The 69416-nt window shown below is 39.3% G+C and overlaps 2 protein-coding genes, 1 long non-coding RNA gene, 1 other non-coding gene and 1 pseudogene across 9 annotated transcripts; 1 reads left to right on the plus strand and 4 right to left on the minus strand.

Annotated features, from left to right (window-relative positions):
- The first annotated feature begins 5918 nt into the window (after window positions 1-5918).
- Window positions 5919-42706, plus strand: DIS3L (DIS3 like exosome 3'-5' exoribonuclease). 3 transcript variants are annotated; one of them, XM_077128273.1, is made up of 17 exons: window positions 5919-6097; window positions 7321-7474; window positions 17431-17559; window positions 19594-19729; window positions 22272-22448; window positions 24241-24319; window positions 25335-25514; window positions 27469-27638; window positions 28744-28905; window positions 31645-31892; window positions 32520-32612; window positions 34454-34984; window positions 36619-36773; window positions 36871-37049; window positions 38525-38670; window positions 41916-42090; window positions 42178-42706. In XM_077128273.1, the coding sequence occupies exons 1-17, from the start codon at window positions 5959-5961 to the stop codon at window positions 42484-42486; spliced, it is 3162 nt and encodes a 1053-aa protein (XP_076984388.1). In that variant the 5' UTR covers window positions 5919-5958; the 3' UTR covers window positions 42487-42706. The 3 variants fall into 3 exon arrangements, with proteins under 3 accessions (XP_076984388.1, XP_076984389.1, XP_076984390.1); XM_077128274.1 differs by lacking the exon at window positions 5919-6097 and adding an exon at window positions 6334-7135; XM_077128275.1 differs by lacking the exons at window positions 5919-6097; window positions 7321-7474; window positions 17431-17559; ... (2 more) ...; window positions 24241-24319; window positions 27469-27638 and having other exon boundaries at window positions 25338-25514.
- LOC143656286 (uncharacterized) lies at window positions 18919-22646 on the minus strand. The gene is made up of 3 exons (XR_013162448.1): window positions 22512-22646; window positions 20439-20554; window positions 18919-19261 (listed from the first exon to the last, which is right to left on the minus strand). It is a non-coding gene; the product is annotated as an uncharacterized LOC143656286 (long non-coding RNA).
- Window positions 39180-40033, minus strand: LOC143656550 (small ribosomal subunit protein uS15m pseudogene; annotated as a pseudogene).
- Window positions 42707-44301: 1595 nt separating the features above from the next.
- On the minus strand, window positions 44302-60609 carry TIPIN (TIMELESS interacting protein). Of its 4 annotated transcripts, none has more exons than XM_077128277.1 (8): window positions 60456-60609; window positions 57721-57861; window positions 57536-57614; window positions 57194-57269; window positions 54389-54511; window positions 53955-54018; window positions 46400-46615; window positions 44302-44878 (listed from the first exon to the last, which is right to left on the minus strand). In XM_077128277.1, the coding sequence occupies exons 2-8, from the start codon at window positions 57851-57853 to the stop codon at window positions 44688-44690; spliced, it is 882 nt and encodes a 293-aa protein (XP_076984392.1). In that variant the 5' UTR covers window positions 57854-57861; window positions 60456-60609; the 3' UTR covers window positions 44302-44687. The 4 variants fall into 4 exon arrangements, with proteins under 4 accessions (XP_076984392.1, XP_076984394.1, XP_076984391.1 ...); XM_077128279.1 differs by having other exon boundaries at window positions 44302-44863; window positions 60376-60609; XM_077128276.1 differs by having other exon boundaries at window positions 60376-60609.
- LOC143656663 (small Cajal body-specific RNA 14) lies at window positions 53366-53502 on the minus strand. The gene has a single exon (XR_013162568.1).
- Window positions 60610-69416: the final 8807 nt, after the last annotated feature.

Raw genomic sequence — 69416 nt, forward strand, 5'->3', positions numbered from 1 at the left:
TTATAAATGGCAACATACATAACTGAATTCTCTTGTAGTCCTCTTCAAGACTTAAAGAATTTTCTTTTTCTCTTATGTATTCATCAATGGAGCTTAAGTTTCCAATTTTGGAGCATATGGACCTCTGAGCTCTTCCGATAAGGATGCTAAGGGTTTGGGAGGTTTGCCGGTCAGGTAATTGGATACGTTTTAACCACAGTAGGTGAAAGACCAAGTTCGGGTACTCAGAGGGGACCTTGGTGGAGGCACCAGTGGAAAAAAAAAGAAATCAATGAAACAGCGCCTCTTACTGGCAGAAGGGCAAAATTATCGGTCTGTTAAAAGTACTGTAAAAGTGTTGCTGAGATACACAATTGGTAAGCACAAAATATTTTCCCCTTTAAAAAATCAGAAAGAGTTAAGCAGAAAATTTTAGAATAATCATTACAAAGTGGATTGTGGGATTCATAGGGTGTTTAGAATGCCAAAAGGGAGCCATTGTATCTGCTGGGAAAAGTGAAAATCAAGGATTAACAGACTAACAAAGGGGAAATTATATTATCCCTAATAAGAGTAGCAGAGTAATCTCAGCAGCTGTTTGTCTTCTAATGACTCTTCCACTGAGATGGAGCACAAACAAAAGCAGGCAAATTCTTTAGATAAATGGGGTAATTTTAGATATTTACATGGTCCTTTACAATCATTGACTTATTAATACCAATACCCAGCAACATCTGTCCTGCTAGCCATATTTCATAGTTGGAATCCCTCAGGCTCTGCAAAGTTAGGCAGGTGGTATGGTCAATACTTGAATAACATTATTTTCAAATCCCTAAAGCTTATCATTGCGTTTATCCATGGCCCATAGAAAATGTACCTCCTCCCTTCTATAACTCTCACCATTTACTAGCTGGAAGGTGACACAGAAGAGTTATTACCATGTGGATTCTGTAGCCAAACTGCCTGCATTCAGGGTCTGGCTTTATCATACATTGACTGTGTATGTTCTCTTAGGCAATCATGGTACTTCAAATCTTTCTGTACCTTAGTTTCCTCACCTATAATAAAATATGCTTGGCAAGAGTATTAGAGCCAACACTGATTTGAGTACTAAATAAGAAAATATAGGGAAAGTTCTTAGAAAAGTGCTTAGCACCTAGTGAGAGCTGGAGAAATGTTAGATATAATCAGCTGATGCTGCACAGATTGACAAGCTATTCAAAAAATTGCAAACCTTAGGTTATACTTAAAGATTTCTAGGATATAAACGATGGTAAAGTTACTTGGGAGGAGTAGATTGGGTGGAAACAGAACTTCAATGTTTTAATATGGCATACTTCAATATAATTTGAATATGTTGCAACAAGCATGTTACACTATTGTAAATTTTAATAAAGACAGAGAATATATCAAAGCTTGCCGTTCAATGATCCATTGATTTTAGCCTTTGGAGCTTGTATTCCAGAATCTCTTTTGAACATATAACCTCATATGTAAGAGGGTTCTTTTAATCCTTTGCAAAGATGCCCACCTTCTGTAGGCGAACCTTTTTTTTTTTTTTTTTTTTTTTTTTTTTAAAGGAAAGACAGAGAGAAGGAAGGAAGGATAGAAGGAAGGAAGAGAGGAAGAAAGGGAAACATCTTTTAAGCATTTTCTTGTTTTATTGTATTTTGTTTCTCCGTTTTCGTTACATGGGCTGGGGCCGGGAATCGAACCGAGGTCCTCCGGCATAGCAGGCAAGCACTTTGCCCGCTGAGCCACCGCGGCCCGCCCTGTAGGCGAACCTTTTGATGAGACCTTCTGATTAGAATCCAGAAGTTACTGATGTCTGCACTCCTGGAGCACATCTGCAAGAAGGACTGCGAATGCTGCAAACTCCTCTGCAGTGTAAACACACTGGTACTCAGCCAGAAGACTGGAGTCATGCGCCAGGGAAACCAAGCCGCAGTCAGAGATTTCCACTGGCAGCAGAGTGCTGAAATCTGTCACTGCATCCTGCTATCTGGGCATCAGCATGTCCATCTGCACTTAGCTTGCAGAGAAGCAAACTGCCAAGTATCCTCTGCAGCGCTCAGGCCCAGTGTGGTCCTACTAGGGCACTGCAGCCCAGACCAAACCAGAGCACTGTAGACCACTGATGGCCTCCTCCCTCCTGTACAATTTAGAACTGCTGTAGAAATCCTTGGATAGTTTCATTAGGGCGTTTAATATCTAGGGAGGGTTTTTAAAGCAAATAGCCATGTAATTCTTGGGCAAGTTACTTATTCTTTGTCAAGGGGGGATGTATGAGTTAGGGTAATGCTAGCTGCTGTAATAGAAGTTCATTTCTCCCTTATAAAAGAGTCCACTGCAGATGCTCCTGGGTAAGGGAGGCAGGGCTCTGCTCCACACAGTCCTTCAGGAACCCTTCCAAGATCCCCTGGGTATTGGCATCCAGCCAGCGGAAAAGGAAGGAGGAACATGCACTGGAGGATTTCACAGGTCAGGCCTGCAGATGGTGTCACTACATTCTGCCACAATCACATTGCCACACCTATCTGCAAGAAAGGCTGGAAACCATGGTTCATTTGTGCGTCTGTCAAAAAAGAAAACATGGTAACTGTGTGATTGTGAAAACCTTGTGTCTGATGCTCCTTTTATCTAGCGTATGGAGAGATGGATAAAAAATAAACAAATAATGGGGGAACAAAGGTTAAAATAAATTGGGTAGATGGAAATACTAGTTAATGGCCAATGAGAGGGAAGGGTAAGGGGTATGGTATGTATGAGTTTTTTCTTTTTTATTTCTTTTTCTGGAGTGATGCAAATGTTCAAAAAAATGATCATGGTGAAGAATACACAACTATGTGATGATCTCGTGAGCTACTGATTCCAGATATGGAATGTTCGTATGTTAAGAATGTTTGTATATTAGTATGTGTTCTAGTCTGCTAGCTGCCGGAATGCGATAAACCAAAAATAGAATGGCTTTTAAAAGGGGGAATTTAATAAGTTGCAAGTTAACAGTTTTTAGGCTGTGGAAATGTCCCAATTAAAGCAAGTCTACAGAAATGTCGAATCTAAGGCATCCAGGGAAAGATACCTTGGTTCAAGAAGGCCGATGAAGTTCAGGATTTCTCTCTCAAGTGAGAAGGCACATGGTGAACACAGTCAGGGTTTCTCTCTCAGCTGGAAGGGCACATGGTGAACACTGTCATCTGCTAGCTTCCTCTCTAGCTCCCCAGGAGGTGTTTTCCTTCTTCATCTCCAGAAGTCGCTGGCTGGTGGACTCTGCTTCGTGGTTCTGCAGCATTCTCTGCTGTGCCTTTCTCGTGGCTCTGTCATTCTTCTCTGCTCTCTCTCCATCTCCCACGTTCTCCAAAATGCTTCCTCTTTTACAGAATCCCAGTAAACTAATCAAGACCCACCTAGAATGGGTGGAAACACATCTCCACCTAATCCAGTTTAACCACCACTCTTGATTGAGTCACATCTGCATAGAGATCATCTAATTAAAGTTTCCAACATACAGTCCTGAATAGGGATTAGAAGAAACCGTTTCTCCCACAAAATGGGTTAGGATTAAAAAATGGCTTTTCTAGGGTATGTACACCTTTTCAAACTGGCACAGCATGTTAAGTTTTATCAATAAAATTTTAAAAATAATAATGATAAAGAAAACATGAATTTAACAAACAGAGAGCCTGTCTCTGCTACAGGAAATCACATATTACCTTGGACAATTGTCATAAAGATTACAGATGATGTAAGTAAAAAGAGATGAGCATAAAATGCCCAAGCAGAGACTAAATCGTGGGCTGAGGAGGAGTAGTCACAAACAGCAAGGGTTAGGAGGACAGCAGAGCAGACTAACTCATTTTGGGCCAAGGGGTTTGAGTCAGGAAGCTCAGGTAATCATTAGTGCTGTTTCACCAAAAGGTTTAGCTCTCTGCCTTCAAGCCACAGGTGGGAACGCACTTCCTGCCCTACCCAACTCCCAGTGTTGGGTATGTGTTCTACTAGTTCTGACTGAATCTTAATTGCCAGTGTGAAGTTCCCTAGAGGGTTGTCTCCCTTCTGCCAATGACAGCAAACAATATCCCAGAGAGGACCAACTCCATTAGCCTGAATCTTGAAGAAAGAGGGCAGAGCAGAGCTTCTGGGCACCCACGATAAACATGTTATTTTAAGCCACTGAGATTTGTGGGGTTGTATGTTATTGCAGCATGACCTAGCTTATCCTGGCTGATGCTGACACTTTTCTCAGGCAGGAGGCAGCACATGGCCTGTGAGGTAAACAAACAAAAGGGCATTCTTGTGCATTTAGATCATCAGTTCCAAAAACGAAGGAATCATGCTTTTAAAAACATAATTTATACATTATTGCCACAAGTCAAAGAAGTACTTGATGCGCTTATTTAAAATATGAAAAAAAAAATTCAACTTTGAGAGAAGCCCCAGATAATCTCTCTTCCTTAAAAGATCGCCCCAATTTGGAGAAAGTTTAAAGCTACAAAGTGCAAAAAAGGATATAAAGGACATATTAATATCTAATCAACATTCCCTGCCCTCTCTGATATAATCAAAAGTAAGAGAAAAATGAAAATAACAGAGCCTTGGAGGGAATTGTAGACAAATGTCTAAAGCATTTTTATGCAGACAAATCTGGCTACTTGCCTGTCCCATAGGATCTCTAAAGCCGGACCTCGGGGTTAGGGAGGGCCTCCTGCACCACAAGATTCCCTTGTCGGTTGCCTTATGGACCCTCCTGGTTCTGTGGCTGGTGGACCAGCACTGCGCTGTTTCCCTGATGAGTGCAATTCCACGTATTTCATCTCTGATCTCACTCACATCATCCACACTGCAAGATTACTTGAGATAGAAATATGAGGGACCATGACTCTGTTTAATATGTTTCCCTAGAATGAAGTAAGTAAAGGGTACCCCCAGTTCTGCTCACTTCAGCATCATAAGAAGCTCTGATGTTCCTGACGGGCTGGTTGAACTGCCTTAACTAGAAGTCACCAAGCAGACCATCAACTCCTTAGAGGCAAAGCTGTATTTTATTCATCTTGTAAAGCACAGTAATTAGTTAAAAGCCTGCTTTGGATTCAGCCAGATTCTGGTTTGAGTATTGATTCTACCATTTAATAATTGGGCAGCCTTGGCCACTTAACCTCCCTAAGCGTCCTAGTCATAAAATGGGGATAATGATGCCCAACTCCTTTGACTTGTGGAAACTGAACGTGACACTTGTGTGTAAAGCTGTTGATATTGCTCAAAAGTTTTTGTTCAATCCTTGGAAGAAGATCTCCATAACAGCTACAAAAATGTAAATTGTGATTATATCGGGAGTAGTTTAAAAGATAATTTCATTGCCAGAGGCTGCAAATGCCATAAATGTTGGGCCTGAGTAGATAGCATTTAGCTCAAGGGAAGGGATTAGTTTCACTTTATCTACATTGTTTGAATTTTTATACGTATTAAAAATACATGATATCTAAAATAAATACAATCTTTAAAAAAAAAAAGTTGAACTGGCAGCGTGGCTAGCTTATTTGCTGAATCTTTTAGCTTATAGGGATAGCAAGAGCATTGAACAGAAAACACTTATAATCATCCCATGTTAACACTCCCTTTCCACGAGGCCTCTGGGGTAGAAACGAGGCATAATGATCCTCTGTAGTCGCAGCAAATATTTCTTCCGATAAATTTAAACCAGCCTCTGTATTACCCTTGTCTCCAGTAAACCCTTTTGGGAGGGTGGTTCCCGCCCCTCCCTGTCTCCGCGTAATTGGGGGGTGGAGGGAAACTGAGGCGGGGTGGGGCCGGGCCCGGGCCAGGGCCGTTGGGGCGGTTCCGGGGCCCGGAGCGCTCAGGCCGCCGCGGGTCGGCCGGGCGGGGAGCCCCACGCGGTCAGGCCCAGGGGGCGGGCCCGGAGCCGCGGCCTGGCCTGCGCGGCGCCCGCGGCTCCCCTGCAGCTCCCTGAGCGCCGCCATCATGCTGCAGAAGCGGGAGAAGGTGCTGCTCCTGAGAACCTTCCAGGGCCGGACGCTGCGGATCGTGCGGGAGCATTACCTGCGGCCCAGCGTGCCCTGCAGCAGCCCGCTCTGCTCGCAGCCCGCAGCCTGCCGCAACGGTCAGGGGCCGGGGCCGGGGCCGGGGCCGGGGCCGGGGCCGGGGCCGGGGCCGAGGGCCGAGGCGGAGCGCGAGGCCGCGGGGGCCTGAGGCAGACGTCGCGGGGCCTCCGCCCGCGCCCAGGCACCACTTCCAGCCCCGCTGCGGGCCGGAGCGAGAGTCGGGCGGGCTGAGAGCCGCAGAGACGGCCCTGGTAGACTCCTTCCCGAGCTCTAAAAACGGGGCGCCGCTAGCCCCTCGTGAACCCGAAGGGCCGAGAGCCGGGGGTCCTCACAGCGGAGAGGCCGGTGACCTGGCTGCTGGGAGAGGCCGGTGGGCTGTGGCGCGTGTGTGTGACATGGGGAGATCCCGGGAGCGCTCAGCCCTTGCGGGAAAGCCGTGGCCGCGGAGCACACATTTGCCGGTCATTGCTCATCTAACATTCCTTGCTTTGCTCTCTACAAATGCCCCGTCCGGCCAGCCCGGATCCCTCCGACGTCTGTCCGGGGGAGCCTGTTCCCTCTCCGCTGTAGGTTTAGTGAGTGGCGTCGTTGTACGGGAAGGCCGTGGGAAGGTTGCATCTGGACTTCTGTGTGCTAGACCCGGCCCACCTCGATATCTGGGCTGCCAGGGTGGCTGAATTAATGATGAACTGCGGGTTCTCTGGCCTCGGGTGCAAAATGAGTGTGTGGGTCCATCCTCAGTTTTGAGGTTAAAGTGAAGCCCTCAGTGACAGGTTGGCTAACCAGTTCCCTGGAACGTGGGTTGTGCCCAAGCCCTGACACTGCCCACTGCTGCCGCTGAGCATCTTTTCTGGTCAGTTCAATCCTTCCGCCCCTTAGAGACTTTTGAGCTTGTTCCAAAACTTGTAGTAGAACCCATTTGAAATTGTCCCATTTGAATGTGGTCGTACGTCGATGATGAGATGAGACAGAAATATTCAGATTGTGCTGAACATTTGCTTTTTTGAAAAAACAGAATCAGCCATATTCTCCCGCTGCAGAACTGGCAACACCATAAACCAAGCGGCGTGTTTATCACAGCTTCTGGAAAACTGAAGGTGCTGAATTTACCTGCAGTTTGGACCTCAACCAAAGTAGATTTGTCCTTTTTTTTTTTTTTTAACTTCACAGTGTAGTTAAGGTTGGAAGTTATTTTGCACACCAGGGCTCCATGACATTGAAATAGTAATAAACCAGATTTGAAAATGTGGTCTAATCTCTTAACTTTTGAATTATGTTTCAGATGGGAAACTCTTGTCTAGTGATGTGACTCACTATGTGATCCCAGACTGGAAAATTGTTCAAGATTGCCTTGAGATCCTCGAGTTTCCTGAGTTGAAGGGAATTATTTTTATGCAAACGGCTTGTCAAGCTGTGCAGCATCAAAGAGGCCGGAGGTAACTGTTTTGCATTATTTATTTATTTATGGTGAGGATTTCCCCCCCCCACCCCCCCCCCTTAGAAAAGGAGAAGAAAAGGAATTCGTTATTTTGTCAGAAAGGACTTTTTTTTTTTTTTTAACTCATTTGGTATTCTCTTTGCTAGTGAAGAATGCGGTAACATTATTTTATATTTCTGCTTCAACACCTGACCAAAAGATCTAAATGTAGATCAATAAACTGCAGTGTCCCCAGTATGTGGGTATTTAAGATTCTAGTGAGAAAAGGCTTTTGGTGTGCATTTTTATAGTAGCAGGGTTATTATTTATATTTTGTTGATAGTGTTTATTATTTAATCCTGTTTGTAGAGAGATTGTTTCAGAAGCTTACGTTCTTTTTTTGGGAAAAAGAGAGTATGTAAAAATTTTAGACTTCTTTATTGTGGATACAAAGTATACTCGTAATCATTGATTCATTTAAACCAGAAATAACTTGTTTTATTTTTAGATTACTAGTGTAACTATCAATCATAGTTATTGTCTTTGCTAAACAAAGGATTTCTGATTTCTACTGGTCTAAAATACTTGCCTTGTACCTCAGTGAAGACTAATTGTCCACGTTTAAAATAAGGACCCTAAAAAAATGGCTTTGCTTCATTTAACATTGGGAAAGGGTTTACGATTTTAACTTGGAGGCTATATGGAAATAGCATATTAAAATTATATATCCAACCTCTTAACTCCCCAAGTTGTTTAAAAAGCAGAAATCATGTGTTTCTTCTTTTTCAAATGTTATGGTTTCTTCCAACCTTGGTAGTAAAAGATGAAATGTTTTTATTTCTATATGAAAATGATAAATTGTCTTTATTATGTACTCAGTTCAAAAAAATGTGCATTAACAAGGTTGGGTGCAGGTCTTTCAGATAGAATATTTAAAAATGAGCTTGAAGTTGATTTTGCTCAGACACTAAGATATAGATGTTTGTACACATCCAAGTTTAAATGCTGCTCCAGGTGTCATATTTCAATTTCTACTACTAAAATCAATTTGTGGTTATCATTTGAATTGCTAACACACTGCTGAGCCTTTTCAACTCCTGTTTTCTGAAATATTTTTAATATTAAGGATTGTTTTAAAAACCAATTCTTGGGACATTCAGAGGCAACGAGTTGGAATTTAAATGTCTTTTCTCCTAAACATTTCAAAAGTAGTTACGTCAATGAAAAAGTATTGGTTTTCAAGTAGTTTACCGTGTCTCTGAATATTCTAAATGTGAAAACAAAAGATGAGGACTTATGAAACAGGCCCTTACAACACCCTGCTTTTTCCATTTGATAAGCACTTTTTGAGCTCCAAGTTGCAGACCTTAGAAAGTAAAAGAGAACAGTCCCTACTTTGCTCAACAGACCTATTGTCGGGTTGGGGTTAGATGCAAAAAGCAAGAAGATAATCATAAAGCATCTTTGACACATGAAGGATAATATAATATGCACTGTGCAAAATGCAGAAGTAACTATGGAGAAATATAATAAGCCAGAAAGCCTTCTGGGGGGAAAAGGTTTGAGTCTGATCTTAAAGCGGGTGTAATGAACATGACTGAAGATGATGAAGAGGAGGCAGGAACAAGAATCAGCAAGTTTGGGACTTGGCACTTTACCTGTTAAGCAACCAACGTGTATGTGCATTCAGGTCAACACTGCTAAATGACCAAATTTCCTAAACCCGAGAAACCGTCGTATATTGAAAGCTAACTTTAAAATTGACAGTAACTATTGACCATACAATATAAGAGCTAGGAGATCTGCTTTATTAATTTGGCCTTCATAGGTGTAAGTTATTTGAATTTTTATATTTAACCAAATCTGGCCTAGCCAAAGCTCTCTGGTGTTCTGCTTCATTTAATGTTGGGAAACATCTTGGTGTATTTTTTGTTCTTCCTTGGAGATTTTTGAGGTGCCAGTGAATAATTCATTCTATTCAACATGCTTTTAGAAATGTTACTGCTTAGGAAATCATTGTCCATTAATTATACCTGAGCAGGTTGTGTCTGGCATAAGAAAGCCTTGTTTTCTCCTTTTGGTTCTCTCCTCGATTTCTTCTGTATGGTTTTGGAGGGTGTCATATTTTGTGCCTCAGTTTCTCAGATTTGGAAAACATCTAGAACAGTCCAGGGAAACTGGGTTTTTCTATAAGACGGGAGAAATTTAGACGCTTTTATTGAACTTGAATATCTGAAGCCGTTGTTCTATTATTCAGGTCCAGTTTGTTGAAGACACTGTGAGACTCTATGTGGGTCCCATAGGGGACACTCATGTATCTAATTCCATCCTATAGACACTACAAACCCTGACTAACAAAAAATATGACCATGTTGTATATATGCACTATTCCATTGTCAGAATAAGCCTACATGTCTACAAGAAAACCTGACTGTCACATTGAGTGATGAACTCCTTATTTTCTGCTTTCCCCTCTAATATTCTTATACCATTTGTTCATTAGTTTTATCTGGTTGATAGCTAACAGATGGAAGCACACACTAAAAAGTCTAAAAAGATATATGGGAGTGGAACTTCACCTTGAGAACAGTCTTTTTGTTAATTTATATGTTTTTCTAAATATTGAGAAATTTTACTCCAATTTGATGGTAAATGCCTGGGTCTGGCTTGTAGAACATCAGTATTTGCGAGGACAACTTGAGAATCCCTGGTAAAAAGTGAAGGTGTGAATACAAATACAGTACTGTACGTGAACCCTAGCAAAAGGGTAATTCAGTTCTGAAAATGTCAGAGTTTATTCAGAGAATTATTTTGCATTTGCCATCACTGTGGTCAAATCTTATGCATTCATTTTTTCATTTTAGAAACATTTGTTGAGCACCTCCTGTGGGTTAAGCAATGAGGCTGCAAAGATGAAAGCATACTGCCTGCTATCTGGAACCTTCTACCCCTTCTCTCCTTCCCTGTGTCGTCTGTCTAGCTAACGCCATTCCTCCTTCAGATGTCAGGTCCCCCCCTCCAGGAAACCTTACCCACCCCTCCCATGTTCTGCCACATGTACTTCTTTCATGGCCCCTATCCCACTGAGCTGTAATTGGTACTTGTCACTCCCCGTTCAGCCAGTGAGCTCCTTGAGGGCAGGGCAACAGTTTTGTTCATCATGAGCAGGGCTACTCTCTGGCTGGGCACTTCCCTACTCTGACTTAGGAGTTGGGGCCACTATTCACATGTTCATGTGCATCGCAGTGACCGGACATTGTCCCCTGAGGGTGGTGTGTGATGCAGTGGCTCCCACTGCCATTGCCTCCATCCCTAGCAAAAAAGGAGTGAAGGATGTTTGGCGAAGGCGATAATCTGCAAACAAATAGCTGCGATAACTGCAACTGCTTTATTAGGGATGTACAAAACGTAGTGGTAGATAAAAGGCAAAATGTTCTATGGAAGATCAGGAAGACTAGACACAATTTAAAAAATATTTTCTCTGAAAGAATGAAGTACTGATGTTTGTGAATTCTCTTCTAAAATCTTTTTTATTGTTTAACAAATGAGGGCTCAGTTTAAAAACGTTACAGAAATGTGTAAAGCAGAAAGTACAATTCCCTTCCATACTCTGCTCATTAACAAAATGAGGTGGACTCTTCCATGCTTCTCCTAACAGATGTTAAAAATGATTTTTAAATGTCTCTTTGTAAAAGTGGCAAAATTACCAATTAAATATGTTCTAGGCATTTCTGGGGAGAGAAGAAGCTTTTGTTTGCACAAGTGGAATTTCTGTTAAAGAAAGCTGCCATTCTCAGTAATGAAACTGAATCCCTTTGTTTATTTAAAAATTTTATAAATTGCTATTATGTACTTGATGATGCTTTTAAAGATGGCTCAAAATTAGAATTACTAAGAAAACAAAATCATTTTTCTTGTTTTCTAGTGAATCTTTGAGAACACACAGATATAGGCGGTTAGCATTTTTTAAAAGAGGATTATTTGATGAGTTCCACCTTTGCTTTAATTAAAAGATTCATTTTTTTAAGCCTATGCTGATGAACTAGAGGTGGAGATGAGGATGCAAATTTCTATCATATTAAAACATGTATTAGGGGAACTTCCAGGGAACATGGCAGCATGGGGAGCTCCAGGACTCAGTCCTTCTACCAAAACAGCTAGTAAACAGGCAGGAAATGCCTGAAACACTCTTCTGGAGCTCTGGAGGCCAGATGAACACTGCACAGCATCCAAGGAAAGAGCGGAAGGAAGAGGCTGGTAAACTACGGTAAAAAATAGTGAGTTGTGCTCTCTGAGCAGTGGCTGCCAGTGCCCATCCCCCACTCTCACAGCAGGCCGCCTTGGGGCCAGTCCCTGGCTAGCTCGCTGGGGACAGAAAGGGACATGAAAGTCCTCTTCCCCAAGAACAGAGGTGGGCATAGCTGATCACTGATCATAGCTTTTGATTAGCAAACTTGGATCCCTGGGACCCAGCTCTGAGCGAGTGTTTTTTATCCTGGACAAAGGTGGCAGCAGCCAGTGTTTCAGTCCCACCCTGGTCACGGGCAGACGTAGCACTTCCTCAGGGATCCAGGGGATCATTTGCTGAAGAGCTGTATTTGCTGGGCAGGACAGGAAAGCACAGATTTGGAGAACTGTTAAAGAGCCTTTTGATGCCCGGCCTTCCTAATCCTCTCCCCGAGGTATTTTGGAGCCAGTCTGCAACCCCCTGTGGGTCCCTGACTGTTATGGCTGGGAGGTACTGACTTGGGAAAGTCTTCTCCTGGGTGACCCTCCCAGAATTTGTCCTTTGAAGCAGCTGAGAGACCACAAAAGGAGTATGAAAACTAGAGATAAAATAAAAACAAACAGAACAGATTAAGACTCCTGGAGAAGGAATAGAGGAAAGGAAGCTCTCAACCGGTGGTAAGGCAATCATAAAAAGTATATAGCACATTTAGGGCAAGGATCAGATGAAGAAGAGTGGAAAAAATCTGATCAGTTAAACATAGGCTATTCTAAAGGTATAGAATAAGGTGGTCTAAGTATCAAAGAAGAGCCTTAACCACAGCAGAGAGAAAAACTGACCTTCAGAGTAAACGCATCAAGATAATCACATGCCTAGACATCAGCAAAAACAAACAAACAAGCCATACTAAGAAATGGGAAGATATGGCCCAGTCAAGGAAACGAAACTTCAGAGGAGTTACAGAATTTAGAACAACTAAGAAAAGAAAAGTATTCAAATGTACATGTCATGAGTGTCCCAGAAGAAGAAAAGGGAAAGGGGACAGAAAAAATATTTGAAGAAATAAATGCTAACCAACCTACTTCGTGGGATGTGCTAATCAGAATGGCAAATGGCAAAGATAGGGAATTCTGAAGGCAGCGACAGAAAAGTGATTGTCACATACAAAGGATCCAGATAAATACTAGGTACCAATTTCTCATCAGAAACTATGGAGGCAAAAATGCAGTGGTATTATATTTAAGGTACTGAAAGAGAAAAATTACCAGCCAGAAATTCTTCATCTGGCAAAATTGTCCTTCAGAAATGAGCATGAGTTTAAAATACTCACAGTCAGAAGTGAGAGAGTTTGTTAATAAAAGACCTGTCCTACAAGAAATACTAAAAGGAGTCCTCAGGCTAAAAGGAAAAGACAGAATAGAATGGTTTGGAATAGTATGAAGAAATTAAGATTATCAGTAAGGGTAATTAAAAGGGTAAAAGGAGAGACAAACTTGGGGTTTGTTCATATGAAACTTAATCCCAGAAAGGATAGGTCAAACCTACTTAAAATGAGGCCTAAGAGTCACCCCCAAGAGAACCTCTTTTGTTGCTCAGATGTGGCCTCTCTCTCCAGCCAACACAACAAGCAAACTCACCACCCTCCCCCTGTCTACGTGGGACATGACTCCCAGGGGTGTGGACCTTCCTGGCAACATGGGGCAGAAATCCTAGAATAAGCTGAGACCTAGCATCAAGGATTGAGAAAACCCCTAGAATGAGCTGAGACTCAGCATCAAGGGATTGAGAAAACCTTCTCGACCATTGACCAAAAGGGGGAAGAGTGAAATGAGACAAAGTGTCAATGGCTGAGAGATTCTAGACAGAGTCGAGAGGTTATCCTGGAGGTTATTCTTACGCATTTAGTAGATATCACCTTGTTATCCAAGATGTAATGGAGAGGCTGGAGGGAACTGCCTGAAACTATAGAGCTGTGTTCCAGTAGCCATGTTTCTTGATGATGATTGAATAATGATACAGCTTTCACAATGTGACTGTGTGATTGTGAAAACCTTGTGTCTGATGCTCCTTTTATCTACTTTGTCAACAGATGAGTAGAACATATGGAATAAAATAAATAATAGGGGGAACAAATGTTAAAATAAATTTAGTTTGGAATGCTAGTGATTAATGAAAGGGAGGGGTAAGGGGTATGGTATGTATAAATTTTTTTTCTGTTTTCATTTTATTTCTTTTTCTGTATTGATGCAAATGTTCCAAGAAATGATCATGATGATAAATATGCAACTATGTGATGATATTGTGAATTACTGATTATATATGTAGAACAGAATGATCAAAATAGGAATGTTTGCATTTTCTTTGTATTTTTTGGTATTTAAAAAAATAAAATAAATAAATTTTTAAAAAGTAAAAAAACAGAGAGATAAAAAATATAGGTTACCAGGGAATGGACTGAGGTTAGAGTATGGAGAGTTGATGGTTAACTTGTACAGAGTTTTTCTTTAGGTTGATGATAAAGGTATGGAAATGGCTGGTAGTGATGGTAGCACATTATTACTTGTATAATGAACAGCGCTGAACTATAGAGGTGACTGTGGGTAAAAGAGGAAACTTTAGGATGTATGTATTGCTAGAGTAAAAATTAAAAGAGTAAACAGGACTGTACAACACAGTGAACCCTATTGTAGATAGTGGACTATAGCTAATAGTACAAGTATAAACATGTTCTTTCATGAATTTTAACAAAGGTATGATACTAATGCGAGGTGTTAATAATTGAGTAGTATATGGGAAAAAACACACCTAATGTGAATTATTGATGATAGTACAATGTTAGCAATCTTTCATCAATTGTAACAAAGGTAACTACTGTTGAAAAAAGTACAATTATTTTTTAAAATGCTATCTATCATCACTTGCCACAAATGTTCTACACTAATGCAAGGTGTTGGGGGCAGGGTGGTAAATGGGAATCCTGTATGTATTTTTTTTTTTTTTTAATTTTAATTTATTTATTCATTTATTTTTACCTGGGCCGGCTCTGGGACTCAAACTCGGTCTCCAGCATGGCAGGTTGGAATTCTGCCACTGAGCCACCGTTGCACTGCCCTTTTTTTATGTATATATTTTTTAATGTTTTTTTTTGGGGGTAGGAATCCTATGTTTTATGTATGATTGTTTTGTAAACCCACAACTTCGCTAATAAAAAATTTTTTTACAAACAATGAAAGAACAAGAAAAAAATAAAAACACACATTAAATGCCAATCATCTATCTTGGATAGCTTACATGACAATTTAATATCTGGTTTAATATGAATCCTTTTTTTAAATTTTGAAATACTTTCAAACTTACAGGTTAGTTATAAAAATACAAATCCCTTACAGAGAACTTCTCATCCCCCCCAGATACCCAGATCCACCAATTTAACATTTTTTCCACATTTGTGGTATCATTCTATCTGTTCATCTATCAACCCATCCTCTCTATCCATCGACCTGTCTGTCTGTCTGTCCACCTACCTGTTTATCTATTTATTGACCCATTTTCCAAGCACTTGAGTGCAGGTTGTATACATTGTCCTCCTTGAACACTTAATATTGCCTAAGTGCAGTTATCAAGATCAAGAAATTTATATACAGCTTATGGTTTATATTCCAACTTTTTTCTCCTCTGTTATTAGATTCTGTCTGGGATCCTATATTGCATTTAGTTGTCATTGTCTCTCTCTTATTGTTGTTGTTGTTTCAAGTTAATGGAAACAAATCTTTGTTAAGTAACTTTTAATATCAGAAAAATAAAACTCTTAAATTCTCTTTACTCATATTTACACAGTTCTGATACCCTTACCACCTTCCATTACTGAAACTTTCCCATCTCCCCAAACTGAAACCCTACGCCTGGTATGCATTAACTCCCCATTCCCGCTGCCCCCCACTCCCCCCCCTGGCAACCTGTCTGTACTCTTTTCAGTCTCTATGAACTGGCTTATTCTCTGATGTTTTCTTCGTAGTACCATGTGGCTTAAATTTAACTGTCTAAATCTCTAACAATCTTATTTGCTTAAATACCAACTTAACTTCAGTAGTATACACAGAGCATGTTTGTATACTCCTCCATACCTCCACCTTTTTGCAGTTCTTGTCACAAATTGCATATTTATACACTGATTTGTTTTATTTGTTTGTTTATTTGGGGGGGGGTGCGTGATCCAGGAATCAAACCCAGGTCTCCCACATGGAAGGCAAGCATTCCGCCACTGAACCACCCGCGCACCCACAGATCGCATATTTGTACATTGAGTCCAAAACAACTAATTTATCATTACATTTTATGCGTTTACTTTTTAGATCCTTGTAGGAAATGAAAAGTGGAGTTACAAGCCCAAATACAATAGTACTGGCATTTATATTCACATGTCGTTACCCTCACTTCTTCATTTGGCTTTGAGCTATTGTCCAGTGTCCTTTCCTTTCCACCTACAGAACGCTCTTTAGCGTTTCTTGTAGGCCTGGTCTAGTGCTGACCGAGTCCCTCCGCTTTTGCTTATCTGGGAATGTCTTACTCTCCCTAGTTTGTTTTTTTTTTTTAAACTTTTTTTTATTGTATAATATAACATGTATAAAAAGCAAAGAAAGAAAAAAGCAGTAGTTTGCAAAGCACTGTTCAATAAGTAATTACAGGACAGATACCATCCTCTCAGATTTTTCCTTCTAGCTGCTCCAGAACATTGGAGGCTAGAAGGAATAAATATTTTTTTATCATCACAATCGACTTTTTTTCTTTTTGTGAAAATATATATACAAAAAAGCAATAAATTTCAAAGCATAGTGCGGCAGTTTTAGAACAAATTTCAGAGTTTGGTATGGGTTACAATTCCACAATTTTAGGTTTTTACTTCTAGCTGCTCTAAGGTACTGGAGACTAAAGGAAATATCAATAGAATGATTCAGCAATCATACTCGTTCGTTAAACCCTACCTCTCCCTCATTTTTGAAATAAGGATTTAAAAATGAACAAAGCTTTAAATAAGCAATTAAGTTCCTTTTAAACAGCTCTGAATGTTTTCTGTATTTCAAATTACCTAGACTATTAAAAAGCACTTTCTGAGAAATTAACCCATAAGACACTTTGTATTTGTTTTGTGACTGGTTAGCACAGTTGGAGGTATCTCCTGATGGGAAAAAAATCTTAAAATTTGTTATTGTATGACACATGAAGCTAATCTCATATAAATCATGGTAGCAGCATAAATGAAATTCGCAAATAAATCACCAAACTTATTTACCTTAAAGGTCCTTTTCTAGGGCTGCCCTCCAAAAGTAATGCTATTTACAAAACAAATGAGGTACAAAAATAAAGAGCTAAACTCTGCTTGCATCTGTATATTCTGTGAGCTGTTAAAGAGCCTGCTTTGTTGGGCAGGGTGCTATTCTTAGATAGTACAATTACCAGAAGTCTTGGGAGGGGAAAGGAAAGAGAAAGGGTGTGATCTACAAACTAATTAATGCCTCACCCAAGCATATTCCGGCTGGTAAAATTGAGAGGCAGTAGCAGCCCAATAGTCCTAAAAAAAAGTACTGAACACACCAAAGCTAACAAAATAAATGTTTCTCAGATCTTAAATAATCAGTCTTTTTCTCTAAAATACTTCATCTTTTTTTTTTTTTTTTTTAATTTTAGCAAGAGATGGCAGAAGATGAGTACCTGGTATGTTAGATTTATTTTTCCCCTCTGTGTCACAGACAGTATAACAAATTGCGAAATCTCCTGAAGGATGCGCGCCATGATTGCATTCTCTTTGCTAATGAATTCCAACAGTACTGCTATCTCCCCCGGGAAAGAGGAGAATCTATGGAAAAGTGGCAGACCAGGTACGGCCCTGTGTTGCTGTGTGTTTTTGCATGATTGTCATCTGTAATTCCCTCATCATTGGTTATCTGGAAGTTGATCTAAATAGTATGTTAGAACAAGCCGACAATTATTGTAGAACAACTTAATTTACAAAAGTGCCAATATTGTAGTTGTGTCATTGAGTCCCTGATTGATACTTTTTAAAAATTATGCTTAGGGAGATATAGATACTCAGAGTAAGCTTGTCTCACATCTTAATGCTAGCAGGATCATTCCAGTAATCCAGAAGTTATAGCCTTAATGTTTGTGTGTGTGTGTGTTTGTGTGTGTGTGTGTGTGTTTGTGTGTGTGTGTGTTTGTGTATGTGTGTGTTTGTGTGTGTGTGTGTGTTTGTGTGTGTGTGTGTGTGTGTGTGTGTTAGGGATGGGTGGAAGGAGGGCTCAGGTGCCCCACTTTTAAGCTCAGAGCTTAAAAAAGTATAGGTTGCTCTAATATCCTAACTCAGTCTTTTTAAACTTAAACTGGCAAATTAATTCTGGAAAAGCTGTTTTAGGGACTGCAGTGTCTTAGTTTAGGTCTGTCTGAAAGCAGTGTCTGAAGCAAGAACTTGGATGTAAGTTGTTTATATGGGAGGTAATCCCCAGGAGCAGGAATAAGGAAGTGGGGAGAGTGAGACAGAGAAAGAGAGAAAGCAGTAAAGGATAGGTTACTGCTGCGGAGAACTAGGCGTCAGTCCTGCTAAGGATCCTCTAAGAAGCCATGTTAAATGTGCCTCAGAAGTATGTCAAAGGGCAGAGACCAGGACATGTATTCAAACATGCCCTTTAGTTGAGGATTGTTCCCCAGAGGCACTGATTCCACTCAGTGGGCCCCTGAGGTTGATGGGGCTGTCACAAAAGTGTAGCCAAAGTCAGAGGTGGGCCTGGGGTACAGGGTCTGGATGCCAATAGCATCTGCTCTGCTCTTTGATAGAGGATAAAAGAGACCTTAAACTAAAATGTCTTCATCCACACAAAACTTAAAATTGCCCTTTTCCTTGTAATTCTTTATTGGTAATAGCCATTAAATATTTCAACCCCCCATAAGCAAAATAAGCACTGTTACATACCTGAGTCCTCAGTTATAGTCCCCAAGTTCCCGCAAGGGCTCAGTAACACAAAGGGGAAAAAACATCTTTCTCCAGATTGGGTCACGTGTAAATACTTAAAATGTTTTCAGAAACGAACTGCCTTGCACATGGTAGATACCAAAAATGTTGGCTAAATTTTTTAAATGAAAGCAAAAAGAATACATTCTAGAACTGAAAGTACCTTATGTGGCATCTTAATTTGCAGAAAGTGAAATGGGTGCTTACAGAAATTGACCTGCCCAAGTTTTTGCAGTTTACTGGAAACACAGTTGTCTTTTTTATTTTTGTTTTTGCATGAGCAGGCCCCAGGAATTGAGCCCAGGTCTCCGGCATGGCAGATGGAACTCTGCCTGCACAGCCACCGTGGCCCGCCCGTAATCCAGTCTTGAGCAGAAGTCTTCAGACATAGTTTCTGTTTTCTAATTACTTCTTTTCAGGAAAATTTTCAGACATTTCCTGTAGTGCCATCTCAGACCTTATTGCATCAAATCTTCAGCTGCTTGCAGCCTAGATTTTCTCTTCATCAAAACTTCCATCTTTTCAACTCGCATAGCTTAGCGTTTCCTCCCTGTGGTGCAGTGTGGCTCAGTCCTCTGATTAAAGAGAGTTAAAAGATGGCAAAAATCAAAGATGGCAGAGCCTCACGGTTTCAAGGCCACATCAAGAAGTAAAGAGGTTGCTTTGGTGATTGGATGTCTTAGGGAAGAAGAATTGTCAAGTACTTTCTGATTCATCTTTGTGTCTTATAGAGTAGCGAACCCAGGGCATATTTCTAATGGGGGCTCAGGAAGTATTAGTTGAATGAATGAATGAATGGTTGTCTATATAGACCAAAGGATAACAAATCAAAAGCCAAGTATGAATTTCTGAACTATAGCCTGTGTTTTCTGCTTTGGGAAGGCTCATGTGCCCTTTGCTTTTCTAGGAGCATATACAATGCAGCCGTTTGGTACTATCACCACTGCCAGGACAGGATGCCAATTGTTATGGTGACAGAAGATGATGAGGCAATTCACCAATATGGAAGTACAACAGAAGGAGTGTTTGTGATTTCCTTCAAGGTATTTCCAGCTATTATGTATATAAGTGAGTGTGTGTGTGTGTGTGTGTGTATTCGTTTTCTAAATAATACCTATAGACCCCAACAAGGAAACAGGACAACGAAGAATAAGGAAGGCTTTTAAGAAGTTCCACATCTTCACTATTACCCAACTAATTAATCTGGACTTTAGGAAACTCAGACAAGATCCTTGTGACTGTGAGTCCCACAGCATCCAAGACCTCAATCCAGTAAGCCCCTGCTGACAGTAAACTCTTGTTTATTTTTGTAATAATAATAGTAACAGTAGTGATGAGAACAATCATAATAATAATGATTAAATTGTCATTATATTCTATTGTTTTTGAACCAACTTGATATGGTTCCACCTAACGGTAATAGCAACATTAATTCTCACAACAACCTTATAAGGTATCGTATCTATTTTACTTGTAAGGAAACTAAAGCATGGAAAGGCTAAGCAGCTTTCCCAGGGTCACAAAACAGGCAGGTGGTAGAGCTGGGATTAAAACTGAGGTCTCAGGCCAGAGCTCTTGCTCTTAACCATCATGCTGTAAACTTCCCAAATTGCTTTTCTAAACATATTGCACACACGAAACACAGTTTTAAAAGCCAGTCTTATCTTTCAGGTGTCCCTCATGTTTTCCCACTTCTGCATGTATGGGGGGGTCGTAGGGATAAATGAAGGGGTTGTGATAGGACTTACTCACCTGAGGACTGTGGCTCAGCTTGACGTACAGCTCACAGGCAGGAGTGGCATGTCACTCATCAGTGTCAGTTTCTTTGGATTGTTTTAGCAGCACAGATCTTCATATCTTTTAGATTCCTTTTGGGAGAGTAGACAACTGTTCATCTCTCAACAGATTGCTCGTCTCTGCGATCTGCCCCATTGGTCAGCCATGCTCCATTGGTTATCGTTTTTTTTAATGTAGAAACTAGAATGAGGCCCTCTGTTACCCCTGTCAGTTTTCAGAAAGGCTAGTCAGATTTTGAATTCTAGATTCTATAAGTGTTCCCAGGTGCATGTATTGCTAAAGATTTGCCCATAGAATTTTCTTGGCCCTGCTGTAAAAAAGTGCTCTGGTGTGCCAGAGAATTCTAGGGGTGCTGGATATTAATGGCAGTGTCACTTGTTTTTTGTGTTGCAATATATCATGTCTTGTTCCTTCAGAGGACAGTTGACTAAAATTACATTTCTCTACCTTTTGTGAAAATTGCTTTTCTTTGTAGTCCAGTCTTATAGTACAGTTTTATAAAAGCAAACTGTGTGGCCAAGGGCTTTATCGAGGTGAATGAGAGCAGAAAAAAAGAGATTGTGAAGTTTAGAAGAGAGGGAATCCCAGAACTTTCCAGGGGGGCTTGAAATTAGCTGGAGAAGTGTGAAGAGGACAGACCTCCCTTGAAGAGGTGGTGTACAGTCACCAAGTTTGGGAGTGATAAGTGACTGTAGAAGAAGAGAACTGATGTTAACACAGACAGAACTTCTGGAAGGACTTGGGAAAGGAAGGAAACTGTTTAAATAAGACCCTGAAAAGGAAATGCTGGAGTTGACAATTAGGATAATTTTTTTAATTTGAGCAAAAAAAATGTGGTAGAAACTGCCTTAGATTCAAAATTGAGTTAAAATCTTATAGAAAATTGATTTGATTCAGTAAGAGTCAACGATTTGAGGGCATGTATCTCGGGCAATAGGAGACAAAATGTATGAATTCCAGATGTATTGCTGCCAGTCCACACACACACACACACACACACCAGCCTCTTTTAAGTGGTTGCCTTCTCTGAAAGAATTGTCTTAAGATACAGTGATATTCAGTAATACTCTAGTTAGAGGGAGCTCTGGTCACTTGTTTCCAAGTTTACGTTTTAAACCAGGGTCATTACACAAATAGCAACACTGATAGCAATTTACTTAAGGGGTATTCCCGAGTCTGTGGGTTGTCACGAAAGAAGGCTTGGTCCTCCAGGAGCATCTAAGATGGGAAAGGCTAACACCAAAGAGTGGAGACATTTCTATTTTTCCCCCTCTGCTTACTTGATGTGGAACCTCGTGGGTTGGGAAAGTGGGGTTTCCTCATATACTTCACTCCTTGCCATTTTTACCTGCTTATTTAAATTTCTTACAAATTTCAAACATTTCAGAATGGAGGGAGGGAGGCAGGAGGGAGGCAGAGTGCGCACATAGGAGCTTTCCCCTCCTTCACTGTAGACCAGCTTCTGCAGCGTGAGAGACACATAGATTTGGCTACCTGGGTGTGTGTGTGTGTGTGTGTGTGCATGGAAAGAGAGAGAGATTTGAAAAGTAATCTGGGAGGTGGAAGCATTCCATGGCTGGACAGCCTCGGGATTTATTTGGCAAGGCTTTAGGAATTAACAAGGTGGTAGAAAATGAACTGGTAAAACCTAAGGCTTGGAAAGATAATGCTCTCCTAACACCTCAAAGCTGCAGCCAGCGGCTCCTGTCCAGGACTCTTTGTAATGCCACTATGATGAAGAATCATTATCTTCTAACCATGTTCCTCTTGGGCCTTTAATACGCACAGAACTACCTGGAGAATTTTTGGCCCGACTTAACAGCCGCCCATGAGCTTTGTGACTCTGTCCTTCAGTCTCGACGCGAGAGGGAGAGTGAGAGTCTGGAGAGCCACGGAAAGGAGTATGCAGAGCACCTCCCCCTGGAGGTGCTGGAAGCTGGGATTAAGTCTGGGCGCTACATCCAGGTGAGGGTGACCGTGGAGACCAGTGTCACGGCTAGCCAGTCTTCTCCTCTCCTCCCCACTTACCTCCCACGGGCCCCTCGTCTCAAAGGCTGTGACAGGATGGCACCACGGTGGCCCCTCCTGCCTAGGCGAGGTTGGAGGGGACCTGGGAGTCCTCCTCCTGCAGAGACTGGCCGTTCAGTTTGAACTGCTCTGTAGTGATGCTTCTTAATTGTGTTACGTGTCGTGCATCACAGAAGGGAAGGGTAGCCTCATAAACGCCTCCTGTCACCAGGAAAAAAACCTATTTTTTAAATTAAGATCTGGCATTTTAGTGAAATTTAGCTTCTTCACTCCTTTGCCATTCCCTCCTCCCCCCTTTTGAAGGGCCCCTTCACGATCCCCCAGGTCCTAGAATCCCATTACTGCCGGGATCTTGGGAGGGAAGCTGATAAAGCATTATTCAGATTTCAGCAGTTTTACATGCACTTGTGTGTGTGTGTGTGTGTGTGTGTGTGTGTACTATGCAGTTTTATCATGTGTAGATTTGTGTAACCACCACCAAGACTAAGATAAAAACTCTTCCATTATGGATTTTACAAGCATCTCAGATGATTTTTTATGCAGGTTGGAGTTTGATGAAGTATGGGTGTTTTGAATGAGTATATCTACAAAAGCTAATGCTTCAAACATGATGGTGAAGTTTACGACATTCCTAGGAGACTATTTTGAGCAAAAGATATATCCTGACACTTTTAACACTTGGTATAGCTAGGAGTAGTTCAAAATTTTAGTATTTTCTCTGGAGAAAAGAAGCCTTGGTGATGAACATTATTCCTAAAGAAAAGGATCACAAACCTTGTAAGAATACTATTGGGAATATTTTCATACAGTTGTACCTTTTGGAGGTAAACCAGGCAGGAAAGAAAATTTTCATAGTAATTAAAAAAAGATTTATTGGGCAGGCGACAGTGGCTCAGTGGCAGAGTTCTTGCCTGCCATGCCAGAGATCCGGGTTCGATTCCCGGTGCCTGCCCATGCAAAAAAAAATATATATATATATTATTGAGTTGAGATTCACATAACATAAAATTAACTATTTTTAAATTGGGTAGATGGAAATACTAGTGGTCAATGAGAGGGAAGCATAAGAGGTATGGGATGTATGAATTTTTTCTTTTTTCTTTCTTTTGCTGGAGAGATGCAAATGTTCTAAAAACTGATCATGGTGATGAATACACTACTATGCGATGATATTGTGAGCCACTGATTGTACACCATGTATGGAATGTATGTGTCTGAAGATTTATCAGTAAAATTTTTTTTTAATTAACTATTCTGAAGTGAGCAATTCAGTGGCATTTAGTACACTCACAATATTGTGCAAACTCTGCCTCTGACGTTTTCATCACTCCAAAATAAAGCCCTGTATCCATTAAGAAGTTTCTCCCCAAACCCTTCTCGCCCCCCAGCCCAGGGCAGCCACCAGCCTGTGTTCTGTGTCCATAGATTTACCTGTTCTGTCTATTTCATAAAAATGGAACTGTACAATATGCGACCTTTTGTGTCTGGCTTCTTTCACTCAGTCTGATGCCTTCAGGGCCCATCCATGTTGAAATATGTATCAGAATTTCATTTCTTGTTATGGCTGAATTGTGGTTGTACAAATTATATGAATGTTCAACAATTTGTTTATCCATTTATCTGTTGATGGACATTTGTGCTACTTCCACCTTTTGGCAGCTATAAACAGTGCTGCTTGGAATACGCGTGTACATGTACCACACACTGACTCTTTATATTTTGATTTTAGGGAATTCTGAATGTCAATAAACACAGAGCACAGATAGAAGCTTTTGTTCGACTTCAAGGGGCTAGCAGTAAAGATTCAGGTGCGATACAAACTTTACATAAATTTCCTTAGTCCTTTTTTTATTCTGATATTTATATTCTGATATTATATAATAAAGATATTATGTCTCTTCTGATATAATATAATGAAGAAAGCAAAATTGAAATTGTCACGTCATCTGTGCCATGTCATATATCCTCCTGCACACCTTGGTGGATGAGATCGTGGGTGGGTTTTAATTTTTTTCTTTTATTTGTGTCTAATTTCTGATTTTAGCTAATCAGTAATTCTTTTACTTAGTGCTTACAATATACCAGGTACTGTTCTAAGTGCTGAATAGAGGTATTATTATATTGTTTTCTGTGTTTTACATGTGAGGAAACAAAAGTACAGAGTAACTTGCCCAAAATCACCTGCCTGGTAAATCATAGAGCTGAGCTTGCAGCAGAGGCAGTCTGGCTCCAGGGTCTGTGTTTAAGACATCACCCTGTACTGCTTCAATGTGCTACGTTGCCTTATAGAAGAAAGCATGAAAAAGTACTAAAAATAAATGTAAAAATAAATTATATCAAAATAGGTTGTAGTTCTTCCTTCTGCAATGGCGGGGTGAAAAAAATCTGATAGTTAAAGGAGCAAGACTGGGTTGAAGGAAAATGAGAAACTGGCTTTTTATGGGCCTGAATAATCCCATCAGAATAGTCCCTGTCAATCCTTCAGCTTCTCTAGCTCGTCACCTGGCTGGCCGTACCCCAACTGTGTGGGCTTCTAAAGGTGTATGACAGAACCCTGGGAGATCTCAGGTAGTTGCATGCAGGGAACTCCTCCCTACCTTCAAAGATGACTGAGGCTGACCTTAGGAAAGCACTTTACATAATATGACATGGGGTGATACAATCCCATTTCATTCCTGACCTGAAGATAAAAGGAGTTTGACTTCATCTCTGAAGGGAGGAAGCTTTTTTTTTAGCAGGAATGCTGATTACACCTCACCTATATTGTGTTTGAAATGCCCGGCCGGTGCAGTGTTATGGGGTTTCTCTGTGCCACCCGAACAGATTTAGTCAGTGACATCCTAATCCACGGCATGAAGGCTCGGAACCGCGCGATTCACAGCGACGTGGTGGTTGTGGAACTGCTCCCTAAGACTGACTGGAAGGGCAGAACGGCCGCCCTGTGTGAGGATGACAGTGAGGACAAGGCCTCCGGGGAGGCCCCAAGTGAGCCCATGCCTACAGGTGAGCCAGCTGGAAAGTCACCTCTGCGTTACCCACTTTCCCTCCAGAGTATCTATTGTTCCTCTCCTTAACAATCCCAGAAGATTGCATTTATTAATGTATCATCTCTCTTTTGGTACATTATCCATTTCCCCTCTCTTCAAGTTTATTTTATTCTCATCAGCACCCAAATATGCCGTGATATCTCCTACTTATAGCAAAACCAAAACCAAAACCCTCAGTTCCCACATCCCCTCCAGCTACTGCCCCCTTTCTCTGCTTCAGTTTACGGCAAGACTCTGAAACAGGGTCAGTTCTCAGAACTTTTCTTCTGTAACTTGTTGGCAAGCACGTAATCCGGGGATCACTCCTTCCTGCTTTGGCTTTTGGGAGGGAGCCCATGCTCTTTCTTATTCCTTGTCAGTTCCTTTGCTGGCTCTTTTCTCATCTTGTTGTCCTCTTGCAAGCCCTGGGCCTCTGCTCTGGCTCTTTGTTCTCTGTTCTCTCCCTGTGGTCTCAGTCAGCTCCATGGCTTTGTATCTCCAGCCCAGTCGTCTGGATGTCTTAACAGGCATCTGAAACTTAACAGGCCTAATAGCAAACTCCTGAAATCTACCCCTAAACCTGCTCCTGCCCCGATATTCCCCAGCTCAAAAATGGCAGGTGCATTCTTACAGTTGGCCAAGCCATAGACCCTGGAATTATCCTTGACTTTTCTTTCTTCACACACCAGCAAATCCTGTCAGCTCTAACTTTTCACACCTGGCCTGCATTCAACTGCTTCCCAGGACTTTCCCAATTCAGCCCACTAGCACCCCTTGGCTTAATTCTCATAAAGTCCTCTTCACTCATCTCCCTACTTCAACCTTCCTCCCCTATTGTCCTTTCTCCACCCGGGAGCCATGGTGATCCTTGTAAAAGTGAGTCAGGTCCTAACATGGCTTTGCTTAAAACTCTCCACTGGCTGCTTTCTGTTTCTCTTAGAATAAAATCCAAAATCCTAACTCCAGCCTACCCAATCCCACAAGCTTAAGCTGCCTTTTCTCGTTTCCCCCTAATCATTCTGCTCCAGCTACATTGACCTTGTTCTTTCCACCACCTGGAACAAGCTTTCCCCAAATATCGGCACAGCTCTTTTCCTCACTTCAATTCTGTTCAAATGTCACTTCAATTAAAACACCCGCTGCTTTTGACCCTCTCTCACCTTGGTCAGCTTACCCTACTTAGTATCTTCCTTAGCAATTACCATTACTGTGTGTGTCATGTGTCTGTGTGTGTGTGTGCGCGCGCGCGTGCGTGCAGTCTGATTTCTAATCCTAGGGGTACCTGAACTAGAATGTAAAGTCCATGAAATCAAATTATCTGATTTGGTAACTGCTGTATATCCTGCATCTAGACAGGGCCTCACACCTGGTAGGGGCTCAGTACATATTTGTGAAAAGAAAAGAGGTAGCTCTTTTAATTATCAAAGTTTGTTTTTTCTTGGCTTAAATCCATGATGATTAAAAGTGCTGTGCATCCAACTTATGATTTGTATACTTTTCTGTATATAATGTTGGACTAAATGATCATGTTTGGTGGGAAAATGCGGGAGAGACAGTGAAAGGACGTGGTAGAGAGCATGGTTTAAAAAAAAGTATGAAAACCACAGACTTCCCGACCTATACAAACCTAAGATTGTTAAGGTAAAGGCCAACGAGTAATGGGATAAATGTATTCTCTCTGTCACATCAGCTCCCAAAGACGAAAGGGCAGACTGAAAACATTACAAAAAATTATCCATCTTAAAAAAATTGTGCATCTTAAATGCTAAGAAGGTGCATATATATCTTTAACCATTTCTTTACTTGTATGGATGTGTTTGGAAAAAATGGGGCATTGCTTTTCTAGTTCTCTTTCTTATGGCAGAAATGGTCAGACTCCAGACTGGTGACATCTAAACGTTTGATGCTTATTTTGTTTTGTTTTTCCAAAGGCAGAGTGGTGGGCATCCTTCAGAAGAACTGGCGGGATTATGTGGTAACATTTCCATCCAAAGAAGAGGTCCAATCTCAGGGCAGAAATGCTCAGAAAATCCTAGTTACACCTTGGGATTACAGAATTCCCAAAATCCGTATTAGCACTCAGCAAGCAGAGGCCCTCCAGGTAGTTGAAATTGTACCTCTACTGTTCTCCTCCTGTTTTTTTTGCCAACTTTTGAACAGTACCGGGAAACATCATTAATTCCTTTGCATGAGAGAGGATAAATTATTGATGGCATCTGGCTGTTTTTTTTGTTTTTTTTTTAGTTCTAAATATATAAGAGCCATCTATTAAGGAGTCCTTGGTTAATAAATGAAGGCCAGAGAGAAACCACCCTAGAAAGAGCTGTGTAGGACAACCAGAGAGAACATATATTATCCAGCTGTCCAACACAGAAACTTTCAATAGATTCACTTTGCCAACACTAACAAGCTTTCTTCCAGCAAGCGATATAGAAATACGATCACTCTGCCCTGTAGGAATGATATAGTGCTACTTCACAGAATCGATTATCCATAAAGGAGTGTAGGCACTGGAGAGAAGACATACACAAGAAAGTTAGAAATTAACCTTTTCTTGTAGTGTAGAGTGTTGGCATTGCACAATTTAATTCACCTGATACTTTGCAGATTGTAAATGAGACACTAAAGTATGATGTTCCTATCCAGTCCTCTGGTTACTGTGTAACCTTACATCTGGAAGCTTGGTGTAGGCTCTCCAAGGCCAGTTGCAAATATTATGGTTTCCATTTCCATGGTTTACTTGAATTCTTGGGCAATGGGGGCTCAGTTCACACTGGTACCCTCTTTTCCACCAAAGATGTCTTAAAACTTAGAAGAAATTAGAAGTAACTCCCCCATATAAAAAAAAATTGAGATTTTTATTTTAAAGTTACTTTGGACTGTATTCATAATTGGGGTTTTCCCTTGTGTCACAGGTATTAACTAGACTGTATTCCATTTGGCTCTTTTTTAAAAGACTGGGCTTTCTAGCCCACGTTTTTGATGTAGAGATGTAATGCCTCTCTTCAGAGCACTGGACCAAGCGTTTATGTACTATGTGCAACTCAGTAAAATTGAAAGACTCCAAAAAAAAAACCCAACAACCTTTCTTTGCAATTAGTCACTGTCCTTGGAACCTGCTGTTTATGTCTTGTCTCTTTGCTGTGTCTGACTGGCCCACTTACCTCCTGGTGGGAAGGTCATGTCTCATTTTTCCCTCTGTGCAGGATTTTAGGGTGGTTGTGCGCATCGATTCGTGGGAGTCAACATCCCTGTACCCAAATGGACATTTTGTGCGTGTTTTAGGAAGAATCGGAGATCTTGAAGGGGAAATTACAACTATCTTGGTGGAAAACAGCATTTCAGTTGTTCCTTTTTCAGAAGCTCAGGTCAGATTTGGCCCTTGGTTTAGCGACATTTTGCATATTTTCCCTTTGGTTTTTTTTTTTTTGTTTCATCGTTAAGAAAAATCTCTCTACTATGTCTAAAGTCACAGATGATACAAAACTCTCACTCTGAATCAAAAATTATTTGCAGAGTCCCCTTGGGGAAATGGTGAGAACAGGGGAAAATTCAACTTCCCCAAGTGGAGAATTCTTGATATTCTCACAAGCAGTGGGGACAACCAAAGCTATAGGCTGAGCCCCCAGTCTTGGGGTTTGTTCATATGAAACTTAACCCCACTAAGGATAGGGTAAGCCTACTTAAAATTTAGGCCTAAGAGTCACCCCCAAGAGAACCTCTTCTGTTGCTCAGATGTGGCCTCTCTCTCTCTCAGCCAACATGACAAGCAAACTCACTGTCCTCCCCCTCTCTACATGGGACATGACTCCCAGAGGTGTGGACCTTCCTGGCAATAGGGGACAGAAATCCTAGAATGAGCTGGGGGACTCAGCATCAAAGGATTGAGAAAACCTTCTCGACCAAAAGGGGGAAGAGCGAAATGAGACAAAATCAAGTGTCAAAGGCTGAGAGATTCCAAACAGAGTCGTGAGGTTATCCTGGAGGTTATTCTTACACACTATATAGATATCACTTTTTAGTTAAGGTGTTTTGGAGAGGCTGGAGGAAACTGCCTGAAAATGTAGAGCTGTGTTCCAGTAGCTATGTTTCTTGAAGATGATTGTATAATGATACAGCTTTCGCAATGTGATTATGTGATTGTGAAAACCTTGTGTCTGATGCTCCTTATATATCTACCTTATTGACAGACAAGTGAAACATATGGGTTAAAAATAAATGAAGAGTAGGCTGAACAAATGTTAAAATAGATTTAGTAGATTGAAATGCTAGTGATCAATGAAAGGGAGGGATAAGGGGCATGGTATGTATGAATTTTTTTCTGTTTTCTTTTTATTTCTTTTTCTGAATTGATGCAAGTGTTCTAAGAAATGATAATGATGATGAATATGCAACTATGTGATGATATTGTGAGTTACTGATTATATATGTGGAATGGAATGATCATATGGTGGAATGTTTGTATTTGTATGTTGGTATGTTTAATAAATGAAATTAAAAGATATTTTAAGCTTGCCATTAAAAATTATAAACCTGGGGGAAAAAGAAAACTCTCACTCCTCTTTAGTCTGTATTTGGGCCAGACTGAAGTCAGCTCCAAGGGCAGACTTATTTTCCTTCAACCTCACAGCTCTCAATTTTTGCATTTTTCAACTGTATTTAGAAATGGTATCTCAGAGTCTTATTGTCAGTGTACATCCACCCCCAGCACCTACGAGGGTCCCTGGTTAGAGTTCCACCTGAGCCCACTCCCTGCCAGGTCCTTCATCCAGAACCCCCACAGAGCGGCTTCCTGGCTTTCCTACTGTGACCCATAGGTCGAGAAACCATACTCGTTATGAAACCTTTTTTATAGTCTTTACAGAAAACAAAAATCCCATAAGCAAAACATTAGCTGTTTCCACTACTTTATGATCTTTTAAAAGTCTCATAAATCTTCTTTATTAAAAAAAGCTTATTTCTTACATCGCTTTATTTATAGTGTGCTCCTTCTCTTTTGTGTTCTTCTTCTTTCACTTAAAATTATTTCTAACTATTGACATAACCTACTTATTTTTAATAGTTACGGCAAATTGCTGTATATTGATGTACCCTAGTTTGCTTACGCATTCCTCAGTCGTTAGACATTCAGGCTGTTTAATTTTTCAGTACCATTAAGAAAATTCTCCTCCAAACAGTTTTATAAACGTTGGTGGCTTTTTTCCTTTTGATCGTTTCCTCAGATTGTAATCCTTAAAGCGAGTTTACCAAATCAAAGGGCCTAAAAATTTAAGTAGCGTTTGTTATGTATTGGCAGATTGTTCTCCAGGAAAATGGACCAGTTTACATTGCATCCAGAGTGTATGAGTAATGTTTTTTTTTTTTAAAAAGAAAGAGTTTATGTGTGTTCTTATTTTTATTATAGTTTTGACAGAACAGTAGCTATAGTAATAAAATATTTTAAATTATTAAATTTTTATGCTTAACTCTGGAAATTATTTGTTGGTTTGTTTGGCAGCTCTTAGTGAAAATGTTAGGATACAATAACATGTGGATTAGGCTTCATAGGACTAGAATTTTCTCTTCCCTTTTAGGCTACTTAACTGCAAATTGAATCGCTTAAACAGGTAATAATGGGGAGAAAATACCCAAAACTGGTCGTATTTAAATTATGTTTAAGGGGGTAAGCTTTTAATATTTGGAGCATGCTGGTTGGTTGGTTTGTTCTAGGACTTGACTTGAATTAAAGATTCAACAATATTTAAACAACTGGATCATTTGTAAATGGGGAAGAAGATGTGTCCTTTATAAGGCACCCATTTATTCTTCCCCCAGCCCTTACAACTAAAAAGGCTGGTGGGATTGTTGGACCTTTCCTGCCAGATAGAGGGGTCCTCAGCGGCAGGGGACTTGACTGTTGACTCCTTGCTTTGCTTTCCTCCACTTAGCACACATTTTAGGCACCTGGTGATTAATTATTGATTAAAAGTAGCAAACATAGGTTGATTATAATAGGGAATTGGGAATAAATGGAATTTCTATGAGGTCACACTGAGAATGGTAGAGAGTGGAGTTTTATAGAAATTTATGGTGATGAATGACTGAGTGTTTGGCTTCTTTCTGTCCAGATGTCTGAGATGCCAGTCAGCACACCAGAAGATCCCTGGAAGGTGAGTCCTGAGGAGGCGCGAGAGCGTCAAGACTTGAGGCAAAGCCACCTTGTGTTCAGCATCGACCCTAAAGGCTGTGAAGACGTGGATGACGCGCTCTCAGTCAGAACCTTAAGTAACGGCAACCTGGAACTCGGGGTCCACATTGCAGATGTGACACACTTTGTGGCACCAAATTCTTACATTGATGTTGAAGCTAGAACAAGGTAATGCTACTGCAAGTCAGCATGATGATTGTAACATATTGTGTGACTGCTCTGGCCTCAGATTTTCAAAACAAAAATTTCATGTGTTGGTGCAATTCTGAAGATTTCTTCAAGGGGAAAAAGAAGTGGAGAGGTTCACTCCCCCTTTACTTTTAGAAAGATAGTACTTGATCAATTTACCTTTCCTTTTTTTCTTTTACATAACCTTTTCACTTGTTTCCTGCCAAACTGAAATGTGTTTCATGAAGTAATATAGTAGTATTCTATGTAAATACAAGATCATTACCCTCTTAATTTTTCTTATATAACCATATATATATTTATATACCCATATCTTATATTTCCATGTCACTGAAAAAAGATATATATATATATATATATATACCAAAAAAAAATATATATATATATATTTTTTTTTATATCAGTGGAAGAATATTGAGCCTAAAGCAGTATCACTTAGAAAAATGGGAACATGGGAACCGCTTTATTACCCAGTCTGCTGCACTTTATGAAGAAGCCTTGGGAAATCTGAACTGAGGTTTTCCCGTTTGCCTGACCGCAGCCCACGCAGTCAGCATTTCTGGGTCTTGCAGCTGAAGGTCACACTCGCGCATGTGTCATTCACAGGGCCACCACTTACTACTTAGCAGATCGCCGTTATGACATGCTGCCCCCTGTCCTCAGTGCTGATTTGTGTTCCCTCCTGGGAGGTGTGGATAGGTGAGTTTGTTAGTTTGTTCATTATTTTTACCTTAAAAGCTACCTTGGCCCATCTGTGGTGCGTGATGCTCCCTGCTTCTGGCCTTTCTCCCCTTCTTTCTAATGTGCTTTTATTAGGTGCGCAGGTGGTTCTGCGGTAGAACGCTTGCCTTCCGTGCGGGAGACCCAGTTTCTATTCCCAGGCTGTGCACCCCCCCCCTCAAAGCAATAGATCTAATATGCTCTTACCACCCCACGCCCACCTCTGCATCACTTATATAGCTAGGCAGCTTTATTTTCTAGCCTTCCCTTTCCTTCCTCTCCTCTTTTCTCTCTGTGAGGCTGCTTCTCTCTATTGTTGGCTTTTTGAAGTTAGCTAATCTCTGGGAAAAATGCATATAGCTTTGTGCATGTGTATTTCCTGGTTGATACTGTTTTGCGTGAGGATCATGAACCTACACAAACCATTGGTTGGTGTAAAGTTAGTATAGATCTATGAATAGGTAATAAAATCATATGGTCCAAAATTCATATCAAAAAAGTTATTTAGTGAAAATCTCCCTCCTACCTCTCCTTCAGTCACCAATTTCTCATGTATTTTTCCAGATATAATACACACGTGCTCGCACGTGTACACCATGCAAGCAAATATGGATATGTGGTCTATCTTACACAAATGGTGGCATTTTATATATATATTTTATATAAAATATAAAAATCCTAACAATGCATCTTAGAGATCATTCCTTATTAATACCCGTCATTTATCTATGGAAATTTGGGTTGTTTCCAATCTTTTGCTAGTACAAACATGGCTGTGCTAAACATAGGTCATTTCATATTTTTTACAAGTACAGTGTATCTGAAGGATAAGTTCCTAGAAGTGATTGCTGTGTCAGAAGGTGCATGCATTTATGTTTAGAGAGATATAATCAAATCGCCCTCTGTGGTGGTTACACCAATTATATTCCCACCATCATTGCAAGAGTGCCTTTTCCCACAGCCTTGCTAATGCAATGTGTTATTTATTTTTTTATCTTTGCCAATTTGATAAATGAAAAATGGTATCTTAGCGTGTTTTTCATTTGCATTTTTCTTGCTAAGCATAAAGTTGAAAATCTTTATTGTAGGTTTGAGCCATTTGTGTATCCTTTTCTGTAGACTGTTTCATGTTCCTTGCCTATCTTTGTTTTGGATTCTTGACCTATTACTAATTAAATTGAAAGAGCTCTTTACATCTTAGGAAAACTAGTTCTTTGTTTTTTATATGAGTTATACATTTTGTATATGTTCTTGTTTTTGCTCTTCTTGCTTGTTTGTTTTTAACATGGGCAGGCACCGGGAATCGAACCCGGGTCTCTGGCATGGCAGGTGAGAACTCTGCCACTGAGCCACCGTGGCCCATCCTGTATATGTTTTTTAAATAGAGTGGTTTGGTGGTGAAATTTCATTACTAAGTGCCTTTTTTGTTGTTGTTGTTGTTAGCCTACATTCAAGACTGAAAACGTAGTTCAGTGTCATTCTGTCGGATTTGAAAGGCTTCACTCTTCTTTACTGTAGAACCAAATAGTCTTGACTCTGTCAGTGCTGTTACTGATCAAAACAGAGAACTGTAAAGTGGTATCTGTAGTATCTCATGTGTACTCATTTCATATTTGTTCAAGGTTTAGCAGAACCTGGTCTGACTTTGCAGCTTTAATTTAAAATATTTTTGATGTAGCGGTAGAGGGATTGGATTGAAACATTGGACCTGAAACTTGTAGTAATGTCATTTCTTTCAAGTTACATTTAGGGTCAAGTTCTGCTTGTTTCAGAAATGGTAGAATTGAATAGTGATGCTGTCCATAATGCTGGTTTTGTAGGTATGCTGTGAGTGTCATGTGGGAATTGGACAAAGCCTATGAAATACAGAAAGTATGGTATGGCAGAACTATTATTCGATCAGCATACAAACTGTTCTATGAAGCAGCCCAGGAACTGCTGGATGGAAACTTCAGCATTGTTGATGATATTCCAGAATTCAAAGACTTGGATGAGAAGAACAGACAAGAAAGGCTGGAGGAGTTAGTGTGGGCCATTGGAAAACTGACCGACATCGCTCGCCACATCCGAGCTAAACGCAATGACTGTGGGGCCCTGGAGCTTGAGGGGGTGGAGGTTCGCGTACAGCTGGATGAGAAAAAGAATATTCATGACCTCATCCCCAAGCAGCCCCTGGAAGTGCACGAGACCGTGGCTGAATGCATGATCCTGGCCAACCACTGGGTAGCCCGGAAGATCTGGGAGCGCTTCCCCCATCAGGCCTTGCTGCGCCAGCACCCCCCTCCGCACCAGGAGTTTTTTTCTCAGCTCCGGGAATGTGCTAAAGCAAAAGGCTTCTCCATTGATACACGGTATTTCTCTTTTGAGGGGGCAGAGGGCTTATTTATATATATATATATTATATTTATGTTTATAATGTGGTAAGCAAATCTTTGACTACGAATAGAAAACTTCCTGACTCTCTTCACTTACTATAAGGTTAAGTATAATGATTTAAAATTTAAACATGTTTGGGCAGGCCATGGTAGCTCAGTGGCAGAGCTCTCGCCTGCCATGCCGGAGACCAGGGTTCAATTCCCATTGCCTGCCCATGCAAGAAATAATAAAATAAGAAAATAAAATTTAAACATGTTTATTTAGGTATAATTTGACCCCACTACAATTTGAAATACATAAGTAGAGAACCTGTTACCTGGATTTAATTTATCATAGGCAAAAAAAAATCAAGAAATAATCCTTTTTACTCCAATACTTTTAAAATGCAGCTTATTTCTGTGGCATTACCATAAGATTCAGCACAGACACAGATGGTAAATTTACACCCTCACTTCTTAAAATGAGACATAATAACGCCCCACTTTCAGGATAAAATATTTTCCCCATTAAAAATAATGTAGGGAAGATTTTTAAAGTATTTTGTTGTCAAATCATAGGTACTGATAAAAACTCCTTTTATCTATTTATCTGTCTATCTGTCTATCAAAATGAATTCTTTTTGCCTCTGTCTTCAGATGATAGTATCTTTTGGTTTGATTGGTGGTCATTGGTTGAGCTCTTGTCTGTGCATCAGGCACACGTGCTAAGAACTTTCAGACATCTTGCTTAATCCTTACAGCACTGTGAGGTGGTGGGGTATCATTCATATATTACAGATAAGGAAGTTAAGATCAGAGCAATTTAGTAACTTGCCTATGATTTAAATAAGCAGCTAGTCAGGGGCAGAGCCAGGATTTTAATCCAAGTCTGTCAAACTTGACAGCCCACATTATTGACCCCTCTCTCAGCCAGCCACAGTATAGAACTGAATTACGTGTTATGTTATTGGTTCTATTTTCAAATATAACTTTAATTTTATATTCCTTGTTTATTATTATTATGTTGAGGATAAATAAATAGAATATTTCTTTTCTCCTTCCTCCTCCCCCCCTTGGAAAGTAAACTTGTTGAGATTTCTTTTATTTCTATACTTCAGGGTTAGTTTAGTTTCATTTTTTTAATTCCTTCAGACTCAGTAATTCTTGATTATTTTTTAAAAAGTCAATTCTTTGACTCATATAGGATTTTCAAGGTTAAGGGAATTAAGAATTCAATTCAGCAAGTATTTGACTATGTTCCAAGCGTTAAAATAGTCTTAACACATTACTCTTTATTACTTAAGAAGTTTAATTAAATTCCGATACACTGTTTTGTTTAAACCTTAAAAGCCGACTAGATTTCTATAGGTGAAAAGAGCTGCTTCTGAAATGTGTTCAAAATAAATCTCACTGGGCCACGGTGGCTTAGCAGGGAAGAGTGCTTGCCTGCCATGCCCGAGGACCTGGGTTTGATTCCCGGTGCCTGCCCATGTAAAAAAAAAAAAAAAAAAAAAAAAATCTCACTACTTCCAGATGACAGTGCACCAGCCCGAGGATTGAAGGGTTCCCCACAGAGTTCTGATATGTAGATGATCGCCGAGGTCAGTAACTGTTTTTCCATTCTTTGTCAGGTCCAATAAAACACTGGCTGATTCCCTGGATAAAGCGAACGACCCCAGCGATCCCATAGTAAACAGGCTGCTGCGCGCCATGGCTACGCAGGCCATGTCCAACGCGCGCTACTTCTCCACCGGGGCGTGCGCTGAGGACGAGTTCCGGCATTATGGTGCGTGGGGGTTGTCCTGGGTGTGGGGGTAACCTTGGACGGGTTCCTTAAAAAGTCTGTTTTTCTGTTTATTGCATCCTTTCTGTTTCTTTTGAAGGTCTTGCATTAGATAAATATACCCACTTTACTTCTCCAATAAGAAGATATTCAGATATCATAGTGCACCGATTGTTGATGGCAGCCATTTCAAAAGATAAGAAAATGGAAATTAAGGAAAATTTGTTCAGCAGCAAAGATCTTGAGGAATTATGCAGACACATCAACAACAGAAACCGAGTAAGGATATTTTAAATTCTCTTTACACATTGTCTCTTTTTCTAAGAGACTGTCAGCTTTATTATGTAGAAGAATAAAGTACCATATAGTCTAGCAAATTCCTGAAATAACATGAAAAATTATAAAGTTTATCGAGGAGCTCTCAGTACATTCCCAAATGGTCTGAGGAGACGCCCATGTGGGTGTGGGAGATTGGACTATGGTTTAGATATTTTTCCCCCAAAATGTAGACATAACAAAATTCAGACAACACATAATACATATTTTGTAAGGTAGGAGATTGGAATGAGAAGAGACAGTAATGCTCACCCATCACTGAACCACCCAGAGATAAGCATTACTAACAGTTCCAGACGATCGTGACATTTTTATTTATAACAATATCACACCATACTGCTGTTTGAAATTGCTTTTCCATTTAACAGCACACCTGTTATGGATGGCATGCCATGTAAATAAATATAGTTATACTATTATTTTAGAAGCTGCATTGTGGGTTTACAGAAAACTCAGGCATAGGATACGGGTTTCCCATATACCATCCTGTTATTAACACCGTGTATTACTGTAGTACATTTGTTATAATTGATGAAAGCACCTTTTTATAATTATACTATTAACTGTAATCCATGGTTTATCCTAAGCTTCACTGTGCTGCGCAGTCTGAAGGATTTTTTTTTTTTTTAACTATTTTAAAAATATATTATACATGTAGATAGCTTCTAATTTTCTATATCATCCAGTGTTCTAGTTCTACCTACGCGGTACTGTAGCCACTAGCCACTTTGGCTATTTATACTTAAATTAAATAAAATTAAAATTTCAGTTCCTCAGAGTCGCACTAACCACATCTCACGTCTCTATGACTGTCTGTAGCTGGTGGCTGCCTCTACACAGTGCGGGGATAGTGTTCCCTGGTTGCAGAAAGTTTTGCTGGACAGTGCTGTTCTAGTTAATCCAGTTTACACTCATCGTTGTGTATACACTTTTAAAGATTTGTCAGATTATTGCCTGGATAAAATCTTAGAAATGGGATTACTGGATCAAAAGGTGTGCACAAATGAAACTTTGATACATATTACTAAATTGTCCTCCAGAACAGGAGTGCTAATTTACTCTAACACCAACAGGAGTTTGGTAGCATAAGATAAGATAGAGGTGTGACAGTTTTCCTCTACCCGAAATGGGCATTTCCCAAGTTTCCCAGCCTCTAATTTGATGAACAATAAACAGGCTCTAAATTAAAAACAGGTTGTTTTCTTAAAGGATTAATTTTCTAAGATATTTTTGAGGAGATAATGTGGGATGATTAGGTTCCTTCAAGACTGATTCAATTTGATACAGACATTTTATGTAGTTTTATAGACTCTAACCTTCTTAAAGATACTGTTTCTGTGGGAATATGAATTCCGTATTTCTTCGGGGAATGTTAGGGAAGTCTTCATCATGTTTTGGGGCTGTGCTTCTTCTTACAGGCAGCACAGCATTCTCAGAAGCAGTCTACTGAGCTCTTCCAGTGCATGTATTTTAAAGACAAAGACCCCAAAACTGAGGAGTGCTGCATATCTGATGGTGTTATTTATTCGATCAGAACAAATGGTGTCCTTGTATTTATACCAAGGTATGTTACATCTAAAACAATGGTTAATAGAACACAAACAGTATATTGGATATAATTTATTAAAATACTTAGCAACTATGTATAAAGTTGCCATATGTAATAATATGATATATAATTCAGTATGTATTTATGAAGTAGGAGATTGGACTCTAGAACATCTTTATCTCTCTTAGGATAAATTTCTTTTCCGGTCCCCCTCTCATGCTTTATTTCCAGTCCTCACTACTGTCTGACGTTTTGTAGACGTCTGGCTTTGTACTTGGAGTTCCCTCTGCCCGGGATGCCTTCCCTCTCCATCTCTACCCAGTGAACTCCAACTCACTCTTTATAACCCCGTGCAGAAGAGTTCCTACACCTGGCCTTCCCACCCTTGTGGCCAGCCAGCTACCCCCTCTCTGCTGCCCTGTGCTCAATCTAGCCTTCACTGAAACACATGCCACCCTGACAACAGGAAGTAATGTGAGGGTCTCCCCTTGTGGTGTGTGAAGACAAGGGAGGGCTGCCTCTGACTATGAGATCCCAAAGCTGAATGAAGGCGCTAATTCCTGCTCCTTCACCTTCTGGTCTGGTTCCAGGCAACTCTGGCCACTTTTCTGGGCTATTGCTGCAGCTTTTAAAGCCTGTTTTTCTTCTTTAACTTTTTTTCCAAAGTCAGAATTTATACTAGGCGCGTAGTAAAAGAGCAGATGGCCTAGAGGTCCAAAATCTGTCTCCTGAGTTTAAGGGAGCTTCTTCAGCTTTTGAGCCAACTGGAAAACCTGAAAGGTACAGTGCCTTCTTGGCCCCCCAGTGGCGATGGGCTGGTTGGTAGTACAGAGGGGAAAGATGTACTCTATCCCCAGCTCTTTGCACGTGTTCTCAGAGACATCATAGTCGGTCTTTCAGAGGTTTTTGAGCACCTTCTTCCTTTGGTCGATGCTTATCGCCAGATAGCACTTGTGGGTTTTGCCCTTTTGATGTTTCTGCATGTAATTCTTCATAATTGAGGATCTTGACAGCTTGGGCAACAATTTGAACTTCCAAGGAGCTGATATCCTAAGGATTTACGGTGACCTAACTATTCTTGCTTGATTTTTAGTTTCTCCTTCTGGTTAGCCATTTCCAAAGACTAAAGTCTTTTTACAATATTATCAGCCTTTCCAATTCCAGGGAAGCTCTGGTAGTCTTTGAGCAGTGTGGAAAGGGGGTGGGTCATCACCTTGGCTAGGGGGACTGGTTTCTGGATGGCATTATCTGCAGGTGGCCCAGAGATCTCAAAGCTGCAGGCCCTACTGGTCAGAAGGAAGCCACTTCCTCCCACCCACAGCCAGACTGAGGCCTGGGTCACTGTATGGATCCAAACTGAATGCAGAGCCCTCAGCATGGTGACTTTTTTTTTTATTTTTATTTTTTTATTAATAAAAAAAATTAACTAACACAACATTTAGAAATCATTCCATTCTGCATATACAATCAATAATTCTTAATGTCATCACATAGATGCATATTCATCATTTCTTAGTACATTTGCATCGATTTAGAAAAGAAATAGAAAGACAACAGAAAAAGAAATAAAACGATAATAGAGAGAAAAAAATAAAAATAAAAAAATAAAAAATAAACATATCTCAGATGCAGCTTCATTCAGTGTTTTAACATAATTACATTACAATTAGGTAGTATTGTGCTGTCCATTTCTGAGTTTTTGTATCCAGTCCTGTTGCACTGTATGTATCCCTTCAGCTCCAATTACCCATTATCTTACCCTATTTCTATCTCCTGATGGTCTCTGTTACCAGTGATATATTCCAAGTTTATTCTCTAATGTCAGTTCATATCAGTGGGACCATACAGTATTTGTCCTTTAGTTTTTGGCTAGTCTCACTCAGCATAATGTTCTCTAAGTCCATCCATGTTATTACATGCTTCATAAGTTTATTCTGTCTTAAAGCTGCATAATATTCCATCATATGTATATACCACAGTTTGTTAAGCCACTCGTCTGTTGATGGACATTTTGGCTGTTTCCATCTCTTTGCAATTGTAAATAATGCTGCTATGAACATTGGTGTGCAAATGTCCATTTGTGTCTTTGCCCTTAAGTCCTCTGAGTAGATACCTAGCAATGGTATTGCTGGGTCGTATGGCAATTCTATATTCAGCTTTTTGAGGAACCGCCAAACTGCCTTCCACAGTGGTTGCACCATTTGACATTCCCACCAACAGTGGATAAGTGTGCCTCTTTCTCCACATCCTCTCCAGCACTTGTCATTTTCTGTTTTGTTGATAATGGCCATTCTGGTGGGTGTGAGATGATATCTCATTGTGGTTTTGATTTGCATTTCTCTAATGGCCAGGGACATTGAGCATCTCTTCATGTGCCTTTTGGCCATTTGTATTTCCTCTTCTGATAGGTGTCTGTTCAAGTCTTTTTCCCATTTTGTAATTGGATTGGCTGTCTTTTTGTTGTGAGTTGAACAATCTCTTTATAAATTCTGGATACTAGCCCTTTATCTGATATGTTTCCAAATATTGTCTCCCATTGTGTAGGCTGTCTTTCTACTTTCTTGATGAAGTTCTTTGATGCACAAAAGTGTTTAATTTTGAGGAGCTCCCATTTATTTATTTCTTCAGTGCTCTTGCTTTAGGTTTAAGGTCCATAAAACCGCCTCCAATTGTAAGACTCATAAGATATCTCCCTACATTTTCCTCTAACTGTTTTATGGTTTTAGACCTAATGTTTAGATCTTTGATCCATTTTGAGTTAACTTTTGTATAGGGTGTGAGATACAGGTCCTCTTTCATTCTTTTGCACATGGATATCTAGTTCTCTAGGCACCATTTATTGAAGAGACTGTTCTGTCCTAGGTGAGTTGGCTTGACTGCCTTATCAAAGATCAAATGTCCATAGATGAGAGGGTCTATATCTGAGCACTCTATTCAATTCCATTGGTCAATATATCTATCTTTATCCCAGTACCAGCATGGTGACTTTTGACCTTTGCAGGGCCTGTACCACTACCACTGTCACCTTAGTGGTATGGCTCGGGTTACAGTGGTACCACCATATTTGCATCTTAGAATAGGATTTTACTTTCTTATATAACAAAATCTATCTGCAAAGGTGAAATACTTGGAGATAAATCACCAGGAAAATTATTTGTTTTTAATAAGTCTAGCAGAAAACCTAGCATTCTAGTTACGTATACAAGATCTGCCTACTAAGAATATTTTATCTCTGGATTTCTACTCTATCCATAATTCAGGTTTGGGATTAAAGGCGCTGCTTACCTAAAAAATAAAGATGGCTTAGTGATCTCCTGTGGCCCAGATAGCTATTCTGAATGGAAACCAGGATCTCTTCAACGATTTCAACACAAAATTACCTCTACCACAGCTGGAGGGGAGTCTGTGACTTTCCATTTGTTTGACCACGTAACAGTAAGTGTGTAATTGTATTAAGTATTGTTTTCAATGTGAAGAACAAGCAATATGATTTAGTAATACACATTTTCTTCTCTGTGATAGGTAAGAATTTCTGTACAGGCCTCACGTTGCCATTCGGACAAAATCAGGCTTGAAATAATAAGCAACAAACCATACCTGATACCAAATACAGAACTTTTTCATCAAAGTCCCCTCTTGCTGAAGAGTGATTTGGTGAAAGAAGTAACTAGATCTGTAGAGGAGGCTCAGCTTGCCCAAGAAGTTAAAGTAAATGTCATTCAGGATGAATATCAAGAATATTGCCAAACAAAGGGAAGAAGCCTGTACATGCTTCTAGAGGAGATAAAGGACCTAGCTCTCCTGGATGTTTCAGACAATTATGGAATATGAAATATTTCATTAAAGAAGTTTTGTCTTGTGTGAATGTTTTGCCGTCTTTTCAACCTTAACGTCTAATTTTCTGTCACCCAATTTTCTAGCTGATTATCAGAATTGGATTTGTAAAACCTTTTCTCATAATTAAAATTGCATTAAAGTATATTAGGTCACTTTACTGAAAACTGAGAGTGAATGGTTACCAGCGTTTTTAATAAACCCAGAATTAATTTTTGCTTATCTTGTTTCAATTCTGTTCTTTCAAAATAGGTTTTAATTTTTTCCAATGATGGCTACATTAGACCATTTGGGCATAGGCCCTTTTGGCATTTGTCAGATTAATTTTTCAGTCACTATCAGATAATAAAATGTAGTCCTCTCTACTTTATAATTCCGTTTTTCATACTTCATTCAAAGCTCCACCCCTATCCACAGCATTGATTGGGGATAGGGCAAGGGAGTGGGGTGGGTACATAGATGAGGTCTGTTCTCTTGAACCTCTCTTCCAACCTGCCAGCTTCATGGGTACTCAGATGATGAGGCTGGGAGGCCCCAAGTGCATTGGACTTCCTCCTGCTGGAAACTCATCTCTCTGCCAGCAAACCCTCTAATTAATCTTTTTCTTAGTCATCTCCAGTCTACTTCATGAAGTTGGGTAGAGACCTGCTAGTCTACCAAGGTTTAGTGACTACATTTTTCTAGCTCATCCCCTACTGACAATAAACCACAATCCTGATACACATGCCTCTGTCTTCCACTATTGCAAGCCCACGTACCTCAACCCCTCCCCCAAAATGTTATCTTTGGACTCAACTTCTTGGCTTTTCAAGCAAACCATCTTTGTCCGTCCCCCTATTCCCACCTGAAGTTAACAAGCCTGAAGAGAACAAAATGCCTACCCATCCCAGCTGTGTGCATGGAAATCACTACCACTATCACTACACACTTTCACCAAGGGAAAAAGGTAAGTTTGTTCTGTTTTCTTCACAAAATCTAGTCTTTGCAACAAAAGGCAACCTTCCTTCCTGCCTCCTGGTTTATAAAAACTAATTTGGGGGTGGAGGTGCAAGGATAGCTCAGTGGTAGAATTCTCACCTGCCATGCAGGAGACCCAGATTCTGTTCCAGGTCGATAACACTTCCCAAGAAACAAACAAGCAAAACAAATTCAACAAATGGTGCTGCAATAGCAGGATACTCACATGGAAAAATAATGAAATGTGGCCCCGCCGTATAGCATACCAGAAGAATTACGTTTAGCTTTCTCCTCCTCCTGTAAAGTGGGAATCTCCTGCCAAAACCAGACCTTTTAACTTAGTTGTCAACAAGGTGTTTTCTCCTCTGTAATTACTCCCTCTACCAAGTTGATAAACTCAGACGAGAATAGAACCCCAATGAGGTTCTCTCACCATCTAGCCTTACCACCTCTAGCATCATACTTTTCCCAGATCTTTATTCCTTAAATGTTTTCTTTCATTATGTTCTTCCCAATACTTGGAATTTCCTCCACCAACTCAAACGTGTCTCCTGTGAAGCCTCTGTAAGTCCTCTAAGTTCCCCATAATACTTTGCAGCTTTCTCCCCAGCTAGTCGGTAAGGTTCCAAAGAGCAGTGTCCATTTCTTTGAATTTCCTTAGCATTTATGAAGGCCAAACAATATATAGGCCTTTCATGCAACCTCTTAAATATTAGAGTGATGCCTCAAAATACATATAAACAATAAACAAAAAAAACATATAAACACATAATGAAAACCTTAAACATTTTACAAAAAGTATAACCTGCACAACTAAATTGCAATGAGAAACTTGTAAAGCCTCCAGATAGTTTGTAAAATAATCTTTATTTTCATTTATTTTTTAAAACATTAATACTCAATATATATTTACATCTTAAAATCACACAATTTAGTGAAAACAAGGCATCAAATGGCACACTAGCAGTACAAACTGCTTATTATCCTTTCATGAAGCCATATCCATCTGTACAAAAATAAACACTAAACAGAATAGATTGTTAACTAAAGCTAATAAATGAAAAGCATAATTATAAATACCAGATTTTAAACAGGAAATGTGTAAAAACTTTACTATGATTTTCACCTTCATCTCCAAACCAGTAAGTTAACAGATACATTTTCTCTCTTAGGCGAGTCTTATCTAACTTCAGCAACATCATTTCTTGATGAAACAGTTACTATTGTACATTTTTAAAGGATTAGTCCAGTTGTGTTGTCTCTAATTTTAATTCCTCGTCTACATTTACGGTATTGGTGGCAGCAGCATTGTGCGGATTGTCTAGAACGTCATTTAGTCCATCTGACTCCTCTTCTAGGTCTTCATCTCTATTAACCTCTTCAACTGTCTGTGCTGTAGGTGTGTTCACTATCAAGTCTAAAAGAGAAATCACTGACATTACTCATTACAAACACCTGATCCAGTCTTATAGAGACAAATCTCTTTACAAGCTAAGGTCAACAGAAATGAAATTTATGATCACTTAGTTAAGACTAATTATGATCAGTTTCTTCCAAATAAATCCATTTTTATAAATATATAAAGTCCATTTAAAAATACAAAAGGTTCTTAAAATGTACTAAACTCACAAATTTGAATCATAGCCAAACAGAACAGTTCTCTCATTCAAAATCAGAACTAGAAAGGTTAAAAAAAAAATCAAATGGGGCAGTGCACCGGTGGCTCAGTGGCAGAATTCTGGCCTGCTGTGCCAGAGACCCAGATTCGATTCGATTCCCAGAGCCTGCCCATGCCAAAAAAAATCAAACGTACTTAGCAATTTGCGTCAAAATGATCTACAGGAAAGAAAATTCAAGATACTTATTTCCATTTGGGGAGATTTTTAATACATACATTATAAACGAAGATGAGTCTTAACTACTTATTACTACTGTACAGAAGCCACTGTATAATAGTTGTACCTTTTTTTAACTTCTCACATAGTGCTAATAAAACATCTATTTTCAAAGATGAGAATTAAACTCGTTTTAATTGAAAAATAATCACAGTAATCTAGTCACACTGAATGTTTTTCACTTAAGAATTTTATCATCTTAGGTGAAACCTATTTTACAACACGATCTCTTCACTGTTATGGTTATTATATTGCCTGATATGAAAAGGAAAAACTGGATTAGAAATTGAGGACTTTATATGCAATCCTGCTCACTTCACTCAAAACCAATTTGCAATTATTTAAAAATGTAGCTTCAACAAACTTGGTTATCTAGTTTTCCAAACCCACAAGCTTTTTAAAACAGCATTTTTTTTTTTTTTACATGGGCTGGCACCAGGAATCAAACCTGGGTCTCTTGCAAACCTGGGTCTCTTGCATGGCAGGCGAGAACTCTGCCTGCTAAGCCACTGTGGCCCGCCCCAAAAACAGCAATTTTAAGACAGTTTTAAACAGAAGTGAATGTTACAGACAGGTAAACTGATAGCCACCAAAAGTGACAGCTCAGAACAGACACAAATACAATAAAAAGCATCTTAGGACCTATTAACTTCATAGCAAATGGCTCTAAAATCCTCAATGAGTGCAAAAGACATATATTTAGGGCATTACTATAAATCATTAATGTTCATAACTATAATACTAAGGAGAAAATGTGTCATGCTTTAAGGAATCAAGGAAGAATATATTGAAGGATTTAGAATTAATTTTAAATAAGTAAAATAATTTTTAAGAGGTACTCAGTTCTCTAGAAAACCATTTATTCTGAGGATTCCAATAGCTAAAAATGCTCAAGCACATGCACGTGTGCAAACACACACACAATTATCTCTTCTCACTCAAATATACATTTTTTTAATTCTTAGAGGTGTTGTTTGGGGGGATAGAAATGAAGCTAAAATTCCTAACATGCTCTTAGCATATTAAAGGTAGCACATAAAACCCAACATAAAATTTACCATTTCCTTGGGACTGACTGCTACTCAGTAGCTTTGCCTGCCTTCTTTCCAAGGCCAGTTGTTTATTCCTTTCAATTCTTTGTTGCTGCTCTTCTGTCAGGCTGTTACTTGACTGCAACGCAAACTCCTCACTTTCAGATGAGTTTGTCAAGTTTGTCAAAAAGGCATCAAATTCAGTAGCAATTACATCATGGCCATTATTTCCCCCTACTTCATCTGTAAGAAATAAAAAGTTAATGTATTATCTGTAGTTTTAGACTAATTAGACACTTTATGCAGCTATTAATTAACACAAGTTTAAAGTGGCAAGGGGCAGACCTGAAGAAACCATTTGAGATATGCGGATGTTGCAATACATGCTTGATTCAAACAAGTAATGAATATTTATACATCACTTTAAATAGAATTTTATAACCTGGTCATTCCCTAGAACTTAGTTTCTGTGTAACACCTGAGACTCAGAGCTACAGTTCTGCAGCTATGAAAGTCAGCATTACCCAATATAGCAACTGTTAAAAACAATGAAAAATGTTGAGAATTCAATTAGAGATATGAATGAAGCTGATTTGGTTAGGACTAAGGTAAATCAGACTAAAAAGGATAACACTGACTGTATATTAAAACGTCAACTTCTGTGTAAGACCAAAGGAAAAGATGTGTATTTGGTGCAAAATTTATATTTTTGTTAGCACAATATCTAATTTAATCTGTATGGTCAGTTTATTCAAACACCATAATTACACCGAACCCTGAACAGAAAGTTAGATTTTATTGGTCTGTATAGGTTGGTGTGATATTCCAATACATCCCAGGGTAATTTGGGCAGAAACAGAAGATAAAAAAAAATTATTTGCCAAGTCCCCTTGAGGAACTGGGTGAAACATGGAAATATTAAATATCCCTACCTGGAGAAGACCAGATAGTCTCACAAACATTTGGGGCTGCTAAATTAATGGCCCAGGCCCTCAATCTTGGTGCTTGCCCTTACGAAACTTATTCCTGCACAGGAAAAGCTAAGCCTACACAAGATTATGCCTAAGAGTAACCCCCAGGGAACCTTTTTTGTTGCTCAGTTATGGCCTCTCTCCCTATGCCAACTTGGCAAATGAACTCACTGCCTCACCTCTACTTTGGACATGACTCCCAGGGGTATAAATCTCCCTGGTAATGTGGGACATGACTCCAGGCGATGAGGCTGGCCCTGGTATTGTGGTATTGAGAAAGTTTTCTTGACCAAAGGGGGAAGAGAAATGACACAAAATAAAGTTTCAGTAGCTGAGAGATTTCAAATACAGTCAAGAGATCATTCTGGAGGTTATTCTTCCACAGTTAGTAGATATCCCTTTCAGTTTTTGGTGTATTGGAGTAGCTAGAGGAAAATACCTGATACTGTTAAATTGTACTCCAATAGGCTTGGTTCTTGAAGATTGTATAACTATACAGCTTTAAAGGTGTAACCATGTGATTGTGAAAACCTTGTGACTAGCACTCCCTTTATTAAGTGTATGGACAGATGAGTAAGAAAATAAAGACAAAAAATAAATAAATAATAGGGGAGGATGGGGAGGTATGGGATGTTTTGGGTGTTCTTTTCTATTTCTATTTTTAATTTTATTCTATTTTGATTTTTTTGGAGTAATGAAAATGTTCAAAAATCGACAGTGATGACGAATGCACAGCCATATGATACTGTGAACCACTCACTGTACATTTTGGATCATTACATGAATATATAATCTATATCAATAAAATAAGATATATGAACATAGGATATATATATATATATATATCAATAGAATTGCATTAAAGAGGCATTTTAGGTCAAATGGAAATACTAATTTAAAAATATGCATGAAAAGGAAAGAAAAGTTCTTATAATGTAAAATATTTTATGCTTGGGTTAATAAAGGAGCTTGGAGAACCCGAACTATACTCTTGTTCTACATTAAACCAACATATTTTAATACCTTGCCAGCGTCTAAATATAGTATGAAGTAATTTTACATAGGTGATTTTCTTTATACAGCAAAAAACAGACACAAAATGAAAAAGGAAATTTAGAGATCTGCAGACTTATTCCAAGTTAGTTAAAAAAAAAATTTGTATTCTCTACATTAGCCTTAACAAATGAAAGCCTTGTATCCTAATTATCTCAAATTAGGATGCGCCCACAATGGTCCACAGTAAATATTAGACTTTCCATTCATATTTCATTTGAGAATTAAGAAAAATTCAGATTTACTAACATATTTAAAGTACAGCATGACATTAAGGAACTATCTATTGTCCATATGACAGAGGTTACTGTATGGTCTGTGAGCTACCCTAAATGAATACTGGCAGCTCCACATAGAAGATCGAGTGGGAAGTCAGGACCTCACTCATTTTTTTTCATTTCAGCATAGCGGGGCATATAAGTATTTTTGATTGCCCAGTTAAATAAACTGACAGACAGATAATATCTAGTACAAAATAAAAACAATCCCAAAATCTACATGTAGTAGCCTAAAAAGGTTTTTGCAAAACAACAAAATGCCTGCACAAGCAAACATTAAGAAAATGGTAGAACAGAAGTTTACCCTTTTCTTTATATGAGCAACATTATGAGTTTAAAAAAAAGATAACCCTATCAGATCTAACAAGTAGGCCAAAAAATTCAAACTCATCATCATATGAAATATGAATCAACATATACTACCCTTTGTCCTAAGTATATATTATGCCTTGAGATATTTAGCTAATGAGAGTAAAAAACTATCACAATTTGCAAAAGCACTGAAAACATAAAGACAAACCTTTACAATTATTCCAGTCAGGTTTAAAAAATCACATGAGACTTTAATCCAGCTTTTTAAAATTTAAACCCCTTTTGAAGTTTCTTCCTTAACTGTGAAAGACAAAAAGCCACACAAACTTTTTCTTCCTGGCATGGAAAAAAATATGGCAAGTTAAAAATGCATTCCTCCCATTTGGAGAATTCCTGATTATCGCAAGCAGTGGGGAGAACCAAATCAATAGGTCAACCCTCAATCTTGGGGTTTGCCCCTATAAAACTTATCCCTTCAAAGGATAGGCTAAGCCTACTTCAAATTATGCCCAAGAGTCACCCCCAGACAACCTCTTTTGTTTCTCAGATGCGGCCTCTCTAAGCCGACATGGCAAGCAAACTCACTGCCCAAACCCCACTACGTGTGACATGATTCCCAAGGATGTAAACCTCCCTAGCAATGTGGGACAGAAATCCTAGGATAAGCTGGGACTTGCATCAAGGGACTGAGAAAACCTTCTTGACCAAAAGGGGGAAGAGAGAAATGAGACAAAATAAAGTGTCAGTGGCTGAGAAATTTCAAATAGTCGAGAGATTATCCTGGAGGTTAAGCTTACACATTATACAGATATTCCCTTTTTAGTTCACGGTATATTAGAGTGGCTAGAGGGAAGTACCTGAAACTGTAGCGCTGTGTTCCAGTACCCATAGTTTTTGAAGATGACTGTATAATGATATAGCTTTTCCAACGGTACTGTGTGATTGTGAAAACCTTTTATCTGATGCCCCTTTTATCTCCAGTATGGACAGATGAGTAAAAAATATGGATAAAAAATAAACAATAAGGGGAACAAAGGTTAAAACAAATTTGAGTAGACTGAAATACTAGGTCAATGAGAGGGAGGAGTAAGGGGTGTGGCATGTATGAGCTTTTTCTTTTTTTATTTCTTTTGCTGGAGAGCTACAAATGTTAAAAAAAATTATCATGGTGACGAATACACAACTATGTATTAATATTGTGAGCCACTCACTAATTATATACCAGGTACAGAATGTTTGTATGTCAAGAATGCGTGTTTGATGTACAACAAAAATATTTTTAAAAAAGCGTTCCTTTATCTGGAAATACGTATGAAATACATATAGAAAACAATGCTGGATAAGTTAAGTAACACGTATTACAACCAATGATACAATGTGTGGGATTTCAAATGCAATTCACCTTATAGGGCTTAGAGGATTTCAAATCCGTAATACTGAAATATACTAAAAACTACTTTTGTTGTGAACCATGAAAGGAAAGATATCTTCATAGATGACCTCTTTAACACAAATGATATTTTATGGAAAAACAAAATAAACATAATCATGATGGAGTAGTCTGCTCCTTTGACTAGGATAAAAAAGTAATGAAAATAAATTAGCAACACATATGAAATGTATTCACTGCAACACTGACAGGCAAGCCATTATGGCAAAGAAACCAAGCTAAAAATACACAATGTGCTACAGGATGTCATCATTGTGGTACAAACAAACAAGTAGATAAGTAAATTAAGTGCTATGGGAAAACAAAAAACAGCATGGGGGAATCACAAATGCAGGAAGGGGGAGCAATTTTAACAGTGTGATCAGGGAGAACTCATCAAGCTGACATGTGAACACAGTCTGAAGAAGGTAGAAAAGAAAGTTAGCCCTGCAGACATGGGAGTGTCCTTCGACAGGGTGGAAGTACAGTGTTTCCAGCAGAATATCCAGTGCAAAAGCCTTAAAACAAAAATGTGCCTGCAATGTTCAAGGAGGACCTAGGAGATCAGTGTGGCTGAAGAGGTACTGCGAAAAATAGAGGCAAGGGGGATGGAGTGAGGAGACAGCAGAAGACCCTGGAGGGCCAAGTGGGACACTATAAAGATTTTGTCTTTCTTTCACTTTGAGTGAAATAAGGAGCCATTGCTGGGCTTTAAGAGGAAGACAGAGCTATAAATTTTTAAATATAAAAATGTTAACATTAATTAGTTTGTAAGCACAACTGGTTGAAAACAGGGTATATGATTATTTGCTAGTAAAATTCATTAGTGCATGGTATTGAAAAACAAATACCAAGACTTATTAAGTACAGTTAATAATGCTCTACTTTCATATGGATTTATGTATCTTTGGAAGATAAAATTCAGATTAATAAAAAAAAAACAACCTACAACCAGACTGTCAAATTATCAAGAAGTGTTATCCCAAAATTTTTGAAAAAAAAAAAACAATCAGTAGACTATTCAAACCATATTGTTGTTTAAAACTGTACAGTAATACATTTTTGGTGAGAACAAAAATGTACATTATATAACAAACAAGATTCTCTTTGGACCCTATATTAAAACATGCTTGTAGTTCCCCAAATGACTGTCCTTGTTAATTTCTGCCTCTACAGTATTCATGATACCATCTCTGTGTAGTTTCCCCTTCCCGAGATAAAGGTAACTATGCTTTCCTTTACACTGCACCCTGCGTCCTATTAATACTTCTAATATGGCACCTATCAGGCCACTGGCGATTGCTATATGTCTGCCTCTCTCACTAGTCTGTTACATGTGAAGTACGGGGACTGATCCTACTCATCTTTATCCCTGAACCTTTAGGACATAGTGAGCAGTTAAAAAAAAATGATGCTGAATTTAAAAATGTTTCTGCATGAGGAAGAACAAAGGAATGTCAATAATGCAGGGTGCCGAAAATAGATGGTAATTAGTATTTGAAAACTTTAACATATGTGTGAGACAAGCAAAAAAATGTTTATTTGGTACAAAATTTGTATTTTGACCAGTGCATTTCCTAATATAACTTACGTGGACAGCTTAACCAAACACCATAGTACTTGGTACCTTGAGTAGGGCATGAGATTTTGTAGGTTTGTCCAGGGTGATGCCAGATAAGCCCAGAGTGATTTGAAAAGTGAATAGGGAAGTATCTGCAGAATCCCCTTCGGGGAATGGTGGGAAGAGGAAAATTCAACTTCCCCAAGTGGAGAATTCTTGATATTCTCACAGGCAATGGGGACAGCCAAAGCAATAGGACAAGCCTCCAATCTTGGGGTTTGTTCATATGAAATTTAATCCCGCAAAAGATAGGCTAAGCCTACTTAAAATTAGGACTAAGAGTCACCCCCAAGAGAATCTCTTCTGTTGCTCAGATGTGGCCTCTCTCTCTCAGGTGACACAGCAAGCAAACTCACTACTCTCCCCCTGTCTACGTGGGACATGACTCCCAGGGGTGTGGACCTTCCTGGCAACATGGGACAGAAATCCTAGAATCAGCTGGAATTCAGCATCAAGGGACTGAGAAAATCTTCTCGACCAAAAGGGGGAAGAGTGAAATGAGACAAAATAAAATGTCAATGGCTGAGAGATTCCAAACAGAGTCGAGAGGTTATCCTGGAGGTTATTCTTACACATTAAATAGACATCACCTGTTTAGTTAAGGTGTAATGGAGAGGCTGGAGGGAACTGCCTGAAAATGTGGAGCTGTGCTCTAGTGGCCATGTTTTCTGAAGATAATTGTATGATGATATGGCTGTAGCAGAGTGACTGTATGGTTGTGAGAGCCTTGTGTCTGATGCTCTTTTTGTCTACCTTATTAACGGACAAGTAAAACATACGGATTAAAAATAAATAATAGGGGGAACAAATGTTAAAATAAATTTAGTAGATTGAAATGCCAGTGATTGGTGAAGGGGAGGGGTAAGGGGTATGGTATGTATGAATTTTTTTCTGTTTTCTTTTTATTTCTTTTTCTGAATTGATGCAAATGTTCTAAGAAATGATCATGACGATGAATATACAACTGCGTGATGATAGTGAGTTACTGATTATATAACAAGAATGGAATGATCGTATAAGAATGTTTGTGTTTGTATGTGGATATGTATCATAAATAAAAAATAAATTTTAAAAAATGATGCTGAATTAACTAATCTAGTGGTATATGCTTAGGATTTAGTATTTAAGAACTAATTTCTTTCCATATACCAAACCTCATGCCACCAGTACATATATCTTACCAAAAAACTTAAATCTTAGATTATTTAAATCACATTCCTTCACACACTTTAAAAGCAATTTATACATGACGTTGGGGAATTCTATATGGAATCTAAATATTTTTACCACATAAATACAATAAAAGTTAAAAAAATGTCAACATGCAGACATGTATGGAGCCATCGCACAGAAAATCTGATCACTATACAGACCCTGTCGGCAGGAACCATCTGTTTTAATTTGTGTGACTGTTCTATGGTTGCATTGTACTTCTAACAGATGCAATCGATACCGGGAACAGTCACTTAAAGTCTCATTTTCTATGTCCAGGATCTACACTGTGAATGAAATGCAAACATCTTCATCATCAAATTATTCTGTTAAATTTCCCACGAACACATTCTAATGGTGGTTACATTAGTACATGTACCTGAACAGTCTATCTTTGCCATATATTTTTATTTACAAGTGCCTACAGGTCACCACCATCAGAGCTCTTGAAAACTCCTGCTCTATGGCTAAATACATTTTTACAATATCTATAATGGAGATGCAGCCATATCCTTAAGAAACAAATATCATACAAAACATCCTAGATGTACCCAAGCATTTTTAATTAACTCCTAGACCGCCATATACTGCACTTTAATTATATATAAAGTAGAGACTAGAACCCCAATCCTGTGATACTGCTCACCCAATTAGATAGACTTCTAAAAGCACAATGGTTATAAATTAGACAAACCTATATTCTCACCATTATTGCTAATAAAATCTTCATGTAAAACAGGGAGATCAAGTCGAATTCGTTTTAAACAGGTCTGAAAAGAAAAAGTTATTTTTACATTTTTACCAGTGTTAGAGAGGAAAGAGTCATTTATTCAATTATCAATTTCAAAATACTTGTTCTTCAAATAACTACTATAAATTTAACCTCACACTATCAAGACAGATTTCACAATTAAGACCCTAAACAACTACTCAACCTCCTGAGGAATTTAAACAAAACAAATTTAAAAATATCTGTAAGGATTTGCATTGGATACTCTTATGGTTGTAATAAATCCACCAAAATAGCATCAGATATTTCTTTATTGCACTTAAAAAGTTTAGTAACACGTAAAACACCACTCCTTCTAAACTTCAACTAAATCTATCTTGTACTGGGAATGATACTCATAATAATCTTACCTGAACTTCCTTTTTATTTCCCAGGTATTCAACTCTGTTAATAAAATCCTCAAACTGCAGTTTAGGGAACAGCCTATGTGCCCAGTGCTCCATGTGTCTGATCAGTGTCTTTAAGTCTTCAGCCTGGCACAGAAAAATAAAAATGCTAAATAAAAGACTCATTCCCACAACTGTTCCCATCAGCAGATTTCAGAATGAAAAGTACTGCCAAAGTCACTGTTGTCATTTTAAATTCACAAGGTTGAGAAACTTCTAAAAGCAACTTTAGGAAGAAAAAATATCTAGTTAGGGCTTAGAAAACTGCAGTCTAAAAGAGCACTGGATAAAGATTTTTTTAAATTGAGGGAAAAATATCTCAGTGTGAAAACTTAATAAAAATCAAAAGATAATCACATGTCCTTTCAGAATGTAATGTAAAACTGGAAAATAACCTTTAATAAAATACGTCTAGCTATTTGTTTCCTGTTTTCCTTAGATAAGTGATATCCCTAATGATCAAGGTAGGGTCCATAAATCGAACTTTAAAAAGATTAGATTCGTGCCAAGATGGCGGCTTAGCAATGCGCGCGTTTTAGTTCGTCCTCCAGAACAACTACTAAATAACCAGAAACAGTACAGAACAGCTCCCGGAGCCACGTACCCCAGTCTGGACCAGCTGGACCCGCTGCAAGCTTCCCCAGAACCAAATGATGAATATGCAACTATGTGATGATATTGAGAATTACTGAATATATATGTAGAATGGAATTATATGTTAATGTTTTTGTTTGTTTGTTCTTAATTTTTTTTAATTAATAAATTTTAAAAAAATACGTCTAACGCCCACCAGGGGCACGCTCACCAGATGCAAAAAAAAAAAATACGTCTAGATTTCTTTTAGGAACTAACTAAACATAGTGACAGGTCCCTAAACCATATCTAGAGAGGAAAGCATTGAGAATTCAACACTGTTATTCAGAAACCTCAAAGGCAAAGTAACAAAGACTAGCAGGAACAGTTTAAACATTCTCAGACTACAATACCTCTCTATATTTCAAATTCCAACTAACATTAAATTTTTAAAAATTAAAGCAGTAAAGTTTAGTAAACCTGACTAATAAATGAAAAAAGTTATAGCCAAATTCCTAGCTTTACTCTATAATACTGCACCCTTCACTCAGCAGTACTGTAAAACAGAAGAGTGGTTAAAGGCACAGGCTCTGGATCAGACAGCACAGATTCAAATCCCTCTTCCACCACTTAATGGCATGTGACTTTCAAAAATTACATCTTCTGTGCCTAATTCTTCATGTACAAAATGAGAATAATGCCATACCTTGTAGGGTTATTGTAAGGATTAAGTAATACAAGTGCCTGACACAAAATAAATACTAAACTGTTGACTATTACTGTTATTTTTTACCTGTCTAGAAGCCAACAGTCAAGACAATCAATTCTACCAATGATTAAATGTTTAATACTTAGAGAGCAATGTCTTCTCATTCTCCCTTTCTGATAATAAAGATACAAGTCTTTTTAAAAATCTAATCACTTAAGATAATTTCCAACTGTTCGGAGCACTGGTCAGCCACCTCACCATGTCATGTTGGGCCCCAAGGGACACAAGAAAAGAAATAACTAAATGTAGTGGGAAATCCCAAATTACACATGGAGGAGCAGTAAGAGTTCAACATTGTGAGAAAACAGAATTTTCAAGAGCAAAGTATAGATGACCATACTTTATACAAAGTAGGGCCCACTCTCACCCACTAAAGAAACACAGAATGCATATCCTTCTAATAAATGTATTATTTTATAATAAAGGACTTATTATGAGCATGATCAAGACTTCACAAATTCAAAGCACCAATTCTCTACTATTACCCATTATTATCAATAAGGGCAGTGTATTAACAGAGCTGAATATGGTTTTTTAAATATCTTGATTTATGTTTAGTTTTGCGGCAAAATAGGACATGGGCTTATATTCTCTCTTTCTACCACAATTTTTCAGCTCCCAGGTTTGAAATCTTGGGATTATTTTTACTCCTTTCTCACTTTCCTACACCCAACTTCTACAAGTCCTATATGTTGTTCATCACTCTACCTTTATCCTAACCAGGCTATTAACACTTCATCCCAGTCTGTCTCCACCCTCTTCCTTCTTCCAATATCCAGCACACCACACCTAAACGGTACTCACTTTAATATTAACATTATTCTAGCCGAGCTATGGAACCGAAGTCTAGGTTCTGCCCTTAACAGCTGGCACTGGACACTGAAACTCTAAAACTCACTTTCCACGCAGGTTAAGAATTAAAGGAGAACATATTTGAAAACTTCATAAACTACAAAGCTCTGTAAAAAGATACCATCTGCAAAAAATTATATCTAAACTCCTACACGATTCAAAGCCTGACTTTATACTTTATAATTTAGAGAAATAAAATTTGCTTTATCTATCTCAAAAAGTTATTGTCAACTTTTGGAAGACAAAGACTCCGCTTATATTGATCATGTATGTGTTCCCAAGTCTGGCACAGTACTTGGTTCATAATTAGGCATTATGGGAAGACAATTAAGAACTGCCACTGTGATTTTCCCGAAGCCACAGTTTATATAGCAGCAAAAACGAGACTAGAAAACATGCTCTTTGATTCCTCAAACTGAGCCCTTTCCTCCACATCACACTGTTTCTCAAGAGAGAGGATAATAAATGATAGCATCTATGAAGCATTCTGATTCCCAAGAATATGATAATGAGTCCACACTTTCATAGGTATTTTAAGAAATGAACATCTAAAACAAAAATCAGACATTTCTTACCTCATGACCTTTACCTTTGAATTTTGCCTTATCAAACACATGCCTTAAGGCTGGAAGCCCTCTCTCTGAAATTAATCTGTGAATAGAAATATGTTTTGAATTTCAATTTTTCTTTAGATATCAAGTCCAAACCAAGATCATAAGAAAAAAATATTTGCTGATAAACTGAAAGAAAAAGTCCTTAGGAACATCTGTTCTTCAAACCATCCTGACCAAAAGCTTTTAATACAAGAAAAAAAAATCCAGGCCTGTGTAAAACCCCCAACCTGCCCCACCCCCACAAAAAAAGAAATAATGGACATAAGGAAAACTTATAAATCTATAAGAAAATAGTAAAAGTACCTCTGAGCATCCAACTTGGGTAAATTCCTTTTAACAATTCTCTTTGGAGGTATAGGAACAGGTGCTCCTCTCCCTGATTCTGGTGACATACAACAAGATTTAATATTACTTGACAGTTTCACCTTTATTATCTAAGTTGATAGATAAATGAGCATGGAAACTTTTCTGAAAGTCCCTATACAGACCTTCATCAGGTCCAGCACCCTCACCATCTTCTCTCTCTGGAGAGGCTGGAGGTGGAAAAGGAGGAAAAATTTCATCTCCTATAGGATCATAATCTGGTAGGTCAATCAAGCTGTTCTCCTGTGGTTCCAGCATTTTGTTCTCTAGTGGGGGAAAAATAAAGAGTGAAAATATTAGTCATTCACCCATAATACAGTCAAGTTCCATCTGCAACAAAATTCACGTTTCAATCAGTTAAACCACATTTCAAACTCATACATCATGAAAATAAGTGGAGAAGATGATAATTATGGAAAAAGAATCTGAACAGAAATCAAAGTAACTTGAGTTGTAATGTAGACCCTACTGCTAAATAACAATCTGATTTTGAGCAAATCATTTTACCCAACTGCTGGGTTTCCCCTACCACAATATAATGATTTCTAATTTTTCAGAGGGTGTCAAACTCTGATTCAAATAGGTATGAAATAGGGAGATGGGTACCTCACTCCTACCACAAGGAGGGCAGCTTTTAAAAAAAAAATCTGTTTATATATTGTTTAAGGTAATGTTTCCTTTGGAGAAAGGGAAATTATCCTCAGCTTGGTAACTCAAAAGAATGTTTTTCTATATCATCTTTCTTGACCTCTCAGCAACTTTTAACTCTTTTCTTGAAAAATGTATCTCTTGACATATAGTACTTACCTGGTTCTCCTCCCTTTCTGGACACGCCTCTTGGATCTCTTCTGCAGGTTCATCTTTCTCTAACTTGGCCGCTAAATATCCAAGACTCAAACCTAGGCCCTTTTTGCTCATTTATGTATATGGCTTTAATCATTTACTTATAGACAGCTCACTGATTTTCATCTTCACCCTTGGCCTCAATTCTGAGCTCCAGATCCCTACTTCCCACTTTAGCCCTTCAGTGTTTCAAAGGCATCTATACCTCCTCATGTGCGAACTGAACTTTTAAACTTTCCCTACTCAGTGAATGACATCTATCTAAGCAGAAACCTAGGTGTCATCCTTGACACTTCTCCACAGCCCACATACATCATTCATTTTATTTCCTAAATATCCCTGAAATCTGTCCATTTTTCCCTACCTCCACCACCACTTCTCATCATTTCTTGCTGGGAGTAATCCACTATTCCCGTCTACTTCTGCCTCTATATTTCAGCTGGACTGAATCTTTGGAAATGTAAATCTAAAGACATTACAACAAGGCTACTGTTTTTAGGATAAAAATAAAACTCCTGCATTGTCTGGCCCCTTCCTTCCTCTCTAGTCTCAGCTCACACCACTCTCCAACACTTTTTCCTCTATCCTTGTTGACCTTCTTTCAGTTCCTTGACTATTGCCTGATCCACTGGATTTTTGCAAATGTTGTTTTCTGTCTTGAACGCTCTTTCCTGACTCCTAATTTCAGATCTCAGACCCCAACTGCCATCTCCTCAGAAAAGCCTATCCAAATTTTCCTAAATTAAATCCTCCTATAAGCATTCATAGTATCAAATACCTCTTTTTCATAGTACTCATCCAGTTTCAATATTGTTTTATTTGTGTAATTATCTGATTAGTATTTGTCTCCCATACTAGACTGCACCTCTAAGGGGCAAAGACCAAGTAGGTCTGTTAGCGCCTCATTACTGCTACACGCAGGTGTTAATATCTGTTGAATGAAGAAATGAAAGAAAAGAACTCCAAAGTTCAACCAAAACTGTAAAACCATTGGAACTAACAAGCTCTAAAGTCGTTCTAAGTTTCTATGGCCATAAACTCATAAAAACATAAAGTATCAATTCCTGATGATGACCCACTATCAAGAAAGATAAAAGAACCACAGATTTTCAAAACTGGAAAGGCAGGGAGAGTGCACATAATCTCAAACAGCTTCCCATCTATAACAAATATATTTAGCCCCATTCTAGTAAAGTCCTCTGGGAAATAGGGTCAGACCTCTGAGGCTGAAGGAGAATTTGACTTTGAGGACAGGGTACAAACAATATAAACTGTGGCAAGATCACTTAATATCGAACTGAAGCATAGAGCTGGGTTGCCAGTAAATTGATTTTTCTCTTCATATTTGGAGTAAGATACCTATATATTTCACTTCTTGACCAGGCATACTAGTTTTAGACACTGATATAATCGCCTAGACCTCAAACTCCCAGAAGAGTGAAAGTAACAAAAGAAATCCAGTATACAAACCACAATTCATTCGCACACATTTCTGCTTCGCATTGTCCAAGTCTTTTCCCAAGGCGTCAAAACAGAAGCCCCTTGTCGCCAAGGAAGTCCTAACAGGCTGCTTCCATGTTCCCTCCTGCTATCTCCCCAAAAAGCCTCCCATCCCCGCTCTCCTCTGCGCCAACCTTCTCTCCTCCCATCCTCGCTCCCGTCTGTTCTCACTTCATTGATTCAACATTCAGAGGCTGCTTTCTACGTTCAGAAGCCCCTGCACAGAAACTCGGGATACAAAGACGTGGCAGAAAGGCTCCCTACAGCTAAAAGGTTCCGTTTACTGACAGGCCAGAAACACACAACGAATCTGCCGTCATGCCAGTTGCTTCCTAGCCCCATAGGAAGAGGCCGGTCAGGTCGCCTCTCCTCTCCAGTCCCTGTCGGGCCGCCTCAGTCCAGTCCTCCAGCTTCCTCAACCCCTTCCTGCGACTCACCAGCTCTTCTGCACCTACGCCTGGCTCCCAAGGCCGCCTCTTCCCTCAAGAGCTTCACTCGCCGGCCAGCCCGATCTCACCTCACGCATGCTACAGGAACCACTGCCTGGCGCTTGCCTTAGGTGGCAGCAAACCGCGCCTCTCGCGACACCCGAGCTTCCTGCCACGAGCAGCACCCTGGGCGTTTGGCGCCAAATCTACGGAGGGCGGCAGGGCGGAGCCCACCGGAAGCGCTCGTCCTCCCGCCTTCCCCAGATCCGGCCGGTCCTTGTTGGTCCCCACATTTCTGGGGTCCCTCCCGAAACTGACTCCCGTTTCACTATCGGTTCCGCGCTCATGAATTTCTCACCGGAATTAAGCCTCCTTATTTACGTAAAGTTCATATTTGTTACGCTCTAGGTAATTAGACTCTGAAGTAGGTTTCGGTTTTTGAGAAAATTGGATTGTGAATAGAGTGAAAAAGATAAAAGGCAAACAGTATTTGATGAGAAACTACCAATTCTTCAAAGTTAATAGCAGCAATGCTTTCAGCACAATAGTTTTATTAATTGCTTATTGAATAAGGAGCCGAGGAAAGAGCTGGGAGAGAATTAGAGACTAGGAGTGTAGACACAAAGAAGAAAGTCAAAATGTTACCTTTTTGTTAAGAAAAAAGCAAATCCAAGTATATTCACATTTGCTTGTGTACACAGACGCTTACAAACACCAAAAAAAAAAAAAACTGGCGACACAAAAATCAATATATAACTAATATTTGTAGTGTGGAAACTGAAAGTATGGGATGAGGTAAGTTGGGGACTTAATTTTTCTTCTTTTTTTTTTTTTACATTGGCAGGCACCGGGAATTGAATCTGGGCCTGCGGCATGCCAGTGAGAATTCCACCACTGAGCCACTGTCCACCGCCCTCTATTTATTTTTGAATATGTAAATTTTAACTATTCAGAAAACTAAATTTGGGCGGGCAACTGTGGCTCAGTGACAGAATTCTCGCCTTCCATGCGGGAGACCCGGTTCGATTTCGGAGTCTGCCCATGCCAAAAAAAAAACCAAAACCAAAAACTATTTTTTAAAATGTGTCTTCCTGGGGTGTGATGATGGCTTAGTGGCAGAGTTCTCGCCTGCTATGTCGGTGATCTGGGTTCAATTCCTGGTGCCTGCTCATGCAAAAAATAAATAATATGTTACCTTCAGCAAATACTGAAAGCATCATTAAGATATGACAAATCTCTATACTTCTATGAAGCTTGAGATATTTAAAATTTGAAGAGATGAATCAAATTGTAAAAACAATATGGTATGTAAAATTGCAAATTCCATCTGCCTAAAATTATGTATGTGAATATGTATATGTACCACATTTTTCTTAATTTTTATGGTTTTATTTTATGTATGCAAGATAACATAAAGACAATTAACAATTAACATTAATTTGAACTAGAAATATGTCAACTTGAATAGTCTGAATAACTGAGACAGATAATATTATCCAGATAATAGCATATACTCTCCACTTTGTAATACCTAAAAGGTAAATGTAAAAGCACTTTGAAAAATTGTATCCCATCCTGTGCTGATTTGAAGCTATTATGTACCAAAAAAAAGCCATGTCCTTTAATCTTCATTCAATGTTGCTGGGTGGAATCTTTTTTATTGTTTCCATGGAGATATGACCCACGTGGTAACTTTTTTTGGTGGGGGGAGGGTAACTTTGGTTAGACGGTTTCCATGGAGATGCATCTCCACCAATTCAAAGTGGGGTAGCTTACTCCAGCCCTTTAAGAAGGAACCATTTTGGAAAAAGCTTTAGAGCCACGGGAGTCAACAGAGCCCACACAGCCAGAGGCGGTTGGAGATGAAGAAAGAAAACGCCCCTGGGGAAGCCATTGGAAAAGCCTGGAGAGATATCCAGCAGACATGGCCATGTGTCTTTCCTGTTGAGAGAGAAACCCTGAACATCTCGGCCTTCTTGAACCAGGGTATCCTTTCCTGAATGCCTTTATTTGGACACTCTTTTAGCCTTACTGTAATTTTGACATTTTCATGATCTTAGAACTGTAAACTTGCAACTTACTAATTCCCCCTTTTAAAAGCCATTCCATTTCTGGTATATTGCATTCCAGCAGTTCTTGCAAACTAAAACACACACCACACTCCCCAGCCCCCCCAAAACAAAAGAACAACAGAGGGAAGCTCTGAGGGTTTGAATCTGAGTTCCATTTATCAGTGTCTTTGTGATTCACTAAGTTGTTAAGGGTACCTACATAGACTTGTTAGAATTCAATGATACTATTTAATAAATATTAGCTGTTATTATCCATATAATTATTAGAATATTTGATCCTTTTAGAAAATGTTAAAATTTTAATAAGTAATTCTGTTTGGGCCCAGGCTAGGGTTTATGAATAGTGAATTTGTTAGTATTAATTTCAACTGCGAGTAACAGAAAGAATGAAAATCAACTAAAATAATGATAAACAAGTTTACATGAAGTCTGGAGGTGGCTAAGTCCGGTGTTAGAATGGTGTTCTATCCCCTGACTTCTTGCTTTACCAGCAAGCATTCTACATGGATGTTTCATTCTCAAGTCCTCATCATGGTCCGAGGTGGCTTCTAGAACTCCAGCCTCTTTCCAGTCAGCAGGAAGTAGGAAGGAGAGAAAAAAGCATGTTCCCATATTTTAAGAACATTTCCCAGAAGTTGCATATAACGGTTCTACTACATCCCATTATCCAGAATGTGATTACATGTCCACACCTAGCTGCAAGAGAGTCTGGGAATGTAGTCTTAGTGGCCACGTGCCCAGTTAAAATTCAGGCTTGCAACTACTTGGAAGTAGGAGAGAAGAAATGGTGACAGACAACTGGCCTACTCTGCCACAAATAGCAAACTAGAAAAAAATTTAACTTCCATATTAATTTTGCCAATTTACAATTTTGGAGTGTTTCCAAAAAAATATTAAGAATGTACTTTCACAAGACTGCACATGAGCAATTCGCAACACAGGAAGACTCAAGTAAACTGTACATTGTCTTATACCTTTGGGAATCTTTCCCAGAATCCATCCTCAAACCAGAATGTCAGGTCCAATAATAACTAAAAGCATGACCATGATCAAACTACTTTATGCTCTGAGTCTGTTTGCACTTTTGTAATACAAAAGGTGTTGAATTAGATGATCCGAAAGGTACTGTTTTAATGGTGGATACGAAAGACTAGAACAATAAATCAACAGGTGTTTATGACTGTTATGTAATATAGGTATAAACTAGGGTCCTTGTTCTTAATAAACTTACAATCAAATATGTAAGATATCAAAGAGATCGTCTTTGATCACCCTTTCTATTTTGAGGGGCTCCCCTTACATTATGAGTTCATCCCTGCTTAGGATAGAAATGAAAAACTCATCCTCCCTTTGTCCCTTGTGATTGGGTGTGTACTGAGTATCCTATTTCCACACCTGGATGAGATTTCAGGTCAAAGGAGAGAGATGTGAAGATGGAGGCACTGCTTGGAATCCATCCTGGCTAGAAATTAGCCAGCTTCCAAGGGCAGCAAGGCTAGAGGTACTAGAGGCCATGTGTCAGGGATAAGTCCCATTGGTGGCACCAGTACGGGCACCACTGAAGCAGTAGATCAGCGTAATTTTGGCATTAGTCGATATAGATGTCAAGCCTTGTTTTCTGCCCACTCAGCTATACTAGGGAGCCATCTGTATTCTTTAATAAATTTATTTTGCATTTAAACTAGTAATGTCATTCACAACCAAGAACTATAATGGTTATCAACTGATTATAAGCAATATAATTAAATGCTGATTTCCTTGGAATCCACAGGTTGGTAAATGCTAGAAAGCTGTTCAGGGAAAGAAAGAAATGAGAGATGGGGTAGTAAGAGAAGACTTTGGAATTACATAGACCTTGAGCTGAATCTTGGAATTAGGTAGGATTTAGATAGATGGATAGGAAGGTGTGATGAGAGCAGGGAAATAGCAGTAGCATAAAGGAATTATTAAGTTTAATAAGGAGACTGACCTAATTGACTCTGATGGTGGTGTTGGGAAGAGTAAAAACTAAGGTTGAGATAGTTATTTTGAACAGAAAGGTCTCATCACAGATTCTTCTCTTTTTCATACCTCCCAAATTTTAAAATATTATTTTACATAATATTTGATACATAACAAAAAATACATGTAATATTTATGAATGTTGAAAGCATGATAATGTGATCTACTCTTGTGTGCATGCCATCCAACTCGAAAACTAGCCAATATTTTGCATTTACCTGTGTTTACACCTTCTCCCTTCTCCCTGGACCCCCCACCCTCATGAGACCACCACTATCCTGAATTATCATTCCTTTCCTTTTAAATATAGTCTTGGTATATATGTATGGCCTAAACCATACAAACAGTTGTTTGTTTTTGAGCCTCATAAAAATTGTTTGACTTGCTTTTCTCACTCAACTTTTTGATCTGTGATTCTTCCAAGCTGTTTCATACAACTGTAGTTGAGAGACTTTTCACTGCTGTACACTATTCTATTACAGCATATATCATACTTTGTTTAGTCATTCTCTTATCAGTGAGCTTTGGAATGTTTCCAGTTTTTTTGCAACTATGAATAGTTCTGCTATTGAGCATTCTTATCTTCACATTCTTATATATGTAACACGTGTGTGTGTATGTATGTTTGTGTGTGTGTGAGTTAATCAAAGGGGCAAAGGCATTGAAAGCATGGAGGGAATGAGATCCAGGTCACAGCTGAAGGGACTAGCTTTCCATGGGAGGGTGGAGCATTTCTCTCCACTCTAATATGAAGGGTATTTGTGGTAGGGATTTAAGAATCAGAGAAGATGACTTTGTCATTCCAGGTTTGAAGTTTTCCCAGCAAAGTGCAATGAAAACAAAAAGGGACAAGAGAGTTGAAGTATTTACAGGAAGCAATGGACCTTAACATCTAAACTGTATGGGACAATGACAGGAGGAGACTTGAAAGTGGAGGCTTAAATGAATTTGAGCTCTTGATGGGGCCTAGGGTTTGCTTCCAGGAAAGCGCTTGAGCAAGTAAGCTGGAACAATAGCAGGTTGTGATCAAAGGGTGGAGTGTTTAAATTTACAATATTGGAGGTGGTGTCATTTCTGGGTCACCAATGACCTAGAGAATCAACTAGGTTCTCCCTATCCCTCAAAGGTTAAGTAAAATTGACTCAAATCCTCATCAATTTCCACTGGAGTTCAAGATCTTCCTAAGATTTTTGTAAATTCCAAGTGGAACCTTAGTTCTTAGGGTGGTCTGGGCCTCCCAGCTCATGCTGTTTCTGTTCTGAACAGGTTCAACTTGGGTTTCCACTCCAGTTCCAACAAGAAAAGTCAGTAGACTTCACAGAGGATTGTGGGGCCCATGGGGAGAGGATCACATAGTACCCGGCAAATCTTCTCTCTCCAGGCCTCCTTTCCCACTCCTCTCTTCTTCTCGGTAACTTGTCTCTTCTGTAATGCAGGTCATTTCCCCCAGTCTTTTCAAGCTTGGAGCCAACTGACACCCTCAGGGCAGCAGTAGGTGCTCACCGACTTCAAGCACTTCCCTAAGAGAGACTTTGGTCCCTTAAGACAGTAAAGTGTTCTCCACCTCCATTCAAAAGAACGTAAGGGTAAGATATTGGGTAATTGGAGCTGAAGGGATACAGACTGTGCAACAGGACTGGATACAAAAACTCAGAAATGGACAGCACAATACTACCTACCTATAATGTAATTATGTTAAAACACTGAATGAAGCTGCATGTGAGAATGATAGAGGGAGGAGGGCTGGGGACATAAATGAAATCAGAAAGAAAGATAGATGGTAAAGAACAAGATCGTATAATCTAGGAATGCCTAGAGTGTATAATAATAGTGAAATGTACAATGTACAAATTTTAAAAATGTTTTTGCATGAGGAAGAACAAAGGAATGTCATTATTGCAGGGTGCTGAAAATAGATGATAATTAATACTTTAAAATCTCACCTTATGTGTGAGACTAAAGCAAAAATGTTTGTTACAAAATTTATATTTTGACTAGAGCATTTCCTAATATAACTCATGTAGATAATATGATTGAATGTCGTAAGTACTTGGAATCTCAGGTAGCACATGAGATTTTGTTGGTTTGTCCAGAGTGATGCCCCGATGAATCCCAGAGTGATTTGATCAGTGACTGGAAAAGTATTTGCAAGCCCCCTTTGGGGAATGGTGAGAGTGGGGAGAAATTCAACTTCCCCAAGTTGAATTCTTGATATTCTCACAAGCAGTGTGGACAACCAAAGCTATAGGCTGAGCCCCCAGTCTTGGGGTTTGTTCATATGAAACTTAACCCCACAAAGGATAGGTCAAGTCTACTTAAAATTTAGGCCTAAGAGTCACCCCCAAGAGAGCCTCTTTTGTTGCTCAGATGTGGCCTCTCTCTCCAGCCAGCATGACGAGCAGTCTCACCACCCTCCCCCTCTCTGCATGGGATATGACTCCCAGGGGTGTGGACCTTCCTGGCAACGTGGGACAGAAATCCTGGAATGAGCTGAGACTCAGCATCAAGGGACTGAGAAAAACCCTAGAATGAGCTGAGAATTAACATCAAGGGATTGAGAGAACCTTCTCGACCAAAGGGGGAAGAGTGAAATGAGACTAAATGTCATTGGCTGAGAGATTCCAAACACAGTCGAGAGGTTATCCTGGAGGTTATTCTTATGCATTAAGTAGATATCACCTTGTTGTTCAAGATGTAGTGGAGAGGCTGGAGGGAACTGCCTGAAAATGTAGAGCTGTGTTCCAGTAGCCATGTTTCTTGATGATGATTGAACAATGATGTAGCTTTCACAATGAGACTCTGTGAATGTGAAAACCTTGTGTCTGATGCCCCTTTTAGCTACTATATCAACAGAAGAGTAGAACATATGGAATAAAAATAAATAATAGGACTTCCGGAGAAGATGGCGGCTTAGTAAGACGCGCGGGTCTTAGTTCCTCCTCCAGAAAAGCAACTAAAGAAACAGAAACAATACGAAACAGCTCCCGGAGCCACGACAGAGACCAAAAAGACAGCATACCCCATTCTGGAACGGCTGAACGGGCAGGGAGAATCCGCTGCGGTGAGATACCCGAGGGGCGCGCGTTTTCCCGGCCGGGGTGGCTGGCGACTGGGGTCCCCTCCATGCACGTGGCTCCCCGGTCTGACTGGGAACGTTGGATAGCGGGGCCCTCCCGTCTCGGGCCAGCTGGGCAATTTGGACCAGCACTCCCCCAAGCCACGGCGGCCGGCGACCCCCACCTCCACAAGCGGTTTCCCGGGCCGACTGAGAGATTCGGATTGGCAAGTTAAAGGAGCCACAGCATCTTTTACCAGTGGGCCCCGCAGACAGACGAGCGCCACGAGCGCCACCTACTGGGCAGGAAAAGAAAAACAGAGCCCAGAGATTTCACAGAAAAACCTTTCAACCAGCCAGGTCCCACACCCAGGGAAATCTGATCAAATGCCCAGACACCAGCAGAAAATAATGGATGACGCTCGGAAAATTGAAGATATGGCCCAGTCAAAGGAACAAACCAATAGTTCAAATGAGATACAGGAGCTGAGACAACTAATGCTGAATATACGAACAGAAATGGAAAAACTCTTCAAAAACCAAATCAATAAATTGAGGGAGGACATGAAGAAGACATGGGCTGAACAAAAAGAAGAAATAGAAAATCTGAAAAAACAAATCACAGAACTTATGGGAGTGAAGGACAAAGAAGAAAAAATGGAAAAAACAATGGATACCTACAATGGTAGATCTAAAGAGACAGAAGCTACAATTAGTGAAATGGAGGATGGAACATCTGAATTCCAAAAAGAAACAGAAACTATAGGGAAAAGAATGGAAAAACTTGAGCAGGGGATCAGGGAACTGAATGACAATATGAAGCGCACAAATATATGTGTTGTGGGTGTCCCAGAAGGAGAAGAGAAGGGAAAAGGAGGAGAAAAACTAATGGAAGAAATTATCACTGAAAATTTCCCAACTCCTATGAAAGACCTAAATTTACAGATCCAAGAAGTGCAGCGCACCCCAAAGAGAATAGACCCAAGTAGACGTTCTCCAAGACACTTACTAGTTAGAATGTCAGAGGCCAAAGAGAAAGAGAGGATCTTGAAAGCAGCAAGAGAAAAACAATCTGTCACATACAAGGGAAACCCAATAAGACTATGTGTAGATTTCTCAGCAGAAACCATGGAAGCTAGAAGACAGTGGGATGATATATTTAAATTACTAAAAGAGAAAAACTGCCAACCAAGACTTCTATATCCAGCAAAATTGTCCTTCAAAAATGAAGGAGAAATTAAAACATTTATAGACAAAAAGTCACTGAGAGAATTTGTGACCAAGAGACCAGCTCTGCAAGAAATACTAAAGGGAGCACTAGAGTCAGATACGAAAAGACAGAAGAGAGAGGTATGGAGTAAAGTGTAGAAAGAAGGAAAATCAGATATGATATATATAATACAAAAGCCAAAATGGTAGAGGAAAATATTATCCAAACAGTAACAACACTAAAAGTTAATGGACTGAATTTCCCAATCAAAAGACGTAGACTGGCAGAATGGATTACGACCCAGCAATACCACTGCTAGGTATCTACTCAAAGGACTTAAGGGCAAAGACACAGACGGACATTTGCACACCAGTGTTTATAGCAGCATTATCTACAAATTGCAAAGAGATGGAAACAGCCAAAATGTCCATCAACAGATGAGTGGCTAAACAGTGGCGTATACCTACGATGGAATATTATGCAGCTTTAAGACAGACTAAACTTATGAAGCATGTAATAACATGGATGGACCTAGAGAACATTATGCTGAGTGAGTCTAGCCAAAAACTAAAGGACAAATACTGTATGGTCCCACTGATGTGAACCGACATTCGAGAATCAGCTTGGAATATATCATTGGTAACAGAGACCAGCAGGAGTTAGAAACAGGGTAAGATAATGGGTAATTGGAGCTGAAGGGATACAGACTGTG

Source organism: Tamandua tetradactyla, chromosome 14, assembly GCF_023851605.1.
Source record: "Tamandua tetradactyla isolate mTamTet1 chromosome 14, mTamTet1.pri, whole genome shotgun sequence".
Lineage (NCBI taxonomy): Eukaryota > Metazoa > Chordata > Mammalia > Pilosa > Myrmecophagidae > Tamandua > Tamandua tetradactyla.

Excerpts from the sequence above, each read along its gene's own strand:
- DIS3L (XM_077128273.1), top strand. The coding sequence starts at position 5,959 with ATGCTGCAGAAGCGGGAGAAGGTGCTGCTCCTGAGAACCTTCCAGGGC. Across the intron at positions 19,730-22,271 it reads TGTTTGTGATTTCCTTCAAG|AACTACCTGGAGAATTTTTG; the intron begins GTATTTCCAGCT and ends TAATACGCACAG. Across the intron at positions 38,671-41,915 it reads GTCCTTGTATTTATACCAAG|GTTTGGGATTAAAGGCGCTG; the intron begins GTATGTTACATC and ends TCCATAATTCAG.
- TIPIN (XM_077128277.1), bottom strand. The coding sequence starts at position 57,853 with ATGCTGGAACCACAGGAGAACAGCTTGATTGACCTACCAGATTATGAT. Across the intron at positions 57,270-57,535 it reads CCCAAGTTGGATGCTCAGAG|ATTAATTTCAGAGAGAGGGC; the intron begins GTACTTTTACTA and ends TTCTATTCACAG. Across the intron at positions 44,879-46,399 it reads CAGTCAGTCCCAAGGAAATG|TGATTTCTCTTTTAGACTTG; the intron begins GTAAATTTTATG and ends GAGTAATGTCAG.